At 40.0% G+C, this 72,089-nt stretch overlaps 3 protein-coding genes across 3 annotated transcripts in view; all 3 read right to left on the bottom strand.

Annotated features, from left to right (window-relative positions):
- Positions 1-43, bottom strand: part of TRIM36 (tripartite motif containing 36) — a 31,909-nt gene extending 31,866 nt beyond the window's left edge. Inside the window, exon 1 of the mRNA XM_039733120.1 lies at positions 1-43. This exon is cut by the window's left edge and continues 37 nt beyond it. Within this exon, the coding sequence (XP_039589054.1) occupies positions 1-20 (20 nt within the window). The 5' untranslated portion in view covers positions 21-43.
- An 11,976-nt stretch (positions 44-12,019) lies between these two features.
- PGGT1B (protein geranylgeranyltransferase type I subunit beta) lies at positions 12,020-48,468 on the bottom strand. Its single transcript, XM_039733130.1, is given in 10 exon segments — positions 12,020-16,322; positions 16,325-16,459; positions 19,736-19,844; positions 20,157-20,341; positions 21,998-22,043; positions 27,634-27,766; positions 29,185-29,336; positions 34,980-35,047; positions 43,330-43,448; positions 48,302-48,468. Coding segments are annotated over 10 exon segments (1,128 nt in total). The 5' UTR covers positions 48,439-48,468; the 3' UTR covers positions 12,020-16,278.
- A 189-nt stretch (positions 48,469-48,657) lies between these two features.
- Positions 48,658-56,896, bottom strand: CCDC112 (coiled-coil domain containing 112). Its single transcript, XM_039733129.1, has 10 exons — positions 56,844-56,896; positions 56,407-56,522; positions 55,183-55,304; positions 53,921-54,010; positions 52,568-52,643; positions 51,545-51,935; positions 50,368-50,757; positions 49,502-49,597; positions 48,877-48,995; positions 48,658-48,799 (listed from the first exon to the last, which is right to left on the bottom strand). The coding sequence occupies exons 1-10, from the start codon at positions 56,889-56,891 to the stop codon at positions 48,769-48,771; spliced, it is 1,479 nt and encodes a 492-aa protein (XP_039589063.1). The 5' UTR covers positions 56,892-56,896; the 3' UTR covers positions 48,658-48,768.
- Between the last annotated feature and the right edge of the window lie 15,193 nt (positions 56,897-72,089).

Genomic DNA, 72,089 nt, shown 5'->3' with positions numbered 1-72,089 from the left:
CGGGCGCTGTCCGCCTCCATGGCCCCGCGCTCCAGGCGGGATCCCGCCGNCGGCCCCCGGGGGGGGCCCCCGCCGCTCCCGCCGCGCTCCCGCCGCGCGGCCCCGCTCCCGGTGCTCCCCGCGGGAGCGCCGCCGTGCTCTGCCCGCCCGCCCGCCCGCGGGACTCGGGGCGCCCGTGGGAATGTCTCATCCCGGAGCGGCGCGGCAGGAGCGCCAGGCACCTGGAGGCGCCCAGGAGCACGCCTCTGCTCAGGAGTTGTGTTAAAGCCGGCGGAGTTACACCTCCTGGTGGTCTCATCAAAACTGAGCCGTGCTGTACCAATCCCTGAGCCTATGGCATTGGCCCCAGGGCAACACCCAAGGTGGGCATGCATCCTTTCAAACCACACCTTGTAGTCTGTATGTGCTGCGGAACAGCATGATGCACTTGTTCCCAGTGCGTCCCATCTGGTTTTCTTAAATTCTAAGCTTATATTTAAATGACAAATCTGTCTAAACAGAGAACACCTACTAATGTGCATAATTGCATACATGATCTCTCCCGTGTGTTTGCACTTGACTGGTGATGTGTTTGCGGGGTAACTCAAACAGGAGGAAATCTTCCTATAATGTCTTCTTCATCCCAGGCCTGATGAAACTTTTGGGGATGAGATGGATACAACATGCCTATATATACAACTGTGGCGGAAAAACTGGTCCCAGCAACCCATGTACCCATGTACCCTTCTCTGCTTGATGAAGGCAACCATCACTCCCACTGAAATGTTCACACCAGGCAGGAGGATCAGCTATCAGGTGCGGCACTGCACAGCCATCCAGACACAGTGGGCAAGGGGCTTCCACAGCACAGCTGGGGAAAGGTGTTTGACATGTGGCAGACATTACATTTCTGCTCCATGCCTCTCCCCGCTCCATGCCTTGTATATACCTTCCTTCTGGTAGAGGAGCTGCAGCCAGCAGCACTCACTTCAGCCAGCAGTGGCTCATTTCTTCCTGTTCTGGAGTCAAACTTCCCCAGTCACAAAGGTCCCAGCTGCCTGCAGGACCTGGGGGAGAAGCACAGGGGAATGGCCAGCCCACTGCAGTCTCACCAGTCCTCTCCCAAGCTGAGAGGTGGAAGGTGACAAGCCCTTCTTGCGCTGTAGCTATCAGGTAGCCCATGGAGGACATCACCCCTGTGTGGTGAAAACACACCAAAGAGTATTTTATAACAGTATAATGTATCCCCTCACAGGCTGCATTTCCTAAGATATTGATATAGTAGTAATGTTATCTCAAATTCTCTCTACAGGTTACTCACTGAAATAGTATATCCTGCCTTTCTCAGGAAACGGGACTCATGAATAGCTCGAGACTTTTCTGTTACTAGATATTGCACAATTATGTGTATCAAATTACTCATTATTCAAATAGCTCATTATTATGATATAGACAGGCTTTCAGTGCACTTCTTGCTTTTGTGCAAACAGCCCAGGAATAAACAATGGGCAGAGGCACTGGAGACAGTCAGATGTCATCACCCACACAGCTGAGAAGTCCTCCATATATAATTGAACTCAGTGTGAGATATTTTGCTTCCTGTTTTGATTTCAGCTCACCAAATACCAGTCATGTAGGAAATTTTCACTACTGTAATTTCATTGTCTCAGCGTGGAGTGCTGGTAGAGAGCAGGGCTGGCTGAGGCTGGGACAAGGGACTGCCTGAAGGAGTCCCTTGCGTCTCCCATGCTGCTCAAGTCCCGTAGACGTCTGCAGGAAGCCGCGCTGGCAGTGGCCTCGGCGACAGTGGCACTCCTGCGTCAAGGAAGGTTGTACCACGATATCAGTGTGAATCTCCAAACGATAGCCAGCGCCAAGAGCAAACATACCTTTGACCCTACAGCTCCTTAATGACAGGCTGTGTGAAAAGCCAGGGAATTTACAACCCTTTGTGCTCCGCAGCAGAAGCTGTTTACTCCACTGGAACCTTCTCAGTGGAAGGCAAGCCTTCACCTGAATCTCACTGCAGCTTTGTCATGTCTTGGTTAAGCAACCCCCAACAGCCACCAGCCAAAGTATGTGAGACAAGAGTCTCCTCCTGTGCATGCACCATGGATCTGCTCCAAATCAGAGTTCTGTCTTGTGTTCTTTAGCCGCAAACCACACCAGTATTGCGCTCTGAATTTCTGGCTGCTGTCTCATGATTTTTTTCTTCAACAGTTGGATTTGGGTTGTGTGGTTTTTTTCTCCATTTCTGCCAAACCTTGTAGGTTATGGCCAGCCTGGGGTGCAATTCAAGGATTTAGGACAAAAGAGGGTGACTCCTTGTTCCCCTTCCTTCACCTCCTCATGTCCCACTTCCATAAACTGATAAATGTAAATGTAAATGTAAAGAGATGTAAATGTAGCTCAAGTCATGAAATCAGCCAGGGTAAGAAGGATACAGGAGAAGATGGAAGAAGCTGATGGTTCTTTCATGATCTCTTCCTGGAGTGGTCTTGTTTCAGGATTAGCTCTGTTAGCACCCCAGGTTCAGATGGCTGCCAGTGATAGTTAAGCATGAGGAAGCCACAAACTACTTTTGCATTGATTTCACAGCTTCAGCAATAGCATCCTCCCAAGGAGCTCTAGCCAGGATGATCCTGGCCCCTGCATGATATCACTCTCTGCCATCAGCTCTGCAGAAAAGTGTTTTTCTGCAAGTCCAGCATGCCTGAGCAGAGCCCTGTGGACAGTTCAGCATCATTTATGTAAGCTCCCTCCATATATCCAGACTAGCTGAGAATTTGGGAATCCTCTGCAGCAGATATTGATTCCTGTAGCCATTCTGAGGGCTCCTATTTACTTCTCCTTGGATAGTTTGTGCCAGCCTTTGCCTTGATTGGCAGAAGGCTGACAGGGGAATGTGCACTTGGAAGGTTGCAGACAGATGGGGAAGCTTCACACTGCAGCTGGTGGCCCAGGGACTTTCACCCCTCTTGGTAAATGATGGCTGCGTTTTACACAACCTTTACTGACGTGGGCTGTCATTGAAAATAGCTGGGAGCTCCTCAACTGTTCCACATAAATACAAGTCATGAAATTGCTTTTCATACTTTTCGTTCTTTTGTTTCATGTTTTACATCAGTTCTTTTCTAAGGAACCAGGATGTCTGAAAATCAATTCAAACCTTCTGTTGTCATGAAATAATCTAAGAGTATGTCATATTATGTTAAAGTGAAGCATACAGGATCATATTTGTCTTCTGTTCCTTAAACTTGAAGCAGGTCTCCAAAAAAAAAAAAAAAAGGATACCAATCAGATTACCAAATTATATAAACTATTTGGCATAATTTTATATCAGTAGAAAAACCAGTCTTGTATTTCAACCCTGAAATGCCATGCAGCACAGGGTTCTGTTGTGGCATGTTGGTACACAAATTAAAACACAAAGGAAATTTGTGTTTCCTGACCTGTGAATTATGTTGATTCTCCCAGGACAACGATGACAGCTCTAGATTTTCTCTTTGATCTCCTTCTCTGTCTTAGTTGACTTCTAAACTAAATCTGAATGGTGAAGCTTACTCAGATGCTTTTGTCTTTCTGTTCCCCTAGGACTGTGAGGTATTTTCCCATTTCCATTGCACAGGGAATCCAGTCAAGCACACATCCTCAGCAGCTGTCTAGCACCATGGTGAGGTTGCTCTTCCCCCACTGCGCTCCTGTAAACACACTTGAACTTGTTGGTCATCATCACCTGAGGAAATCTACTTAAAGGGTGTTTGAAACCAATTGCAGGTGGTGATATGGTTAAGGGCTAGCACAAGTAATTCAGTGTTAAGGAGAGATAGAGCAGTTCCATTTTACAGGATGCAGGGGGAAAATGGATCTGTGTAGATGTACTTTCATCTCAGACAACTCCTATGTCACTGAACAATGGAGGTGCAAGAAAGGTGATGTTAAATGTAGTAGAAAACTGTGCTAATATTCGGCATGAAATGCTTCACTGTTGAATTGTACATGTGACCAAACATTTGAAATCATGGAAGAAACACCTCTGAAATGTGAGTGTGCATGTCTGGTAAAGACTGTGACCTGCTTTTATTCTCCAGCCTTCACAGACCTTGAGTAATATGAAAGAGAATCCATGTGAATAGTTTATGAATTTTATATAAACTCCTTCCTTCTGCGGGAAGTGATGTAGATGTGAACTGTCACTGGCAGAAAAAAAATTACCATGAAACAGATGAGACCTTATGGAAAGGTGTTGCAAGCAGGACAAATACGACCAAACTATTTCAAAGAGCAGAGTACTTGCATGCAGACCTAAACCTCTCCCTGTAATTAACCCCATCTCTAGTTTTTCTAGGCACCACAGGGGCATTTTTTTCTGCCATTTTTTTCCCCACCTGTGCTGCTCTCAGGTAAACAGAGGAGCAAAAGTTTCCAAAGTCTCTTGACAAGCAGTCAGAAAACTGTGTGCTTCTGCATCTCTTCCTCATTTTAACTGATGTCATTTTCAAGGCGGCCAACTTCTGCACTTTCATCCTGACAACCATGTAAATGAACACTCAGGATTCAGACTGAGCCTGGGATCCCCAGATCTCTGCATGATGCAGCTGCAAAATCACATCTTTACTTCCTGCTGGAGAATTTGGTTTTTACCCTTTCAATGTCTCTAAACTTCCTTAGTGATTTTTGTCACCACAGACTGAAACACGGTTTTAATTATTTTCATGTACTTTAATAGCAAACATGAAGGTCATTAAACACAATGGACTTAATAGGGCCAATAAACAACAGGAGACACTGAAGCAGTGGCTAACACAACATACTTGGTTGCTAATGGCCAGAAGAAAGATTCTCACCCTTTGCCTGTACCTCTCTGTACCTGTTTCTCTTACTTCTGGCTGTAAGTCCTTGGCAAATGTAATAAAATTAAAAAGTGAATTCCAAATCCATGATATATTGGAGCCAAGTAATTTGTTCTACTGTGCTCAGTCCTTTTTGACACTGGAGATATCTATCTCTAAGCTTTTTGTCTTGCTCCCTTTAAAGATCTCTGTTCAAGTTCCATTAATATCCATCTCAGTATTTTTGAGACACAAGCACACAAAATAAAGTAGAGAGGGGAAACTGCATCTGCACTGTTTGAAAAATTATCTTTATGTATGATGTCCTCCTGTCCCACGTGATGCTAGCAGAGTATCACATGCCCCTGGGAACAAGCTCATTTAAAAAATATGGGTTAAGTATGTAGACCATTATTAATATTTAATGTATTGAGTATGCTATTAGATATTTATGAGGAATAAAGTACATAATTATGCATACCATGAATATATCATGTAATTGCATGTTTTGTTGCAACTACTGTTAATCAAGTTTGACAATACAAAGAGAATTTGGGCTATCTAGAGTTTTAACAAATATTAATTGAGAAAAACACAGTAAGCTTGAGTCTATTAATTTACTGACTATTCAGTTATTTAAAGCAATGCGTTTAATGAAGAAATCAGAGACATGCAAATCAGAGAAAGAGAAGGGAAAGATGATCACTGCTGAGATCTGCATGCAAATGTTGTCATGTATGTTTTGGTAATTTCATGTGTTTTGCAAAAGGGGCAGGTCTGTAATTGTGAAGGCTCTGAAGAATGAAGCATAGACATGAAAGCTTTTTAGGCTCAGCTGGCCTTTGGAGACTATTACACCCTTCTACAAGGCTGTCCAATTCATGCCTTCAAGGTTTAAGTGTGTCAGCTGGGCTCTTACACTTTTCTTTTGGTTTAACTATACCAGGATTAGGTTTGAATTAACTTTCCTTTTTCAAAATGGCATGCTGTGCTCCTACAGTGAAATTCATCCCCTGCATTTACCCATGGGTTAATAAAGTCTTTAATCCCCTCTAAAGGTGGATTAAGCTCCCTGCAGATTGACTTTGCACAGAGCAAGGCACATGCAGACCCTGCTGTGCCCGAGGGCTGACCCTCCTGGTGTCACACAGCACCAGGACGAGCCTGCCCCTTTACCTGTGTGCCCGCTGGGCATCTGAGGCTCTCCAGAACCCCCACTCCCAATAACTCCATTTAACACCAGTATCCAGCTGGGATCGGCATTTAGGCACGCTGCTGGAGTAGCTGCTTGCAGGAGCACTGACTCTGCTGCCTCTGGGCAGGCAGCACTGCGCTGCTGGGAGCTCCTGTGCCTCTTCCCCCTCTGAAGGCTGACAAAGGCACTGGTGACCTGTCAAAGAGCAAGTGGCTCAAACAAAGTTGGCTAATGTATATAAAGGGATGTGCATCACAGAGCAAAAGGTCAGAAATGTCACTTGGGAGACTTTGTCTGAAATCACTGCAAAGAGAATAACTCCTTTTAGTGTTAATAAAAAGCCAAGGGTGGAGTACAGTGACACTCCTACTCTCTGGTATTGTTGTGTGGAGTGTGGAGAAGATGTGGGGCCTAAATTTGTTCCTGGCCAGCAGTATTTGGGGTCCAAACCCCCAAATCATGGCTCTGCTTGGTTCCTCATGTGTGCTGCTCTGCAGGGCAAGCGAAGCATCACGAGGTGCAGAGCCAGGCAGAGGGTGCAGAAGCAGAGAACCTTGGCTCCAGGTGCTGTCCCACAGATACCACTGAGCAAAGTGAGGTGTTGCCAGCCTTGCTGTGTGGTCTTGGTCGCCTTCATCTCACAGGTCACAAGCAGAAGCAGTCCTCCATGATGTGAGTCCCTGCCAAGGGCCCACAAGTACTTACATACTATTCTAGAGTTTCTAGAAAATGAAATCTCCCTGGATTCCCATGCAAATTTATTTTCATTCCTTTGACTTCTACAGACTGGTCGACAAGTGCAGCAGTTCTCACCAGGCCTCCCTGATGCAGCAGCCTAACTGAGCAGAACAGACTTCCCTCCAATTCATCCACAACACACTAAATCCACAGAGGCAAACTCTGCCCTGCTGTGGAGAGGAAAGTCAAATGCATATTAGTGTGCCAAGGATGACCCCTCTCAGTCCCCTCCCCAAATAACTTGTCAGGCAAGGCTTTCAAAGAGGTTAAAGACAGACAAACTCATACTTTGGAATATTGTATTATTTATTACAATTGTACTGCATTTATGTTGAACTGAGGTGTGTAAGATGTTGGCAAAATGCAACATTTTAGCCAGTTTAATTTATTTTTTTTTACCATTAGTTTAAAGCAAACAAGAATAATCTGTTCCTGAGTGACAGCAGGAGGCAAGCAGAAGTATTTAGGCTAGAGGTGTCTGAACCCATAAAACAAGGCATATCTAAAGTGTCTGAATCTTCATTTGCCAGTGTTTCCAGAGCACAAAAACTTCACTGAAGTGACTGAGATCAGAGCGTTCACTTATTTAAAAAAAAAAACAACAAAAAAAACCACCTTGCTTTACATTCCTGTTGACCCCAAATCCAGATAGCATCAAAAAGCACCAGAAAGCTCAATTTCTTCTGACAGGACAAGTGGCTTGTGGGTAGCTGGAGTAGGCTGGGCAGCCAGTAAGGGGATGGGAGGGGAGTCGAGTCCAGGCTATCATATCAACAGCTGCTGCAGAATTTAATTTCCTTTTATAGAAGGGAAACTGTGGGAACTGTTGCTCTCCACAGTCAGTGCAGCCTTTGGTTTAAAAAACTGCCCTCCCTGGGGAACAGACGCTGCGTAACATCTCAAATGCCTGCATGTTTGCTCAGGTTTCTGCTGCAGCCAAAACCAGTGTGCTTGTGTTTGCTTTATGCAGGGACCTGTGACGTCTGCCTTTTCTGTGGCTTATGGACCATGACTTGGAGTCACAGGAGATGAGAAAGCAACAGTCCCAAGAGGTTACAGGTAGAGGGCAAGGGAAATTCAATGTTAGGACCATCCAGTGGCAGAAGGAGAAGAGTGCCAGGAGCATTCCTGCTGCTCTGCATGGGGCCCATGGGGCAGAGCTCAGGCTGGGATGCCTGGCCAGGTCTGGCTCAGGTGGCCACTGAGCTCAGAAGCTGTCACAGGGTTGGGGAACAGCTTTCCCACTGATACCTGCCATTCTCAACTCGTGCTCTGAGCTGGCAACGCCCCTCAGCAGGGAGGAGTGTGCATCCTGGGCAGAGTAAATATGTGCCTCTGCTGTTCCCTCATTCCTGTGTTTAATAAAAACTAGGATAAACCAGGGCTGGCAGAAAGGAAGGAGACAGGACTTGTCTTACGGCCAGGGAAGCTCACCTTGTTAATGCAGTTAACACCTTTTCTGCAAATGCCCACCATCACAGTCCTCATTCGTACCAGCAGCTCCTCATTCTGTAGAATGAGGTTGTTGGAGGCTGGAGGTTTTTTTACACTGAAAACAGATGTCAAGGCATGGAGCCATCAGAAAAATATTGGTGGTAGTAGCAGTTTGCATGGTGTGCACAGGAAGCTATCTATAGCAACTGGGAAGTCACAGAGGGCAAGTTATCACCGCCCTGCAGGACTCATTCTGGCCACATACAGGGAGTTATATATAGAGCTGTATACAGAAATACAGAAGAGCTCTGTGCCTGTGTTGGAAAGCCTCATCAGGACTTCTCTTGAGCAGACTTCTGTCCTTGACCTCACCAGAGAACTGCATATTTCAGAGGATATTTTGGAAAGATGCTGGACAGCAAGTACCTCCCGAGGACAGCTGATCTGTAAAGTACAAATGTACAGACCAGAGTGCATGTATGCCCAATCTATCCAGGATTTCTGATTTCCTTATGAAGTATTTTTGTGCTGTTTATAGAAACCTTCCCCTGGTCCTGCCTTCCCATCTATGTACCTCACAGACTGGCTCCACAATAAACTGTCCCACCAGAGCAAAACTCGCCTTGGTATAAGAATCCACAGGTTGGGGGTTTGGGGTGGTTAAAAAATAAAAAATCTAAAGAACTGTAAGAAATAGTCCACCCAAGTGCCCAAGGCAGGATAAACTGTCCGTACACTATGCCCAACAGTTCTTAGTCTAACCTGCTGTGAAAGAGAAGCCCTGACAAAAGCTCCCCAGGCAACAGGTTTACATAGAGGATCCCTTTCCCCATTGTAGAGTCTGAATTCAAAGGAAGTTCTAATGGTAAAGTAAGCAGAATGGATGTTGAGACAAAGATGAAAATGCAATTTGGTCAAGTGAACTTATTTTAGTAAGGCTTGGCTGCAATTTAAAGAAGGTTGTTAAACAAAGACTTCTGAACAGCACAACAGCAAATAAATATAGCTTTGTGCTTAGGGAAACATTTAAATTAAACAAAGGCAGCATGCAATTTCAACAGCAGTCTTGCATATTTAGCTTTCTAGGCAGCATAAGCACCTGTCCCAAAAGCATTAATGAAGGGTGATAAACCACAGAAAATCTTGACTCATTTTCACTTCAAATTTTTGCTTTGCAGATTTCACATAAAAGGATAAGGTGGGATCCTCCCTCCCAGGGTGAGGCAGACCCTTTATCTCTGGAGCAAAGGGAACACAGGGAGAGTTCTGGATGGAAGCCCAGGCTGGATCTTGCAGAAATAGCCTCATGAAAGCCTCCATGCTCTCCCAGATTGAGCATCCAAAGTGGTTGTTTCAGTGGTGCACAGGTGTGGTGGGTTGACCTGGGCTGGGCACCAGATGTCTACAAACTGCTCTATCACTCTCCTTCCCAAGCTGGACAGGAGAGAGAAAATAAGATTGAAAAGGACTCACAGGTTCAGATAAGGCAGTTTACTAAAGCAAAAGTGAAAGTTTGCACATACATAGACAGAGAAAAAAATAGGTTTATTCTCTACTTCCCTTTGCTGGCGCGCAATGTTCCGCCACTTCTGAGGAACAAGGCTTCAGCACCTGGAGTGGTTGCTCCAGAAGGCAAACACTGTAAATAAAAAACATCCCACTTCCTCCTCCTTTCCTTAGCTTTTATAGCTGAGCTGATGTCATATGCTACAAAATATCCCGTGTGTCAGTTTGGATCAGCTGGCCTGGTTGTGTCTTCTCCCAGAACTGTGCCCAGCCCCAGCCTACTGATGGAGCAGGCAAGAATGTTGGGAAGACTGGCTGATGCTGTGCCAGCACTGCCCAGCAGCAACCAAAGCACCACTGTGTTAGCAGCACCTTTCCAGCTGCCTGTGCAAAGCACAGCACTGCGAGGGCTGCTAAGGGAAACTGAACTCAGCCAGACTCAACACAACACAGTAGCTCCTGGTCCTCGTACTAGAGATTGGTTATCATCACTGTTAGGAGTTAACATGGAAGCCACTTTCACAAGCAGGCTAAAATTGTCAAAACTCAGCTGCTACATTCATATCTCCCTCCTTGCATTTGTGAATTTAATATAAACAACTTGTATGGCAAGTTGAAAGCTCTTTCCTCAATGTTTTTAATTCTCAAAGTGACAGCAGGCAGATTAGATTGTTTTCACACAGACTTTCTCTTCCTCAATGAATTTCTCTTTTTACTGCAAGTCAGGATTATATTCTTCCTCAGAATCCTACTTGTTCTCCAGTGATAGCAGCCTGTCCAGTCCCATTCCCAAGTACAGAACCTGTATCTGCAGATAAACATTTTAAAGGATGCCAGTCTCACCTTAGTAGAAGGCAAGATCATGGAGCAAATCCTTCCAGAAATCATGGTAAGGCATATGGAAAACAAGTAGGTGATTTGTGACAGCCAGCATGGCTTCACTAAGGGCAAATACTGCCTGACAATTTTGGTGGCCTTCTAAAATGGGCTTACACTGAGGGATGTGGAAAGGACAACTGACATCAAATTTGTGGACTCATGTAAAGCCTTTGACACTGTACCACATGACATCCTTGCTCTAAACTGGAGAGGGTGAACCACTCAATGAATAAGGAATAGGCTGTACAGTCTCACTCAAAAGAGTTGTGGTCAACACCATGCAGAGACCAGTGATGAGGGGCCTTTTGCAGGGCCTGGTGTTGGGACTGGCACTGTTCCATATCCCTGAGGGCAGCAGGGACAGTGGGACTGAGTGCACCCTCAGCAAGTGTGCCAGTGACTCTGAGCTGCTTGGTGCAATCCACACACCAGAAGGAAGGAAGAGCATCCAGAGGGACCTGGACAGGCTTGAGAAGGGGGCTTGTGTGAACCTCATGGAGTTTGGTACAGCCAAACGCAAGTGCAAGGTCCTGCAGACAGGCTGGGCAACAAATGCATGGAGAGCAGCTGTCTGAGAAGGACTTGGGGATGCTGGTGGGTGAGAGGCTGGACAAGACTCAGCCACGGGCACTCACAGCCCAGAAAGCCAAACGTGCCCTGGGCTGCATCACAGCAGCGTGGGGAGCAGGGTGAGGGAGGGGATTCTGCCCCTCTGCTCTGGTGAGATCCTATTTGGAGTGCTATATCCATCTCTGGGATCCTCAACATAAGAAGAACATGGACCTTTTGGAGTGCATCCAGAGGAGGCCACGAAGATGGTCAGAGGGCTGGAACATCCCTCCTGTGAAGACAGTCTGAGAGGGAGGATGTTTGACCTGGGAAGTGGAAGGCTCTGGAAAGACCTACAGCACCTCAGCACCTTCCAGTACCTGAATAAAGTTGGAGAGGTCCTTTTTACAAGGGCGTGTAGTGACAGGACAAGGGGAAATGGATTAAAACTGAGAATGGAGGTATTAGGAACAAATCTTCACTGTGAGGGTGGTGAGGCACTGGGAAAAGGTTTATCCAGAGAAGCTGTGGATGCCCCATCCCTGGAAGTGTTCAAATCCAGGTTGGGTTTGGCTTTGAGCAACCTGATCTGGTGGGAGGTTTCCCTGACCTTCACAGGGGTGTTGGAAGAGATGATTTTTAAGGTCCCTTCCAACCCAAACCATTCTATGACTCTATGCTCTCACAATGTAGTTATCCAACAAGGCACTTTTCCAGTGCCTCAAAAATAAAGCACTAGTGTCGAGGTTTGCTGCCTTTGATGGGTTCAGCTTGAAGAAGGCTTTGGAGGCTGTCATGCTCTGTGTCATTCAGAAGACAGGCCCTCACCCAGAACATGTAACTTGGGAGAAAATCACATGACAAGAGCTACAGTTAAAAAGAAATTACAGTTTTCCCTCATTTTCTCAACATTTCATTGATTTTTATTAAACTCAGAAACTAATCAGGCAAATAGAGACCAGGAACACATAAGCTTAAAAATGGTGAACAGAAAGTGTAAATCTACAACATATTGTAACCACTTAGTGGAGTAATTTAATAAACATTTAGTATAAAGATGTTGAGACTACTTTTTCACCCAGTGTCATATGCAGTGAGGAAAGCCTGTTAAGTGGTCTTTTCTTGCAACAGCAAAAAAAGAGCTTTTCAGAATCACCACAGTATTTAATATCAAGGTAAACAGACCAATAATCTCATTCAATTGATGAATTTTGGAGATGTCTCATATTTAGTTGCAACAATAGCATCTTCTTACTTAGGGTCTCTCTGCTTCTTACACATGTCCTGACATCTCTTTGACCTCCACAGGGACACTGATAGCAAGTTTCTCCAAAATGCCAGGAGGTGGGCAGTCCATAAAAGGCTTTGACTTTGGAAATCACTGTTTCTTCCCTTCTATATTAGGCAACCCCATACTGAATGGCTCACTCAGCACAAAGTTGAAATGTATTTTTTAGGGAACACAAGTTTCTATAGAATATTGAATTTCTATACTGGCATCCATGGAGAAAGCATATTTGATGCAGCTTCTTCAGCTCCTCTCAGCTTGTCTTTTACCTTGGGCAATAGAGCACAGAGCACAGTACTCTTAATATGTGCTTCAGCATATGCATTTCAGGTATTTCTGCAATACCCAATTTTCTTGCTAGTTTTTTTCAGTGATGATGATTGTTCTGTTTAGAAAAAACAGTTCTCAGTATGAAAATTTATAAATACAAACATGCTTGGAAGCAGCCTTCCAAAATGGTGTTACCACACCTGTCAGCAGCTATGTACAAATCAAGTAGGCCTGAAAGCCCTAGTGACAATGTTTAAATCCCCAGACCTCAGATCCTGTGGAAAAGATACATTTGACTTCCTTTGTTCAGCATAACATTTTAAAGCTGTTTTTCTGGAAGAGAAACTTGGGCCACACATAGAGTTTGGGAGTGTTTCAGATAGGATAGAGGCACTCACATTTGTCAGCCTGATAGCCAAGAGATTTTACATCCTCAAGCACATGGTAAAGCCATTCGATGCATGAATTTCTTATGTAGGTTCAGTCTCAGCAATGTAAAGCTGTGGTTAACACAAAATTATTAGAGGTAGGTAATGATCACATGGTTTGCTTTTTCTAGCTACATTTAAACTTCACAGTTCACATTTAAGTTTTAGCTCTATTTTGATTTATCCCCTTTAAAAGCGATTTTAGGCTATGGACTTCTGTGAAACTCTTGTCCACTTATTTCTCATTTAACATTTTTCTAGTCAGAAGACACAATAAAAAACAAAAATCAGAGAGACAATTCAATACAGTCAGAATCCAGATGTTTGCTACACAGGAACATTCAATGTTCATAATCTGTTTGCCTGACATAAATTGGGACATTCAGAATGGCAAATCACATATGCAGAAGTGGTTATTAGTACTGATTTTTGTCAACCTAAAAAAGATTAAAGATTTCAAAAGAATTAAAGTAATTAGATACTCAGTGTGAGATGAAAGCATAGGTATTTTGCTGCCTTCACCAAACTTTGAGTTAATGAGAAACAAATATGCCTTGTGCAACCTTTAGGAAAAGCTAGCTCCACAGTCAACACACAGCCTGGAAAGATGTTGTAGAATAACTGGGGCCAAGGAGATAAGAAATGTAAAATCCATATAAAGAACACAGGGTAGCTTACAGAAAACATAGCAAGAAATGGTACCTGTTTTTTGAGACAGAAAAAGTTAAATTACTTGCCATGAGAATTTTTCTTGTTCACATAGTATGATTTTTCACTGTTACCCCCATATTTTTTGCTGAGAGACCCCGATGAGCCTCACAGATGAGAATGTGGTCACACACAGGACAACTCAGGAACCATAGTTCAGGATTTTGCAAGTATGGATTTGCCTCACAATAATCAAATACATAATTTTTCACTAAGCTAAGTAAGAACAAATATTTAGACTGTTGCCCAGCACAGACTAAGAACACCTTATTCAACTCTTCTGAAATTCAAAGCTACTCCGTCTACCAGGGTATGTAGTAAAAGCTAAAAAACTCAAATATGGTTCACCAGCAAGGGAGAGAAGCAGTGGTGAGGATGGATAGCTACAATTACATCTCATCTTCATTGTAACTACACTGTGTTCCAGAAACACAAGCTATCCTACCATGAAGTCAACTTGTTGTCACCATCTGATGTAAAGACAAGAAAATACCATGCTTTTTTGATCAATTTTTACTTCAAGATTGGTGTTGTTTGGTTTTATATGGGTTTTCATCTAGGTAGACATCCATGACCTTAGAGACTTCTGCTCAGGGAAACTACTTCAGCCTTTGCTGTCCAATATCCCATTAAGCCTATCCAGGAAAATGTGATTCCCACAGGAACTGCTGTAGTGAGCCCCCTGTCTGGGAGATCCTCTCTTTTAGGTATCTTGCTAGCTCTTTTTATTTGTGGCTGGGCTTCTGGTCACCTTGGCTTGTGGGCAACAAAACCAATTCCCAAGCTCTATCTTCGTTCCTTAACTCCTTCATGTTCCTCGAGCCACTACCTTTCTTTCACTCCCTAATCTTACCCTAAGCAACTCAAATAATTTCCACCAGTTTGGTTCCATTACCGCTCCACATTCTTCGCTCTTGCCTCCAGCCTCAGGATCTCCCAGTTTTCATTTCTCTTACTCTGCAACAGTCCTATTCAAGCACCTCATTCTCCCACTCCAGTACCAGCCTCACAGTTCTATTGGTTCCACCCCTCTGGACTTTCCAGTTTTTACAATTACTGAGTCTCTCCTCCTCCAAGTTTCTACTGGGACATGTCTAGATCACACACACCCTTCCCCGCTCCTCCTCTGCTTTTCCAAGGAGATCACTATCACTAGTTGTGCTCCCAATGCTGCCATGGAAATTAATCTGTTATAGAAATAAAACCTATCTATACAGGTAGGAAGGCTGCTACAGCTTTGGACAATGGGATTGTTCTTGTAGCCTAAAGATACCTATTGGACCTCTCTGACATGTGTGCTAGGGGTACAAACTACACTACCCTTCTCACTTGCCCTGCATTGCAAAACAGGAATCATGTTTATCCCCAAAGCTCTTTTTGCTGGCCAAAAAGATCTACATCCTGTTTCTTTGGGCTCAGCAGTGGCAAATGGTGCACCTAATCTGTTTCAGGAAGTCCTCAGTTGTCTTTGGAACCTTTAGAAAAAAAAAGTGCTGTTAATGACTGGCAAGTAGAAAGACGTTGTGGTGTCTACTGAATGCACAAACTGCCCTGCCACAAACACACCAGCTGCAAAGTTACTTGCTCCAACTGTGAACAGCACTTCAAGCATACAAAGTAAGGCACTAGTAAAGCACTAAAGAAGCTGAGAATGTTCATCATTACTCTAATTTGAACAACTTCAATGTATTGCGAAGGTTTGTCTTTGGAAGCAGGTTCTAATGCTACTCTTGCATACAGGTATGCTTCCAAAAGACTGGGCTGAAAATCTCTTATTGATGCACATCAATATGCCACACTCTTAGTGAACTTCACATGAAGAAACTATTTCAAATGAAAACTCTTTGTCTGGCTAACAATCCACTGCATCTGTGTAAAACCTACTCAGAAGAATTATGAGATTCATTTAGTAAGGCCACACAACCTTAAAAGTCCAGTATATTGAATAAAATAATTTTATTTGTATTTAATTAATTTGTTTATGAAAAACAAAGTTTATGGAATCTGAAAGTTGATGATAATAGGTAATTTTTAACTGAGACTTAATGTGAGAGACTCTCTACCCAAAAATATGTCAAACAGTAAGATTATAAAGAACTTTAACGTTCTGTGCTATACTGTATGCTATGTAAACAATTTTGAAAATACTTCCCCATTATATATTTTGACACAGTATGCACAAATTTAAAAAAATAAAATTAAAATGAAGTTTAAATGCCTCAAGGGATTTCTTAGAAGTAAAGCCATCTGAAAAGCCATTTACAATCTGCGGTGACAAATTTCTATATAATCAAAATATTCCCCATTTCACAATGCAGAATAACCTGCTGAAGGCAACTCCCTATCAAAGTGATGCCAGCAACACAGATCTGATTGTATGACTCCAGCACTTAAAAGAGCACATTGGTTATACATGGCTTTTAACCCTGGGCTACAGTTATGCTACCAGAACTAAATTCAAGTCTAAATCAGTCATGTAGAGAGGTGTGTGTCGTCTGAGTGCTGTTTAAAGTCCGTGTTTTCCAGATCTGATGAAGGTGGTGAAGACGCTCTGATGCTCTTGTGCTTACATTTAGGGCGGGATGAACTTTGCAAATACCAGATTCTCCAATTAATGACAAACCACAGATCCCAAAGTAGGCATGTAAAGCATCTGAAAGAAAGACAGAAAAAGAAAAAAAAAAAATTCAGGCTGTAACAGCCAATATTTAGCCCATATTCAAACACCTCAGAGTAATTACAAACAAGGAAAACAAATCATTAGGTACCGTATTTTAAACTTGAGTTTTGATGGAAGCAAAACACTTCTGCCCAGAGTTACCAGCATGAACTAAGGTCCAAACTTCTTTTATAACAAGTTGTGCACTACTTCATTTTTTCTGAGTGACACAGCCAAAAAGCAAAAGGATTTAAGTATCTGAAAATAACCAGTCCAGAAAGCAAGTTTTTTTTTAATTGCAAGCATTTTTTGGCCGTTTACTTTATGAGCAGCTAACTACGGAAGCAACAAAATTAGTGGAAATAGCTGCCAACAGCAAGACTTAAGAGAAAGTGAAGAAGGCATTACTTTTCCTAGTTTCCCATTTTCCTCAGTGATTATCCTAAGGATGGGAATTCATGCAGCTTGATCAAGAGATGACTGCCACCAAAATGGGATACTCTTATTCTCCTGTTCCATGCTGCTCCTGATGTCCACCTTACACCAGGGTTGCAGCTCGCTGAGTCTGCCTCCTCTGGGTAGCAGCAAGCTATTAGATTGGATCAGCTGCCCTTGAAATCACAGGTGAAAGATAGGAAGATGATGGGAATTTCATCTGCCCCTTGAAAAAGCTCAACATGTAGCACTCTATGTAGGTGTCAATAATTTAGTATCCCACTAAAATGATCACAGAATCATTTAGGCTGGAAAAGACCTCTAAGATCAGATTCCAATGCTTAACCTAACATTGCCAAGACCAGCACTAAACCCTGTCCCTAAGTGCCATATTGTCTCTCCAGGGATGGCGACTCAAACATTGCCTTGAGTAGCGTGTTCCAATGTTTACAACCCTTCTGGTAAAGAAATGTTTCCTACTATACAATCTACATCTCCTCCAGTGTAACCTGAGGCTGTTTCTTCTTGTCCTGTCAGTTCTGTGTTAAATAATAATGCTAGTGGCCTCCACAACCAACAGTATTTTGATGTCTGTTAGCATGGGAACACAGCAAGACTACAAAATATTATTTCCCTGAATAATCAGCTGGAAAGAGTTACTTGTTAATATTGCAAGTCCATATAACACATAGATTATCACCAGTAGTTGACTGTCTTCTGAAATTTCTTCTAGTCTTCTTCTTTAAAACATTACTGCACAGCAAAAACAGCTTGAGTCCCCATTTTAAACAGAGCTTTTATAAAGTAGGAGCCACAGAATTCAAAAATTCAATTCTGATTAAGTCTTAGTTATCTTTATAGTGTCAACATGATCAAAAGACAACTTGCCGTTCAGATATGAGACTGAGCTTGCAGGAAGCTCAGTTGCGTATCTGTAACAATGAAAACACAGAAGCTATCTTTGTAATCTCGATTTATAGTCTTTCTTTGTATCAGAACTGCACTTTTTACTTTTTCTTTCAAAATATGAGCACAGACTTATGCCACCATCTGCCTGAGGAAAAAATGCTACAGTAAGCCTGGAAAATACACAAGCATGCACACAAAGACCAAAGAAAAACAATTATTATTTGTCTTGCCTTTTTAAAATCTTATCTCAAACAGTCACAACTGTACTAAAAGTCAGAATCATAGAATCACAAAATAGCCTTAGTTGGAAGGACCCCACAAAGGCGATCAAAGTCTGACTCCTGGCTCTGCATAGGACACCCCAGGAGTTACACCACATGCCTGGGAGCATTGTCCAAAAATTTCTTGAACCCTCTCAATTTGGTGATATGACCACTTTCCTGAAAAGCCTGTTCCAGTGCCCAACCATCCTCTGGATGAAGAACCTTTTCCTAATATCCAAGCAAAACCTCCCTAATGCAACTTCAGGCCACTCCCTCATGTCCTGTCACTGTCAGAGCAGAGATCAGTGTCTGCCCCTCCTCTTCCCCACATGAGGAAGCTGTAGCTGCAGTGAGGTCTCCCCTCAGTCTCCTCTTCTCCAGGCTGAACAGACCAAGTGACCTCAGCCACTCCTCACACGGCTTCACCCCAAGGCCCTGCACCAGCCTTGTTTCCCTCCTCTGGACACTCTCTAACAGCTCAATGTCTTTTTTGTGTTGTGGCACCAGAACTGCCCCCAGCACTCGAGGTGACATGTACTGGACAGTTTGTCCAGAAGGATCTTGGAAGGAACACTACTGAAAGCCTCAGTTTACATCAACTGGCTTCCCTTGGTAATCTAGGGGGATAACCTTGTCATAAATGGAAATTAAGTTTAAGACAGGTTAACACATGATAGGTATTTGAAATAGACTTTTCTAATCTCTGACTCACAAGGCAAATGTTTCATTAAGATAAACCAAAAAACTCCCTCCAAATGATACTGTTAAATCTATATGATGAGGAGGAAATACATCTAAATTCCCCAGAAATACTAAATTGGTTTTCAGGGAAGAGGCAGAAGCAAATCTATTACAAGCACTGTATTTTCACTGTGGGTTCACCTTGAAAAATTCTGAACTGTTGCTCTAAATGAAATCATCAACAGATAAATACCAGGGCACAGATTCTAAATAGACTATTATGACTAAATTTTTATCTTATTTGGTCAGTTTACAAAGACTGTTTATCTCCCCCGTACAAAATGCCATGGGCACTGAAAACACTACTGGCACAAGCTTTGTTTTCAGAAGCTTGCAATACCTTAATTGAATTCTAACAACTTTGAAAATTAAAAGATTTTAACATCCTTTTGAGTTTTTTCACTACTTCAAATTATCCACTTCTGAAAGCATAACAACTCTCAGACATACTTGTATAAACACAATCTGTAAATCACAGTACATAACTGTGTACATTTTGACTGTTTTTATAGATATCAATGACTTCTGAATATGGTTAAATTATTAATTTACTAAAGAAACAAATATTTTGATATATTAAACTCAATTTACAGACATTCCTACAACACAGAGATTCCTTTAAGCAGAACAGTTAAACACATACTAAACAGACAGTAATACTCTTTTAACAGTAATCTAAACAACAACAGCTCACTTCCTCTGTGGTGGAACAAGGAAAAAGTTCATCTCCCTCTTCCTACTTCAAGAATGAAAACCCTTTTATATTTTGAGGTTTTTTTGGTTTTGTTTGGTTGGTTGGGTTTTTTTGCTTTTCTGGGTATTTTTTTTGAAGGATACAGTTTCCCTTACACGTCTCAGATGTATGCTGGAATTTATTTCTTACCTAGAACACACTCAATGCAATTTTGAGAAGTTATTTTACCTGGATGGCTGTCTGGCCACTTGGCGAACCCACCAACAAGGCGATCTTGAGTTGACAGGATGTAATTTCGGTTTTTCTCAAAATTTGTATATTGGAATATGTTCAAGAGCTGAAAAGAAATTAGATTGTAACAGTAATATAAGTCTTACTATACTTTTAACACAAAGTCTTAACTAAGTCTTAGTATATTTTTAACACTAGAATATAGTGCCTATTTTTAAGATAAGCAGTAACAGCACAGGTAGCACTTATCTGGCAAACCTCCATTTCTGACATTTTTGCAAGAGGAAAGACATTTATAGTCATTGGTGCATATCGGTGCACTTGTGTCAAATATCTAACGCTTTCAAACAAAGAAAATAGCGCTAAAAGAAATCAAAACAAGTCAATAACTATTCCCTACACTTGTTCTGTACACTACCTTCAATGTTGCTCCCACCCAAAAGGAATAGCAAGTGTCTACAGGTTTGTTGGGTCGTCCATGGTATCCATTCTGTTGCCTCATTATACACCATCTTCTTATTCTGTTCAGCTCTTTTTCTGAAAAAACTTCCTCCAGTTTGCCCATCAAACACAGTGATGCAATACCACAAAATGTAGAGCCCCCTGTGAAGAGAGAACAGGGTTTGCTATGTTTTGACACACAGATTTTCTAAAGCCTGTATGATCTCAGTGAGAACTTTAACTCAGCTATTAAATCAATGGACTTTTAAAAGTATGAAGAAGTAAATTTTAAGTCTAAAATCCAAATAAATAAGAACATTCTAGTTCAGCAGGTATGTCAAAGGTGGGGGGGAACGCCTCAACCCATATCTTGTAGAAATAAACCAGCTCATTTTCATGTTTCTTCTTACAATGCTATGCAATTTACATTAGCAGCAGTCCAGAAACAAGTAAATGGAATTGCAACAGAAATATTTCTTCACTGGTAACTTAAAAAAGAAAGCTATTGGAATGCCAGCAATCAGACTGAAGCAGAGATGCCAAAGCCAGCCTCAGACACAATCCCCCAGAGAATATAAACAGAAAGAAGTGTCTGGAGAGCAGAAGGAAAAAGAAAATCCAAACTAAAATTATATTAAAAAAAAAAAAAGTGCACAGTTAATAAGAGGAAAAGACTCCTGGGCTCTCATGCTTGCAATACATACAAATTGTGCTTCTAAGGAATTTTTTGCTGTCAAGGAAACTTCGCAGTAAAAAAGATAAACTCATGTTCTTTGTGTAGCCCAGTCACCACTTTTTAAAGCCCATCAAACTTTATTTTGAGTCTAATACTTGATATGATAAAATCAGAGGGCAGGAAAGACCATAAGCAAGCTACTGACAGAAGACTTGGACCCCAAAGTTCCTTATAATACCCTGGTGCTGGATGACCCCAGGAACTGTAAGATTATTTTCACTCTGATGCTGAAATGCAGTGTTCAAGTACTGCTATTTGTTATCACTAACATTCTACAGAAAGTTAATTAACCAATTGTTTTAATACCCAGGAGTATAATTTAAATTTTTCAGCTTTATTCATCCAGCAAGAAGGAAACAGACAAAATCCTACTGAAGCTCAATACTAAGGGTAAAGATAACAAACATTTGATAGGATCATAGAATCATTTAGGTTGGAAAAGACCTCCAAGATCATCAAGTCCAACCTTGGACCAATCAGTCAAACAGACCACAGCACTAGGTAGAGTATCAGTCACCTAAAAGCCAAAAACTCCTCTGTCACAAGCAGACTGCTACATTATGGCATAGAAACATTTTGTTTAAAAATAGCAGTCTCTTGGGGATTCCTATATTCAGATCTACCAACTATTTACAACAATTAACTGTTACTTCAAGATTTAAACCCACAACCCACAAGATGCTGTATCTATCAGAGGAAATGTTTCTATGTTTTACCAAAGCTGTTGAAATTGGAAATGATCAGTTACATTACACAAAATCTCTTGCAGATAAAATCCTCAGAGTCACAATGGCGCATGTGGAAAAAGTTTGCTCTGTCAGCAACATCTGAGAACTACAAGCAACACCTTTCAACAAAACACTCATGAGATAAGATTAATGGGAGTGATTAAAAAAAGCCTGTCTGTTCAGATAATCTAGATCTAAAGGAAGAAGTGGTATTTGGAGGTATGTTTTGGATTTGCTCCTCCTCACACAACTTCCTTAAAAGTCAGAAAAGAAGGAAAGGTATGGCATACCCTGCACCTCCTATAGCATTTTCAATACCACTCTGAAAGGTGCAGAACACTTTGACATTCTTACCATGAGATTCCAGTCCAGCTCCCTGTGCCAGGCCATTATCATAAGACTGAAGAAAAAAAAAAAATCCCACAAAGCAGTTACTTTAGAACCACAGCACTTTGATAGACATTGCAATTCTTAGTTTACCAGCAAAATTATCATCAGATCATTGCCACAATTTAACCTCATTAAATTCTGAACCTCCATAAGTTCTTGGCACAACACAGTTAACAAATCAGCTCTTTTTCAATGCACTAAGTTTTTATGACTTCCATGGAATTAATTTTAGTTGTGACATGTTAGAAACCTGAAAAAGGGTAAGCCACAAAAAAACTCCCATGTAATGCAGGTATAAAAAGAAAAAAAAAATGCATATGCAATCAAAACAAAACAGAATTAAACGGGTAACTTAATCTGTCTCTAAATCCAAGAGCAGTTTAACATTAAAAAAGAGGTAAAATACAAAGTACTACTATGCGTAGAATACTTAAATCCAAGCAATTCTTTAGTAAGAAGCAAGTACATCAGGCTTTAAAAAACAGTGAGAAGGGAACCAGAAGTAAGAAGAAAATTATAACATGCATTCAAATAAACTTAAATTGGCCTTTCAAATATTACTGTTAAAAAATACCACTACAGTGCTGAAAATCCACTTTGTTAAGTGCAACAGAAGGGGAAACTCAAGTTTGACAATGCACCAGGAGAATCATAGTTCATGTCTCTCACAAGCAATCTAGGAACATAGGTATATGTAAGAATAATAATCTTTCTTCCCTAAAAATCCATTCAATCATTTTTCTTGGAAAGAAACAAAAGATCATCACAAAAGAAATTATTCATAAAATGGAAAATATTTATTTTACAAGAGTTCATAGAATACTTAATGAATTATCTCTGAACAAACACCACATTACTTAGTAGGAACAATGAGGAGTAACTCTTGAAGTTAACTTACATAGGCCCTACGTATTCTACAACAACTGCTCAATTAAGGACTGGATCAGTATATGATCAGACACAAAGCTCCAAAAATCTTTCCCCCACATCCTCCAGGTGCTGACTGTGATTTTCTCATGTCTTCTCTAAAACACTGGCTAGTAGATACAGGACACCATGACAAACCAATAATGACTCCCACAGTCCTAACCAAAGAATGGCTACAGGACTATCGTATCTTTAGAAATTACCGAAGGATTATTTTGTCTATCGGCTTTTAAAGCTGACATTGAGGGAAAAAAAGTAAACAGAAGAAGATGACACAGAAGCTACACTAAAACTGTATTCCTAGTTTTGAGTTGTTGCTGCAAGTTTTATATTTGATACATACACTTCAAGCTGCAGCTTGATTTTTCAGGGTTGAACCAGTAAATTTTAGTAATCTCTATGAACTTCTGAATGTTAAAGCACACAATGTGAACTCTTCCTTTTTCACTGCCTTTTGAGAATGCAATACAAATGTGCTACCACGCTCCACAGATGCATTTATTGCTAAGAAAAGGCAAGCTGATTGGCAAAGCTAATTAACTCTACAAGCAGCAATTTTAAGAGGAAGTGGCTTGCTTTATGTATGACAAAGTCATTAGCTCTAGAAAAAAGCTATTAAGTGTGCATCCCAGACACTACTATGTTGGGCTGTACAATCAGCTTTAAACTCTAATAAACAATAGCTGACCCTTGGCTAACTGACACCTATTTATTTACAGACAGCAGCTGCTCTCTGGGGACTTGTGTGCCTTAAAGAGCTAGGGACTACTTTTATTTCTTGGTCCTTCTGAACTCCAGAAACTGCATGCAAAAGGAGCTCTTGATTATTGCAGCATGAAAACTGCATAGATAAATACTATCCTCAGGAATTGTGAAAATACAGTTCAGTAAAATCTTCACTTCAAAGTCTACAAGTTTTACAACCAGTTTACACGTATCAACAGACCAATACAAGTGCATTTGAAGAACACTACACTAGAAGAAGCAGATGATATTTTAAAAGCTTCTTGCAATATCTCTACCTAAAAAAAATATTTTTGTTGCAAAGAACAGTGTTATTCAGTCTCTGGAAGTCACTCAAATTCTCAGCATTCTAGTGTTTGCTGTCTTTTGATTAGTGATATATCTGAGTTTTGAATGTGAAAGACAAGAGTTGCTCTACACTGCTAAAAATTGTGTGTTGAAATCTGACTATTTTACTGACAATAAAACTGGTCAATAATTATTTTTGTGATCAGCATTGTATGAAGACATTTTTAGTCGAACAACAAGAAGAAGGCTATCTATTCTATATGAAGATGCAATTCTTTTTAACATTTTAAACATGGTTTATGTTCCAATCTCTTGCTGTTCTTGACATGCCTAACTAAACAAATGCAATTCCTCATTCAGCTGTAGTGAATTGTATGTCACAATTCTTATACTGCATCACTAAAGGCAACAAATTCCAAAGAATAAGCTAAAAAATCCACAAGCTTATGACAAAGAGTACTGCGGTTAACCAGTTACATTATTCTCAATCCAGATCAGTTGTACTTCACATGTACGGCAATTTGAAAACCTGAAAGAAGTTCTGTTAATTGTCATATGCCTCATCTAGGTGCACACGAGTGACACACAACAGTAAATCAAAACCACACCTTCCGGTCAAAGCCGTTTGGTACTGAGCAATGCAATCCCTTTTTTTCTGTAACTAAAGAGACAGAATGAGGTGATATTGTAGCGAAATGGGAATAAGCATTTACAATAAAGCTTATAGTTATTAATGGTATAGTTAGTTACACAAGGAGTAGCAAATGAAATAACCTCAAATAGAATTTACTTTAAATTGTTCCATTGTATAGGTTAGTTCTAGCACCATCTACAAAACCTTAATGAGAGAAATCAAGCTAACATTCTTGGATGCCACATTTCACAGTCATTGCCTTTATTTATGAGATACACTTTAAGAAATATCTGGCTACTGTGATAGGTAATTAAGCTGAAATACATCTCAAGGAAAGTGGTGGAAAGAGATTAATGAATGAAAGAAAAGAACAACCACTGCTGTGAAATGATCTTCACAATGGGCTACTCCCTGACTGTCTTGAGACTTCTTCAGACACATTCACAGCTTCTAAATGTGACCAAGCAGGATGCAAAGGTTTTGGGTCTTTTCCTAGAATTGCCACCCACATTGCAACTGAATTAACTCACAGAAATACTGGTGGGCCAAGGAGTGAAAACCCAGTAAACACAGACAGAACCAGTGTACATTTGCATACCAGCTCTGCAGTGAATTCACAGCACACAAGTGGTTTAAAGAAGTCCTACTGAACACAGTGTAGATTACCTACCAATTCACAGTAAACCTGGATAAAAATACAGTGTGTCTTACTGCACATTTCTACATGCTGCAATTACTGCTCCCTACAGAGCATTGCTTATAGGATCTATCTAAGTTAATCCCTGAGCTAGCCAGGAAAAGACACAACCTTTGTGATAAGTCACAGTGTCTTCTGAGCTTTGACCATGCCAAGACTTAGTTCTACTTTACTGGTGAACTGAAGCATTAGTAGGAGGCCTTCCAAGATGTCTTGCCATGGTATGGCTTCAATTATTACGTTTTTTTTTTAAATGATACCTATTTTTCCAATAGGAACATAATGACTGGAATTTGCAGGTGCAACAATTGATTCTAAGCTCTAGAAGCGAAGTTTAAATTTGGTTCAAGACCACACTACACAATCAATCTCCAGTACCACTTCAAAGCTCTAAACTTTCAAAAAATCTTCACTTACCTGCCCTGGCCTCAGAATAGGCTTGTTAATGGCCTTATCTGAAGTTCTCTGTCTGTTCTGTCTTAGAAAGAAACAGTTGCTTCTCCCTCTCTTTATTTTTCACTGCTGCCTGTTACATTAGATATCTCTGTCACACTCCAGTTAACAATCTGATTTCCAGAATAAAGACTCCTACTATATTAAATACTCTTTTTACAGAAGCTGTTTCATACCTTTCACAGTTCAACTCAACTTTCTTTGTCCCGTTCCGAGTTCCACCATCTACTTTGGGATCAAAACTGCACTCAAATGTTCACAAGGTTAACTAACAGACAATGTGATGTACAGAACTACAATGAGGATTTTGCCCTCGGGTTTTGTTTTCTATTCTTTTGTAACACTTGATTCTCCCATGGTAACTCTGCCAACCTATTTGACTAAAGACCGATCTCAGTAAACATTAAGGTCCAGAAATGATCAGAGGACGAAGAATACTCCCAAGCTAATCAGTAGGAGCAAGCACCCTGCCTAAGCTCCTCTCTCAGACTGTGAAAGGAGAATGGATACATCACTGTCCTTGGGTGAAACCCACTGAAAGGATTCAGCAAGGATATTGTCATGCTGAGAACCCATGCTAACTAAGGTAAGCTACCAACTATGGGAGAAGGGCTCTTATGGGATGGAGGGGAGGAAGATTCCAGGACTGCATAGAAACACACTTTTCATGGACTGCTTTCTGGGGAACGCAGGGGTGAGCATAACTTACTATGCGATGGATAGGGAAAGGGTCAGTGGTAAGAAACAGAAGTATCAAATCAGACTGGGGAAGAACAAGCAAGGGGAAACAGAGGGGGAAATGGGATAAAAGGTGCTAGTAGGGTGTGAACAGACTGCAGGTCCCTATCCTTGTATGACTGAGCCCTGGCCTTGATCATCTCAGTCTGTCCAGGACTGTGGCAGTGTGCCAGAACGCTTCTTGAGGTGTACAGTAAGAAATACTAAGACATCCAAGTACCTCCTTTAAAAATAAACAACAAATAAAAAGCAACTTGGTCTGAAGCAGGAGATTTTGAAGTCTTGTTTTAAACTTGTTTCTCACATAAATTTTACGATCTTGCTGCTGACAGTAACTACTGAAAACAGTAATTTACAACAGAAGTTGTGTGTCATCATAAATTTGGGTCTTCTTTGTGGACCACAAGAGTTTAATCTGTGTTTACTCACACTAAGGGAACTGCAATTTTCAAGTTTGCTCAGCTTCCTTAAAAGACTGTGTTTCAATCTTTGAAAATGATTAATGCAATTAAACTAATGTAACAACATGAAAAATAATGGAAATCTCCTTTACTCCAATCAAATACGAAGACAATTTGCACAGACATAGAAAAAAAAGTGTACGTCCTCGTGAATATATTTTTTCATTACAAGTATCTAATAAATAAATTATGAAGTGCATGACTGGAAACACTTAAGCATGAACTGAAGTCAATAATTAGTTTATTTGAATCTGTGTATCTTTTAAAAAGCAGTACTACAGCTCAATGAAATATGAGGACTTTATTGGTACACTTTTCCAAGTGCTTTATGCACTTTTTCTAATTTACACAAACATCACACCTTAGTTTTCAAAAACTTGCTTTCAGTTGTTTAATTATTTTAAATAAAGAGGTTTTTTAATACAATTTGCAATGAACAAACACACCAAATAAAATTATCTTGCTAGCACAAGCATTTTAATGAAAATACAAATGCAAAAAACCAATGTACTTTGTAATTCTCAACTCACTAGAGCAGGAAGAAAAAATAAAGAAATTACTGTAACACAGTTTGGACAGACTTTTTTTTAGCCACAGTTAAGAAAAAAAGCTTAAAGCCTTAAAGCATAGGAAGAAGCAACGCTTTGTGAACACTCACCATACTTCTTCTAATGTAGTCTATTGCTTTCTTCATATCCATGCCTGACCAGTTATCGAGCATGTAGCAGATACAGGAAGCACAGTACACAAACCTCATATCATTCTCACTTCCTTCCAGCACTGCACAGAAACTGAAAGAAACATTTCTGTCTTTAAACACTGTTTCGCCTGTTAGACCAGAAAATATGAAATGTGGTTCCAAGAATTACACAGTGTTTTCTTAAAAGATTAGTTTACAGTAGTCTCATAAATATAACCCAAAGCTACACTAGATTTTCTTTTTAGAAGATGTGATTCTAAGCCAAGTAAAATGCATTAGAACTCTAACATTTAGGAGCCTGAGCAACTGTTTCCAGCAACATAACAATACTGGTGTTCATTTATTCCAAGATGTCTATGCTTACAGTCTTTCATCTATTACAGTATATACCGATGCATGACTTACCGTTTTATCTCTTTTGGGCAGAATTCTTTGACTTCCTAGGAATCCTAATAGCTCACAAGGCTTTCCTTACTGTAACTTGAGGACCAGTTTCCCAGGTATGTATAAATGTAATTGCTCATACTACGATTTCTAATACAAATGGTGAATCAGTTTTTAATTATTTATTGTTTCAATCACACCAAACTCTATGAACATTTAAAAATTTTTGTATCTGGGTTGTTTTTGCACTATCTCAGAGACTCTTAAGATGATGATGAATGCCCTGATTTGGATGTTTGCATCAGAAAGTGGCCAACAGAACCAGGGCAGTAACCACGTCCCTGTACTGGGCACTGGTGAGGCCATGCCTCTAGCTTTGTGTTCTGTTTTGGCCCCTCAAGACAAGGAAGACCACTGAGGTGCTAGGGAAGGGCAGTGGAGCTGGGAAGAGTTTGGATCACAAATCTGATGAGGAGCAGCCAAAGGAGCTGGGGCTGTTCAGCCTGGAGAAAAGAACACTGAGAGGACACCTTATCACTCAACTACCTGAAAGGTGGCAAGGTGGGACAGAGGAAATGGCTTCAAGTTGTAGCAGGTGACTACGTTAGTCACCTAAATTAGGTATTAGAAAAAAATCCTTCCTCAGAAGGGTTGTCTAGCACTGGAACAGGCTGCCCAGGGAAATGGTGGAGTCACCATCCCTGAAGGTATTTTAAAGACATGTAGGTGTGGCACTTAAGGACATGGTTTAGTGCTGCACTTGGCAGTGCTGGGTTAAGAGTTGGACTTCATGATGTCAAAGGTCTTTTACAACCTAAATGCTTCTACGATATACAAAAATAGGTAAATGTTGAATTACCCGTGACAATAAATAAACTTTTAATTTTTTCTTCTAGGATTTGCTGCTTGGCAAGCCCCCATTTGGTTCAAAGAGCTAGTTAGTGCCCTCTGATGACTTAACTACTTCCAAAAAGCCAGCATGTGTTCTATGACTCATGTGACTACCAATCAAACTATTTTTCTAATAGAACAAAAAGATTATAGCTACTTCTATAAAAACCATGTTTCTCACATTTCATTCTACATGTGGGTAGTGGGAGTTGCAGCATATAAAATATCTTTTACCTTCCATCCTCCAGCTGGAGAGCTCTCAGTCCTGCCAGTATGGCATCTTTATTTACTCGACTTAAATCATCTCCAAGAATAACCAGACATGATAGTCCTGTGTAAGTCATTGCTATGTGCCCACTATCATAGGGATGAGATATACCTGGACCCTAAAAAAGGAGGAAAAAAATAGAAATATTGAAACATCACAAGAGCTTACACTACAGCAAATCTTTTTTCTTCTTTTTTTTTTTCTTTTAAGGTAAGAGGTAAACAAATAACTTTTCCCTTCACTCATTATGGTTAAACTGAAGGTATCCTGCTCAGCTTTCCTCATCCAACTCTGCTCAGCTTTCCTTATCAAACTAAGCTACTGCATAACTCTGCTGCTCTTGTAAACACTTGGTCAACAGGAACCTTTGGAAAAAAGCTTTCCCAAGAGCTCCATTTGTGAAACGATTAAGGAAAAAATGGGATGTCCTCAACTGTACCTAGGTTTCTACTGACACACCACTGGGCATTAGCTTTCTGTCAGCTGGGAAAGCACTCTTAAACAGCCAAACTCTGGAGGTCCCTCAGCAGAGATTTTACACCATAATGATCTACAAGGAGAAAGCAGTATGAGAGATTATTAGTAATCTCTCTGACAACTGAAGCAATACCAAATTAGCCACTTACCCACTTTTGTTTCTATTTTAAAATAATAACCAGAATTCAAAGTATTTATATACCAAATAATTAAAGAAGCATACAATATCCTAAGTTGGAACGTACTCACAAGGATCACTGAATGTCAACTGAGAAGCAAAAATTATAGTTAAAGGCTGACTAGTCCCACAATACTTGTCATAGAAATGGGGAAGGGATTGATACAGCTGTGCTAAAACTACTGTTTTTCTTTATGGTATTTTATAGGCCCATACTGGACTGTACCACTTCATGAAAACAGAGACCACATGTGAAAAGATGACTGTGGATACTTGGGATAGTTCAGTTTGGAGCAACTGGAAAATAACTATTTTATACACAGTAAAAGCTATTTCAATACTGAGTAGTAGAGAAAGATTTTTAAATGATATTTTATCAGCATTATTGCCTAATCAGTTGCAATTCATCCTAAAAACACAAAAAAAAAGCAGTATATAAAACCAAATTTAATATTATGTTATGTGTAATTGGTATTTTTCAGGCAAGTCATGCTTATTTCCAAAGTCAAAAAACTCTGCTTCTAGTAAGATAGTGGTAGAAAAATTGTTATTACCCACTGGACAGCAAGAGACTTTCACTCAAAGGAATCAAAGACAATTGGGAAACAGAGGCAGAAAACAGGGTGAAATGGGTTCAGCAGCACTGAAAAAGCTGGTAACAGATAAAAGTGAAGGAGAACAGGAGTGTATGTGCTGAGAGTTGCACCTCCTCTCCCTTATTTCTAGCCCTAGACCCTCTCTTGAGGTGTCATTACAAATCTCAACAGCTCCCACTCCCATCCCTGTACTGCCAGTGCTCCCATTATTGTCTCCTACCCTACACATTAAATAAACATATAGGGTACATTGAATTGCTTTTGTTAAGTGCACTCTACTGACGTGAGCTAATGCACTGGTGCAAACATACTCTGAGAAAACAACAAAGGGGTATGGCCAGGGTTTGTTCTCTATGCACTTTGCCTTTTGTAAGAACTAAGTCTGTAGGTCCCACAGGAAATAGGTTTACTTAGATCTCAGAGATGAGTAAACAGTTCTATTCTGTTGGAATTACCATCATGTTCTTCACAATCTCAGCCTTTTTTAAAATAATTAACAGTTAAAAGATTTAAGCTGGGGGGAAGCTTTCAAACATTTAAACTTGGCTCAGTGATGTGACAGTGTTCCCTAGTATATCTATTAGAACAGCCATTAAAACATAACTCATGGCCACCAAGAATTTCCAGTGACCACTGCAGAGCCAAGAAACTCTGCTGCAGAAGCACGGGTAAGATCTCTTCAAACACTGATAAAGAATGCTACTAAACATGCACCTGCACAGGCACAGTCCCACTTTCAAGACAGGGCTCCTTCAAGCAGGTGCCAATCCGCACACGGAGTGAAGTGGTTTTGACATGTTTGCACAGAGTATGTGCTGAGTGCTAAGTCCACCAACTCAACACACCTGGTTACAGCCAAGAAGCTTAATTAAGCTTTCAAAATACACAAGTATGTAGTTATCTAATTTCTAAAGAAATGCCTACTTAATAGCTATTTGACAATCTACCTTTTGCGTGCTTTGATGTATTTCACAACACACTTTGCAGGTGTTCATTTGGTAGGGGTTTTCACTTGCACATGCGTAGCCTCAGCTTTAGAGGCGTCTTTTTCATGTCATAATGACTTAAGTGCATCTAAAGCACATGATTTTAGCTATTTAGCTAATTTGACTAAAACTTACAGCACATTGGCAAATGTAGTATCTAGCCACCAATTCAAAGTAACTCTGCTTCTGTATATCTCTTTAATAGTTTCAAAACTATTCTGCAAGACCTTGCCATGCCTCACTTTGTGGAACCACAAAATGCCCCGGGTTGGAAGGGACCTTAAGGTCATCTTGTTGCAATTCCCCTTGCAAAGAGAGGCTTTTCAGTAGACCATGTTGCACGGGACCTCTAAACATGTAATACAGAGATGTTTGTTTAAAATAAAAAAAATATGGAGTACAGAGATATTTTGGCCCAGGCTTACCTGGGTCTTTACAGTATTTATTTTTATCTTACAATTACTTTTATATTCTATTTATTGTTATTATTTTAATTAACTCTGAAAAATATTTATAACCATTCATCTTTCACCAGTATCAGTGTTGCAGCCTTGAGAAAATACAATGTCATGTCAGGAACACTAAAGATATCTTTTTTTCCCCCAAGTGAAAGCTTATGTTAATTACCACAATCTTACATAAAAGTTGCAGCTATTGAAAACTAAATTCTAATTCACAACACTTTTAACATACTAAAACTGAATCACAACACTTTCAACATACTGAAAAGACTTAGGCCTACCTGAAACTTTGAGGAGACTTTTCACCCCTAAATTAAAAGCTAGTTTAAACTGCAGTAACAGCAAATCTGAGACACTTCAAAATCTGGAGCCATTTCAGTATACAATTATTTTCTAATCCTAAAAGTAATCATGTTTTGAATGTGATGATAGAGGAGTCACTCTTAACCTTCATTCACAGTAAGACTGTCACAGTTTGTGAGGGCTGTGTGGTGAGTTGGTGAAGTGGATATGCTTTTGTTTCAACTTTTGCTTCTGTCCCAAAAAGCTGCAAAGAACACGACTGTCAAACACCTCAAAGGCAACAGCTAAAACACCACAACTCCCAAATCAAACCCAAATGACATGCTCTTCAGAGATTTAGCAAAGCTGGATATTCTAACATAACCCTCACTTTTTTTTATTATTTTGAAGGGCCCCTAGGGACTGAATAGATTTGGCTATCACTTTCCTAGAGTTCAAGAATGAAATCACTGTAGTGGCATGTAATAGATAGTAAATGTCAATGCAAATCCAAAATGCTTACAAGCTTTTTAAAAAAATATTTTTCATGGCAGACTTAATAGAACACTTTTAAATACTGAAAAAAGAAAAATTATATGACCATAAACACATCCCAGAGTCATGGCAGTGAATTTTCAACTCTTTTTTTCTGAGTTATTTCAGAACATTTCAAGCAACAATTTTGTAAATGTTTTACACCTTTCTTTGCTAATAAATCAAACAGATGTAATCCCTCAAATGCAGATACAATGAAGAAAGTACTGCAATGCTTGCATAAAAACCACATCTATGTGCAAACTATTTTCTAGAGATAGTGACCTTGCAGCTAATTTCTAGAGGTAACTTGATTCCACGCCTTCACATCAAATGTGTAGTGGCCAACATATCCTAAGACACCAATGGACAAATATTTCCAGTAAAGATAATATTTCACTATGAAACATTTATTATTGGAAAGTGAGAATTAAATTAAAAAACCAGAAAGTGCTGGGAGGGGAAAACAATGCTCTGCCAATCCTACAGACTTTTTGTGTTCATGGCCCTTTACAAGATCTCAGAACTATATCCAGAATGAACTCTTCTAGCTTTGTGTGAAGCTGGGGAGTATTTGAAAAAGGTTTCCAAAAGTATACACTACTACTACTGCTATTTAAAATACTACACTGTAGAGCTGCTAACTGAGTGATACAGCTGGAAATGGAAAGTAGAGGCCAGTATGTAGGAAAGACTGCTAAAGCAGTACAGCAGTTCTGTCCTGTGTTTGAGAGTGAAGAATCAAATTATACTGAAAAGGGGACGAAAAATGTGTGAGACCACTAAACTAGCCTCTGCTAACCTCATTTCTGTGTTTTATTAAAGGCATTTTCTTTTCATATGGAAGTTTAACTCTACTGAACCTCAGTTCACTGGATGCTTCAAAGCATCCGTTCGTATCGCCGTGACAAACAGGGATGAACAGATGTGCCTAAGTCCAGGTGGGTATCAGGTGCAGTCAAATACACATGATTCAACACAGGAAGAGCTTCTTTCTACCAGTTGCAGACACTCACACTTGCAGTTGTAGACACTCACTTTGGAAGAAACACTCAGGCCCAGTCTATCAATACATGCCTCCCTGGCTGGTGCCACTGCCAAGATTTTAGGTAGTTTTTTTGACCTGGGGGGGGATGGCCTACATGGCAGCAGACACATTGGAAGCAGACGGGATTCACTTTTCTTAAAGGCCCTGGACAAGCTCCACAAGTGGGTCATAGAACCTCATGAGATTTAACAAGACCAAGTGCAAGGTACTACACCCAGGTCTGCACAACCCCAGACTGGGAGTGTACAGGCTGGGAGAAGAACAGAAGTCATCGAGAGCAAAGGGCTTGGGGGCCCTGGTGGATGAGCTGGACATGAGCTGGCCATGAGCTCTCACAGCCCAGAAAGCCAAATGTGTCCTGGGCTGCATCCAAAGCAGCATGGCCAGCAGAGCAAGAGAGGGGATTCTGCCTCCCTCTTGTGAGACCCCATACGGAATGCTGTGTCCATCCCTGGGGGATTTGTCAGCCTGGAAAAGAGGAGGCTTTGAGGTGACTTAATTGTGGCCTTCCAGTTCCTGAAGGGACCCTCCAAGAAAGATGGAGAGAGACTTTTTACCAGAGCATGCAGTGACAGGACAAGGGGAATGGCTTTAAACTGAAAGAGGGCAGGTTTAGATTACATATTAGGAAGAAATTCTTTACTGTGAGGGTGGCGAGGCATTAGAACAGATTGTCCAGAGCTGTGGAATCCCCATCCCTGGAAGGATCCAAGGCCAGGCTGAATGAGATCCTGAGCAATCTCGCCTAGTGGAAGGTGTCCCTGCCTGTGGCAAGGGGATAGGAGCTAGATGATCTTAAGGGCCCTTTCCACCCTGAACCTTTCTATGATACCAAGGAACAGCACGTTCTGCATCACTTAATTAGGGTTATTCTGCTTGGCTTCTCTACCTCATGACAACTCTTCAGCTAGATAAGTTTTCCTTTGTTAAGAGAAGACCAGAGAAGGAGGAGACCGCATTGAGATAAGCCACAATTTGTGTGTCAGTTTCTTCACTGCTGTGAGAATTTAAGTTCTAGGTAACATTTCAGTATGTTTCTTATGCACATTTCTTAAAAGTTCTGCAAACATTTCAGTATTAACAGTACAAAATTCTCTGCCTTCCAGACATTCTGTAATTATGCAGTTAACATTACAAAAAAGACACAAGATCATTTATTGCCTAATTGAAAACATTACACATACACATTCTTAACTGACCTTGGAGGGATTGAATGGCATCCCTAAATATGAAGAACCTCTGAATCCACAGCGATTCATATTTGATCCTGGAAAAGATTAAAACAATACTCAACTAACTTGTTTTGTTGAAACATTTATTATAAACCATAATTCTCTAATGAGATCAAGAGCCGTTAGTTCAACACTATTCACAGACTTAATAAAGTGTGCACGTGTCTCTCAGTTCCCAACCTTAGTTTGGTATCTCTCCGATTAACCAAAAAAAAAAAAAAAAAAGTAAACCACAAGCAAACTTAACCTACTTATTGCTGTAGTGACAAAACACAAAGCATCAGATTTTCAGATTTTAATTTGGTGGAAATACAGTTTGTGTCACCACAGACTTGTCTTCCATGCTCACAAGAAAAAAAGAGAAAAGGACTGCTCCCCTGGGAAAATGGCCAGAGTTAACATATTTTTTTATTCCTCTCTGGATTCTTGCCTGGTAATACCATCTGTTCCCAAGCAGAACTGTTTCAAGATACTTCGCAACATGTTCAAGGATAAACAATTCACAGTTTTAAGCACATTGTAGCTATCAAACATTTCTGTCAGTAATACAGTATAATTTGTTTCAAACGCGTCACAATACCTGAGCAGTGGCACATAGAACTGTGAACCACACACTGTTAAGAGTTTAAGTACAGCTTTGGAGGGCTCGAACTTGCTTTGCGTGGCAAATCTCAGTTGTTTACTGCTCAGTGTCTGAAACTAAAAACCTAATGAATGCTACAGTCACACAGCAGCTGGTTGTTCCTAAATACTATCGACCTCTTTTAAGTTATTCAGCCTTTAAGCTAAAAATCCTCATGGACATTAGAGAAGATTGCACCACAATAAAGAAGAATGAATAGTTATAAAGCTGAAGAGTCTAAGTGACGTCACTATGCAATGTGGTCTACAAGCTCGAGTGTAATTTAGCAGCATATTACCTTCTAATTCTAAATATACTCTGTTATATATGCAAAATTTAAACTAGAAAGGTTTCATTAGTTTAAGAATTTCAGTTTGGCCTGAAGTATGCAAGCTTCTCTGCCAGACAAGTCTTTGGAGCTAAGTGACATGGAGCAAAACACCTGCCATTCTCCACTTCCTCCACGGTTCAGTCAAAAGTACTTCTCAATGATTCTACACATGTAACAAAAGCAACTTCAGTCTGCTTAAAAGCTGGTGAGCCATAGTCTGATCCACACAGAGGAGGCAGAAAGAAAGAAAGAAACAGAAAGAAACAAAAAGAAAAAAAAATTAGTAGCTGTTTTATTATAATGTAAACATTCTCAGCAGAGAACATTAATTTGTTCATTTGCAGAGTCAAAAACTTGCATTTCATGTTGCCTCAGCCTCTGCAAAGCACAAAAAATTAAATGAGTCTTAAAGACTAATCTAATGTCCCAAGGGACACTGCCCAAAAAAGCATAACAATTTCAAAAATGATACAATGTGAACAAACCAGTAAGAGAAGACCTAGAATTCCAGCCTGGTAAGTCCCAGATTTCCTAGGCAACATTGTGGGAGGGGAAAAAAAAATCACCATTCATTTTCAGTAAAAATGAACCTGTGTCTTAAGTGCTTAAGCAAACTAGAACACTCACTTTGAAATTATACTGGTGTGGAAACCTTTCACCTAGAAAAGAGTTATTATGCTACTAACACAGCTATTCTGGCCTGCTGCAAAGGATGCATGCCACAATTCAGACACTCTGCAGTTTAACAGAACTCAGCTGACAGTTGCTAGATGGAAGGATTTACCTCAGAAATACCAATTCCCAACCCTGGCCTTTTGGAGTGGAGCTTATAATTCATTATCAAGGTAGAAATGGCAGCATGAAACCCAAGTTTGTGTGCTGTTAGTGGGTCACTCTGATCGCCTTCCGAATTCACAGATGCTATACAAATAAATTAAAAATAAAGTAATGAAATAATTGTCTATTGCTCCCTTTAGATGCTCAATTTTCATGTAGTATTTCAAAACCTTTCTTGCACTACTAAGCATTTATCAACTAGAAAACAGCATCTGCAATTTTAAAATTGGATTTTAAAGTTGAATCTTTAATTCTATTGCTATGAATTTAAAATCTATTTTGATACTTTTTGTCAGAACTCCTCATCTCCCACTCCAAACTTCACACACTGGCTCCTAGGAAAAACAGAGACCAACATGCCCTTTAGGGAAAACTTTAGGGCAAACTTTGCAGGGAATTTGATCCTGTATTCAAATGCATTAATGTGCTTGCAATAGATGCTTCCTAGACCTTCCTAGACTATTACAAGTGAGTTGCTAAATCTCTAGTCACAGTACCTGAAGTAAAAAATAGAATTCTGAATTGCTAAAGAAGCGTTAAAACAGGAAGTGAAAACAGCTTGCTTTTAACCACATGACTCTGGAACACTGATGTAGTGTCTCGAAATGTTTTTTTTAGCATCCTGTGAGCATACTAGTTGAAAAGCAAATGAAAACCAAAGGCAAGTTACAGGAAATGACTGTCTTTCAGTTTATGAAAGAAACTTTACCATGTGAAATTTCATCTTCTGTAAAGTTGACTTTACTATTTTATTGCTATTTACTTGTACTTTTTGTTTTATGTAATAGCTTAGTATTGCTAATCAAACTCTTCACTTTTCTGAACCAAAAATGGGCTGTCAGAATCAGAAAAAGAATTAAAAACAAAATAGACCCAAATTAAAAGGACGTGATTGCAGCCTACGTCCCTTGGGGAAAAGCTGCTGGTGTGGTCAGTTCAGCTCCAGCAGAGTTTGCTGTGCCTCACCTCAACTGCAGCTGTGAAATGGTACCACCTGGTGTTCACTTCCACCATCGACCTTACTTAGCCACTTTCTGCAGGAGCTTCAGACAGAGCAAAAAGGAACACATATTTCATAAACTGCTGTGTAACTATTTGTGGTGGTTTGAAAGCTGAAAAACACACCTTGAAAACCTTCTCAGATTTGACAACTAAAGAGAACTGACCCTTTTCCAAAACCAAAAGACTACATGCTTAAATCACAAACTTTCCTGTGAAGAAAAAGATGTTATTTATATGTCCTTAAGCCAGAAAGTCCTTAAGACATGTAAAAAAGAGCTTCAAGCGATGACCACAGACAACTTATCCTAGGATCTCTCTTTTTACAGACAGGGCATTTTTGTTATTTATATTTTATGACTTCTCTTGCATGGAAGGATTGATAGAACTTTTATCACTAATTTTTCACATTCAGATTATCCATGCACTTCTCTGGCTGAAAAACTTGTTTCCTTTTGCTAAGTACAGGAGTTTACATACATTACTAACATCTTATATAATAAAATCATAGCTTTAACATAGGCTGATTCAGTCAGTACATCCAGATAAAAGCATAAGCTCTTCTCACTGAACTAGAGCTTGTAATTGCTCCTGTAAATCAAAGCACTAGAGGATGTCATTAAATGCAAAGTTGCATTCTCTAAAATGGAAGTTCATTATATATCCAGATAAACTGGATGTATAAACTGGATGTTTAAATGCAGCCATAAAAGAAAGTTATGCTGGAAAAAAAACTGCATTTTTGCTCAAGAAATTAATGATCAGAAAGTTCACATGTATTGATGATTTCGAAAAAGTCAATGTCATTTTATACATTTTTTTCAGTACTGTCACATAAGAAGAAAGACTCATAAACACAAATCTGAATTTAGACTTTGACAGAAGTAAGTTTTAAGACTGTCACAGGTTTTTCAGTCTAATATCCATGGCTCCTGGGGATTCAGACCAACAAATAAAATATGTCTTGGTATTCCTTTTGGTTCCATTTCTTAGTACAGCAAAGCTAGTGAAGCATCCAGCTGTCAAAAAGTACAATTTTCTTCCTTCTCCCATAGTGGGCTGGCACTGGCACTCCCAATCAACACAGTTCACCAACGCGACACAAAGCTAACCTTCTGTTAAATAAATAAATGCATGTTTTTCTGCCACTGCAGCAAGCTCTCAAGCAGGGTCAAACAAACACCACTGTTCCTGTGGGGGAGGATGGTGGATGAATATGGCCAAGCAGTGTGCTTCCACTGTGTAATTAGATTACTTGAGTACAAAGCTCTGGATTCACTCTCTTTTAAAAGTGCTGAACTGGCCCTGAATGTGACTTGCAAGAAACTGCAATACATCTTTCTTAAATTGCTATGAGTTGAACTTTAGTTAGTTAAAATAAACTTGAAATTCTGTCAAAGATCTGCACTATAAGAGGAAAAACAGTAAAACATTAACATGATCTTAAGAGCAAGCAACTAGTTAAAAGAGGGTGTTTCGTCCACCATTTCTCAATTTCACTAACACTTCAAAAAGTAACATTTTAGTCTAAAAATGTATAATTTCTGCCATGCTTGTAAAAGAACATTACCCTCCTCAAAATGGAAAAAGAAAAAGCCTTTTTTTAAGATTTCAACTTCTTTCTAGGAGGAAACATAGTTAGGTCTCCTTGCAGCGAGCACACAAAGAAAAAAAACCACATAATAGCTATTGCACCAAAGTAAAGCATTCATTAAAAGGGAAGGAAAGGTAACAATGGCCAAAATCTCAGCAAGATAAAGCCAAACTATTTAGCATGAGTTACAGAAGACAGAGGTCCTTCAAACAAGCAGAAGGCAGCAGTAAGTGGAAGCATTCAGCTAAGAATGTTTTTCTGTGTGAAGCTCAGTTTGCACATGTGATGTGTTGCCATTCCCTCCTAATTAGAAGTGGTATTGAGCCACTCTCCGGAAGACTCGAGCTAAGCTTATGCTACTAAAAGGACATTTTTTTGTTTGAATCACAGCTACCACAAATCCACAGAAGAATACAGTCTAGCCTGAACAGATCCTCGTCTTCAGCTTCCTTAAATGCATTTTGATTAGGCTGAAGAGCATATGTTTGCCTTCTTATTCAGTAGATCAAGATCTCAACATTAGTGAGGCTTTAGTTTCACACAGAATTTCAAAGGCTACAAACCTTTGAAGTGAAGCTATCATTAGCCATCAGACATATTACATACCAATAAATACAAACATGTCACTTAAGACTATCACAGGGTATTGCGAGACTTTATCTAAGAAGTGCTTGAAACCACCAAATTCTTAATTTTCTGGCAGGTTCTGTAACACTCTACTTGGTGGGCTGACTCCAACCAGCAGCTGAGGCAAGAAAACAGAGATGAAGAGAAGACTCACAGAGTGAGACACAGACAGTTTGATAGGTGAAGCAGAAGTTGTGGGCACACAGCAATGCAAAGTAGGAATTAATTTACCACTTCCCATCATCTGGGCAGGTGTATAGTCACTTCCCAAAAAAGCAGGGCCTCAGCAAGTGTACAGGTTACTCAGGAAGACAAATGCCAGAACCACGAATATTGTCCCCTTTCTCCTTCTCATCCCAAGGTTTTACTGCTGAAAATGATGTTAGATGGCGTGGAGTGTCCCTCTAGACAGTCCTGAGATCAGCCGGGGTCAGCTGTCCTGGCTGTGTGTCCTGCCATATCTGCCATGGGAAAAGGAGTGCAGAGGAAGCAAAAAGAACCAGCCTCGACTAGCACCACTCAGCAATAGCTGAAAGACTAAAACACTCTTTTAGTACCAGGCTCAGAATATAGCAGATTAGAGGCTACTACTAAAAAAATTAATTCCAGCCCAGCCAGTTCACCTACTATAAAAGTTATTGATAGAAAATAAACAGATACTAAGTTTGCAGAGCACCAACTACTCTGTCTCCCATCCACTGGAAAAAAAAGACCCTAAGATAGTAGTTGTCAAAATAATATAAATTTGGCATCTTAAAAATGTTTTAAATAAAAATCAAGTTAAATGCTGTGCATAAAGGAACCTTTGGAGAGAAAAACATGAAAAGCAAAAAAATTCATTTTTCTAATAAGAATTACAGGAATTCTCTTTTTGACTGATACAAAATTTTGGAAACTCAACCACTGATGCAATCAAGAACAAACCCCAAAATTCAGTAAAATCATATTACCACTTAATATGTAGCTTTTAAATTGGTTTTCAGTCCCAGAGCCAAATTTTGTGAAGACTTTCATTGAATACAATGTGGTTACTTTAGATTGGTGGAATTTAGCATTATAAAAGAGTATTTTAATTTAAATTTTTATAAACCGATATTCCATGGAAAGAGACATTTATCAGAATGCATGAAAAAAATGCTGCAATAGCACGTTTCTTTAAGAGTAAAACACGTGCTTTCTTGTTTTTGGTTTTTTTTTTTTTTTTTTTTGTTGTTTTTTTTTTTTTTTTTTTTTTTTATGTGGACAGATTGCAATCCATCAAGCCAGCAATGTCCTCTTTAACTAGAGATGCACAAGCACTTTGAAACCAAAAACTTCAGTGCTGTAGCCTACCTCAGTTTAGTCACTTCTCCAAAGAGGCCAAAAGAGGGAGTAGGAGCTCTGCTGCCGGGAGGCTGCCAATTAACAAGCATTGCACCCACCCAGGATTATAAACCAGAGAGCATTTTACTGGAAGTAGACATTACCAGAGTGTAGGTGTTTCCTTATTCACATTTAGTCATTCAATATCCAACCTGCTGCTATCAGCATCATTTACGTTTTTGCACTTTCTACTGTCCAACAGAAAATGCAAAAATGAAATACAAATGACGCTGAAGTTTTACCGGTCAAGTGACCAGATAAGAGCAGAGCTATTACCAAAAGCATAGGAAGAACAAGAGTTACTAGAGTATGATACAAAAATACAGGATTGAAGGGCAGCTTGTTCTTCTAGTGAAAAGCAGATTTACTACTCGGAAAGCACAGAGTGCACTGTCAAAAGTGCCCTCCCCAAAACTCGTCTCAGTTTTATGAGGGGATGACAGCTAGAAAGAGAAGGAGCACATCTCTGCTGAACTGTCAGCCTCCACATCAGCACACTGGTATTTTTACTGCCCTCCCTAGGAGGCTCCAGACAATGGCAATATTCTAAAGACTGACCAGGTAGAATCCCCAGAGAATTAAAGCATACTATCAAAGACAACAAACAGAAATGCCTGTTCTAATTTCTCTTCTTGCAAACTTCCCTCTTCTTTTGGAGTTAAGTCCCAAAGACTGGGATAAAAGTCACAAAGTGAGCAACTCCTAGAAACAAAGCATGTACACTGTGCAAAGATTTCCTAACAGTAAGGCACAGGAACCTTCTAATCACTAAAGAACTTTGTAGGAATACTTATGTAATCCAAACTTCTATTTTTCAAGAATCAATCCTGGAATGCAATACAAGAAAAAAGAAATCTATCAGAACTAGTTCATGTAGTGGATCTGATGGTTTCTAAATCTCTAGAGTAAGAAAAAGGATTTTTTTATTACCATAAAATAAAGCATCAGCACTCCTGACTTCCATATGCTTATTTCATAAAACTGATTTTAGACACCTAATTTGTTGTATTTAGAGACTCTATCTGTTGTATATAATTAGAATAAATAATAGAAGGCAACACAGAATTTTCTGCCTACATGTATGCAAAGTGCATGGATGGATGTATTCATGATTTTACAGACAGACAACTGGAATTGCCTTTTCTCTAGAGACCACCAGCCTGGAGCTATGCCCACACCAGCATTTAACATAGCAGAACCTTCTGTCATAGAGCAGCAGTGCCTCACCCACGTCTCCCTCCTTCCTTCCCGCCCCTTTGCAGTGCAACCAGCTATTCACCTGGGCTGCCATACAAAAACTGCCAACACCAACTAGCCCACAGGAACAGCACCTCCCTAACTTCTGTCAAACCAACTAGGAAAGGGACATGTCCTGCAAGTTCCCTTGCCAGCTTTTCTGCTATGCACCCTGCAATCTGACGAGAGCTGGGATTCACCAGCAGCATTATTCCTTCTCACAACCTAGGTAAATTCAACCTCCACAGATCTAAAGAACATCAAGCAGGGACTCTGTTTATCCTTTTTGCTTCTTACTCTTAGACCTCCAAATCTCCAAAAGCTGTTGCAAAAAACTACCCCTGTGACCACAGGTCCTGGCATTGAAATGGAAGTCAATATAATCACTATTACACTTGTAATACTTTTACAACGTAAACGTTTCTTTCAGAACCAGGTGAAACATTCCTCTGAAATGCCTACAGGTGCAAATTTATTATACTATTTTATACTGGCTGATCTTCAAATTAATTTCTGCTTTTTCTAGCTTTATTACTTGTGAGGAATCTATATCCAAGATCTGCTCAACATCACCACCTGAAATTATCAGGACTATACTTTAGGAAGTTCAACCTTGTATTTTATAAAAACAAGAGTCATCCACTATCCCCCAAGTAAAAAGCAAAAGTAAAAATGTTAATATCAATAAAAAAACTAAAAACTCACTCACTGTCTTCTGTGGGAAGGACCTGCAGGGAATAAATCCATTCTATTATATCATCTTTGTTCACCACATCTAAGGAATCCAACATATCCAGACCAGAGAGTGCGAAAAATGCAATTGTCAACCTAAAAGAAAAAGATAAGACTTACACTTCCCACCATAAATATCATGGGGAAATTAACAAACGGTTGAAGCAACAGACACATCTATGAATTCTCAGCCTTTGACAGTGGTGCAACACAGAGCCTAGCTTAGAATACATGAAAGCCATCTACTGGACAAAACAATGTTCTCTATACTGAAAACATTTCTCTGCCTCATCAAGGTTTTTATATAAGCTGCCCCTCCTTTTATATAATAATGATATTTCAATTAAAAATTTACATGAGAGCCTGTTTACCCAAAAGAAAACCCCAACAAAACCCACTATAAAGTAAACTAGGTTATGACATTAACATATGGAGCACTAGTTCTCTGTGAAGAATTCTTACTGAACAATCCCATAAACATGCATTAGGTGCATATGCAAGGTAACCCTTAACTATAGTAAGCTGCCTCTTACTGTGTCTCAAACCCGATTTCAGATTCTCAGATGTCAATGTCAAACAGCAAAGCCTACTTTGTAAGCAAATAATGCGTAAATAGGCATACAGAATAAATTAACAACTACAGGTACTTATTTCTGGTCCTTGGGTGTAAAGCAGCCTAGATGACTACCTTACTTAAACATCTAAAATTAAGCATGCCACATTCAAGTATCCAACAGAGCAGTGGAGCAGCTAGCATGATGAGTGTCCTTCTTTTCTACAACTTGTTTCCTTCCATGAATGTGTGCTATCATACCTGGTAACTAACACCTTCTTTACTGGGTTTGTTTTAAGCCATTGCAGCCACCCATTGCGTGGCCCTCCAACAGTGCATTACTCACTCTGACAGAGAACCAAGGCAACAGCACCGGGTTAGAAACTCGGGAGAACCTACTATGAGAGAAAATGCTCATGTAATGGTACCTTGGATGTTCTGACTCAGACTAAAATTAGCTGGATGTTTACTTTGCCACCCACACTTGTCTGCTGATCCTTCTAGAAATTCTCGCTCTCCATACACCAGATAAGATGATGGATTGTGAAACAACTGCTACACATGCAGAAACTAAAATTCAGTATGCCGAGGAAAGCCAACAGTTAATACCAACTTTCCTTACAAGATTAAGCTGTAATTCGTATTTACCTCACAAACGGGTGAGTCACCTTGGCCAGAGGTTGGTACCTCCGAAGAGACACATGTGGACAGGAGCCTCCACAGACACTTAATTTCTGCATGAGGTTCTGCATCAGAACCACAAACAGTACGACCATGTGAGTCAGCCCAAAGCACACATCCAAAAGAATTATTCTAATTAAAACATAGCAGCCAAATGACAACACAGCAGATGTTAATCTTAATACAGTGGCACAACTTCCTACGTTGACATTCCTTCCAGCAGGCTGGTAATATATGCATATTTACTGTCATTATTTCAAGTAATTTTTTTGAGTAGAGAAAGAAAAAAAAAGTATGTTGTGCACAAAAATATTTCTATGTAGAACAAAAGTGTATTTTAACCCTTCTGATGATTAAGAAATTGTCTTCCAAAGCTCAAAATTTACACTTCAAGGCTTATATCAACTTTTGCAATTGATCAGATCTCAGTTTAACCCAGAATTTGACCCTGGATAACAAATAACCAATTTTAAAAAAATCACTATTTTATTTAAAAAAAAAAAACCAAAGGAATTTACTGTTCAGCTACAATAAACTATTTATTTGAAACACTGCCTCTATGTTCAGATTTTCATGAATACTGACAATCTTTTATTAGAACTATTAAAAAGACATTTTCACTCCATCTTATCCAGCTAAGTTACTTCCAGTGAGGCACAAATATGCCAACATCAGCACTAGAAAACTGCTGCAAAGTCCAAAACCAAAAGGCTATACAAACAACAGACAGCAAATCTCACAGAGAGTTAAAAATGCATATTTTATACATTTTATACATATATTTTATATATGTCAAATATATGAACTTAAAAAGTGGTTTTAAATACAGTAAGGGTTCAGTTCACTTTTCAGAGTTGACTGTTTGTCTCCAGCATTACTAAAGAACAGCCTTTAATGTGATGCAATTTATTTACAGTGGGCAAGAGTGTCTGGCACCACTGGTCATACACAGGTTGCAATACAGCTGTTTAGGTACTGCATCTTTACCCCGTATGCCGTCCTCCCTCACAGAAATTTACAGACATATACGCTAGCAAAAGCAACTCTTAGCAGCACCTCAGGTGACAGACACATGCCAAGAAGAGTAAAAATTTTATCTACAGCCATTTCCACAGAGGATGGCCACCAGGACATTCTGAATGGCAGATTCAGACCTCTCTGGCTTCCAGAGAAGACAAAGGCTACAGTTTTACAGAAGAATTCAAAAAGCATTGGAAGTGACAAATTTGAGAAACTGATTAAGTGTGCTACTAAGAGCACCATGAAGTACCAGAACCTAAAAGACTTCAGAGATCAGAAAATTGCATTCTCCTGCAAAACCTCACAGTACTAACAAGTAGTGTGCATGAAACACTACCAATCAGAATGCTTCAAAACCACTCTTGCTGCAACTACTGTTGCATGCAAATAACTACTGATAAAAATAATTAAGGCTTTCAGGCAAGAAGTTGAGTAGAGAACACGAAATTAATTTCCTTTATTCTCCATTACTGTCTTACAATCTACAGCTTCACTTGGAATGCACCATCACAATGAGGAAAATTACCATCCTTGTCTGGTGACAACAAACACAGTTTTCTACTGCAGTGCAGTGAAAAAAAAATCTGACAAACCACTTTATTTATTTATTTATTTAACAAATGTCTCTTTAATTTAGTTGAGTTTTCCCATCTAACTCAAAACAGAACCACTCCAATTCAGGAATAGGGGAAATTCAAATAAAAAGGTAACAGCATTTCTTTCTGCAGCTGAATCAGCTCCAGAGGTTTGCTAAAGGTTTGCTGAACTCAGTGATCTTGAATTTGGCAAAAAGGGAAACTTAACACCCTTGAAATCAAACTGGAGATCATGCATTTATAAACTCCCACTCAGAATTTGTCAACAGACAGGCGTGCACCTCTGCAGAACATGGCTACATTGTCAAAGGCCTCTGGAGATCACTGGTCCCACCTTTTAAAGAACAAAGGGCCTCAGAGGAGATGATCCAGAACCGTGAGAAGCCACATCCTCAAAGGTGACTTCACCTCTTCAATGGGCAAGCTTTTTATGGTTAACTCTGCTAACAGCGAAGAACATTTTCCCTACAGCCACAGAATTCCCCCCTAAGTACCCCATTCCCACAGCCTCCTGCCTCATCACCACGATCCCTTGCAAACAGTACACCTCCATCTTTCTTTGTAAGTAGTTTCCCACCCATGGAAGAATGTGATTAGATCCTTCCTTCTCTGAAGGAAGAAGGCTGAAGACATCCCATTTCTTTAGCTCTTTTCAAAAGGTTAGCTACATGTATTATCACTCTAATACATCTGCACGCTCAGATCGCTTTAAGGCCTATGCATAGACAGGCACAGGATGCCTAGATTTCCCCTTGCTGTCACCTAAAACAAATGAGAAAGTAAACTGAAACATCAGCTAATTTTTAATGAATAAATGATCTACAGCTCTGCAATCAAAATTTCACAAAATTACAGAACAGCCAGGAAAAGATCTCTGGAGATCATCTCATATAATGCCCTTCTCCTAATGCAGGTTTACCCAGAGCAGTTTCTACAGGATTGTATCCAGGCAGGTTTTTAATATCTCCAGGGAAGGAAACTCCACAACCTCTCTGAGCAGACTGTTTCAGTGATCAGCCCAGTGTGAGGAGGCTTTTTCTCATACTGAGATGGACCTTCCTGTCTTTCTGTCTGCTGCCCTTTGCCCTGTCACAGGGACCACTTAAAGAGTTTGGCCCCATCCTCTCACCCTTTAACAAACTTTAATGCACTGCTAAGACCCTCTCTCAGTCATCTCTTCTTGAGGCTGAACAGGCCCAGCTCACCCAACATGAGTGAGCTCACAGGACAGATGCTCCAGTCCCTTAACCATCTTCTGAGCCCTCTGCTGGCCCCTCTCCAGTAGTTCCATTTCTAACTTTTCAATATAAAGTTGTCTTATTTCACACACAGCTCAGCACTATCTGTTCCAGTCCTGACATGTTTATGCCATGTGTTTGTGCTCTCAACCAAGATAAAGCAGGATGACCTGATCAAAGCCATGGAGCATTCCAAACAGGATGACTTGCCAGACATTTTAAAGTGGAAAAAATCTTACTATTTTATTGGCTGAAGAATATTATCAAACCATTTACTTGTCTTCAATATCTTATCAAGGGCAGCTGGATAATCACATCACTGGTATTATGCTTTCAAAGTAAGAATATCAAATAAGTACATTCTGAAGCCATTACAGGAAGAATGCAGCTCCAATTCAAAGTGAGGGCCATATTTCACTAGTATTTTCTCTTTTATACTAGGTAATTAAGACTTTAAAATATTTGCAACATGAAGAGGAGTCTTCTGTCTGCCGAAGTAAAGCTTAGGTGACTTATTTTAAAATGGCTTCCAGGGCGGATTAAGAGAGGGAAGCCTTGGATTTAACCAGATAAGAAGGATCAACAGGTCTTCCCTCGTGGATGTCAAGCAGTTTACGCGAGCAGTGACTGCACCCCTACACTAACACGTAATTTTTTGGGAGCCGTCTGCTGGTGGGCAGATTTATAGGGACGTTTTTCCTTCCGGCCGCGGGGCGCTGCTCCCGGCCGCGGGAGAGGGCAGCGCTCCGGGAAGGGCTTCCCGTCACCGCGACCGGGAAGGGAGCGCGGCCGGGGCCGGGACGGGCGGGGGGCGCCGGGCGGACACGGCGGCGCCCGTCCCGCCTCCCGCCGCGCTGCTACCTGCTGGTCTCCAGGGACGAGTAGCGCTCGGGCAGGATCTGGAGGCACCGCTGGAAGAAGCGCACGTGCCGCTCCCGCAGGAAGTCCAGCCGCTCCGGCTCCCCCGGGCACGGCGCCGCCGCCGCCGCCATCTCCATCTCGCCGCTGCTGCCCGCGCCCGGCGCGCCCGGATCGCGTCACCCGGGGCGGGGAAACGGAAGGGGGAAGCAGCGGGAAGGGGAAGGGAAAGGGGAAGGGGCGCCTCAGTGCACTGCGGCGGGGGCCAGGGTGGTGATCCCACGCTTAAGGGGCCGCCACAACGGGGGAAACGCGCTTTTAATGCCAAGGGACATGGCAGCCGGCCGGTCTGGGAGCCGGCGTGTCAAAGCGCAGACGCGCGAGCACAGAGGTAATACACGCCGTGGGCAGGCCGGCTCCGCGCCGGGAAGCGCTGCTGCGTGCTGCGGCAGGGACAGGCTGGTGCGCAGCTATGACCCTCCTCTCCAGGCTGGGACAGCTCTGACAAGAGAACAAAAAGGCTTAAAGTGTAAAAGTGCGCTTGTGTCATGCTGCACACCCATCGGTCCGCTCCTCACCTCCGAGAAACGCGCACCGGCCGTTCTGCAGCTGCTGGTGCCATCTCTTGCCTGCGTTCCTCCCAGCCCTTGGAAGGTCTGTTCAACCTAGATCGCTCTCTGGTGACCCGAACCTCGACCTCAGAGTGAAACAAACAACCAAAAATCATTAGCCTTTTTGGTTCATCACAAAAGGAGTTCCATCAGGCCCACCGGATCTCCACCGTAAAAGACAGAGACACTGCTTGCTGTCATTAAATGTTAATAATTTAGTAATTTAAAAGGTTAAACTCTTGTTAAACCCAGTGTATGCAAAATGCTTCTGGGAGACAGCCTACTTATTTAATTAATGGTAGAAAACTATTTGAAAAAATGAAAGCCACCACCCATATTGGAGCCCGCTTTTATAGGCCTTACCTAGTGAAATACCACTGTGAAAGACATGAATTCTAGGGGGTTTTGCCATTTTTTTTAAAACAGGAACAACTATGCCTGCTCCAATTCTGTCTACTGATAACAGGCATGACTTTTTGTTTTATCAACCATTTAGAATATTTAAAACAATTGCTTTTTAGATCAATGAAAAGGAAGTCTGCTTAAACCACCAAGCTGCACACATCTCTGGTTAAAACAAACAAAAAGTTACCTTCTCTCTTAACTTTGCCAATCTTTTTTCTTTTTCCTGTTTCTCTGTCTCTTTAGCATGTTTCTGCAGAACCCTTAGCTCCAGTTTATGTAGCTCCTGAAACATAATGAGTGGAAAAGCAAATTTTTCTTTGGAAGTAAAACAAATTATGTAAAAATATACATGCAGCATTTTCACAGCTTTTTTTTTTTGTTCTGTTTATTTTTGGTTGTTTTTTGCTTGTTTTTGTTTTGAAATTACTGCAATAGTAAAGAATAAGGTTTCACTAAGCAGCTACATGCTATAGCTTGTCCTGCGAAAAGAAATTACAGTTACATGGCTTGGAAATAAAAAAATAGTTTTTTGGAAACTACAGCAGTATTTGGAACAGAGTAGTTCCAACTCTGTTTATAAAAGTTTACTATGAATGCTGACAATAATATCAATTCTCCATTAACTGCATTTACATTGATATAGGATCTGACTTCACCTAACAGGTACTGAAACCTGCAGGATGTTCAAACAACTTTTTCTACCTCCCATCTGAATACAGCACTCAGATCCTCTGAAGTCTTCTTAAGAAGCATAGCCCAAGTACTTTTTCTCAAAAAAAAAATTACTGAAGAAATAAAACCACTTCTATATGGATAAAGAAATATGAGCTTGAGTAATCCTGTAGAATTTAGGTATTGAAGAAAATTGATGAAAAGGAGCATCTTTGTGTATCTTACTGTTTATCTGCAGTAGATGCTGTTATTTGTAATGAATTAATAGTGGATTTAGATGAATGATACTTGGATTTTAAAGCTTGTTTAATTGATTATACTGTAGTAGGATGTATCAAATTTAAGACAATGGCATGCAAAAATGGAGGTGAAATTACGCACATGCTGTTGAAACTTAGACATTTCTTCTGCAGCAGTTTTCTTCCTTCCCTCCTTTTCAGCTTCCTCTTTCTTCTGATTTTCAAGCTTTTCAAGTTCCTCCTTCACTTTTTTTTGCAAGGTATTCCTTTCCAATAATAACTTCACGTGGCTTTGGCGCTCTTTTTGTTGCTTTTTCTCTTTCTCTTCTAGTTTTAGTTGTGATGCTTGATCTATTGCAAATGCTACTACTTTCTGTTTCTTCCAGACTTCAACTGCAGCTTTTCTTTTTCTTTCTTCTTCTACTTTTTGCTTTTGAGCTTCTTCAAGCTGTAGCATTTTTTCTGATTTCTCTTTCTCCTTCAAGTTTCTTTCTTTTTCTTGCTGCTGCTTTTCTTTCCACTTTTTAATTGACTGCAAGAGACCACGGGAAAAAATCCAAGGATTTCATAAAAATTTTACATGCAAATTAAAATATTCACATTGATTCGGTCTGATGAAGATATTTGTTCCAAGAACACAAAATGCACATACGAATTAAAAGTCTACTGAAGGCAAAACCTAAAACCAAGAAGCATCTGTATGTGTTTTCTCTCTTTTTCCTATTTTATGGATCACACAAGCAGGTTTACCAGATGTCTGCTAAAACTGTTTCAGTTACAGCAATAATAATAACTTGTTATGAATGTTGATGCAATATACTTTTTTAATGCAAACATATTTCAGTTCTTGTTTTCTTTCCAATTAACCCACTGTTTTATAGTACTTATGTCAGTACATCTTTTATTACTTAGATAGTTCTTGAGGGAATCATAATTCTGCATGTCTGTCTTAGGTGTATTGCTTATACAGTGGGATACACGTTCTTAGAGACAAACGTAACAGGGGGACTGGATCACTAACTGCTCTGGGCTTGGCACCTAACTTGCTAAATCACTGACTTCAAAAGCATTTGTAATATACTTTGGCAATACACAGGGCCACTTCTCTGTGTTGTTAGGTCTTTGCCTATTTGTAATTATTAACGACAAATACTTTGGCAGGTTGGGGATGCTAAAGACCTCAGTTATATACTGTCAGCTGTAAGACAAATCTGCCTAGCACTACAACCAGAGAGGTAGACACAAAAACAAGATGGTATGCATTTCAAAAATAAGTACATTTTCTGAAATCTTCAAAAGCCTTAGAGGCATTATTTTACCTCTTTCTTTCTTTCATGTAAAATTACATATTCTTGATACCATTTGTCATGCTGTTCTATATCTTCTTTTGTTCTTCCGCTGAGATACTCAAGGGCTTCATCCATGTAAGATAGCCTTCCTCTGTATTTTGTCCGTATTTTCAGAAAATTTTGATGATCATAATCATCCCAGCCTCCCTGCCGCCCTCCTGTTCGCTGAAGAAATTTTTCAAACTCTATTACTTCTTTGGGTAGGTGAGTTTCCAGTGTTTTATCAACTGTGACCCTGGCTGAAGGTAGCTTCCAAACTTTTTCTGCTGTTGAGCTCCCTAATGCCCACAGTTCCACTCTTCTCTCAAAGAGACTGAGCTCATTACTGATAGCTTTTTCCTCTTTCAAAAGCTGTTGATATCTGAAAAGAGACAAACACTGAAATGTAAGGAAAAAAAATCCAGTATTGATTCTCCAAAATTCTCTCATTCTCAAATCTCTCTCATTCATCAAAAATGAATTTCGGAATTGTTCAATGCCACACAAGAGCTATTCTTCAAAGATTAAGAACTGAAGTGGTAACAGCACAGTTGTAATGATTGGTGATAAAGCCCTATACAATGAGAATTAAGTTACCCTTTTACTGAAAGAACACATTTATGGCATGCATACAATTAACTCAATCCCCTCCTGACACGAGTAGAAAGAAAAAGAAAACCCCCCAAACCCGATTAGAAAACACAACAGCAACAAAAAACCCCGGCCACAATCTAATCTCTTCTACAGCCTCTCTAAAAAGCCTATTCATAGGCAAATTTTGTTACATTGGAATGCTGCAATAGTTGTATAAACACCCTGTCTAAAAGTCAGTTTATCAAGATTCTAATGCTGACAACTTGTGCTACCACAGGAATCACTACCAAGACAGTAAATCATAAGAACAGAGTAAATAATTAAAACAGTTTGTTTAAATCGAAACATTTAGATTAATGCAGTTTTCATTGTGTCTTACAGCAGCCCTTTTTCTAGTAGCTGAAGCATGTATAAACATACATTTGCCTTTGTTCCTCTTTAAAAGCATTGATTGCATTTTCTATTTCTTCCATCATTTCCTTGATCTTGTCAACAACTATAAAAGGAAAAGAAAAAAAAAAGCGTATAACTTAAGAAGTCTATGTTATTTATCAGCACTATCCAGAAATGCAGGACTTGTGGAGACTTTCAGGATACATATCTCAGTGTACAAAAACCTGTGCATTTCCGTCTCAAACAGCCTTAAAATTCTTATTTATTCAAAAGATGTGGTTATGAAAGGACTTAGCTAACTGGATGCAAATGCCAATATAAATGTTTATTTTCCTTAAAGAAGTCTCACCTTGACTAACCTTCAACTGACATCCAAAATAAGACAAGACTTATCCTAGAGTTCCACTTTTGTTTCTTACAGCAATGCAGTTAATAACTTAAGCACACTTAAGTTTACACCACACTACAGCAATTCTATTTAACCTGCAGGCAACTACTATTACAAAGCTGACAAAGTAATATCAGAGTAAGACTTTGTGCTCTACTGTCAGCATGCTGTAGTCCTGACTTAAGATGGTAATACAGCTGTCCAGAGAAGATATATTTTGCAGTGGAAGAAAACCCACCTGTTAGATTAGATTATATGATTAGATTAAAATCTCTGTTAAATCAGCCCAACATCTCTATGGACACACTGAATGCAGTTCAACTAACTGTATTTTGGTAAAGTTATACAAACTAAAATTAATTTTTCAGCTTTCATGCCTTATTAGTTCTTAGTATCTTAACTGACAGTTTAATCATTTTTTAATAGATAAAACACTGAATAAATGAAATGCGACGCATTTTATCTAGCATCAGAAAGCCCTCAGAAAGTAGGAGACCCTCAACCTGAGCTCCACAAAAGGTAGTAGGTACCACATGAGGATGGTTCTTTCAGAACCTATTTCCCAAAAGTTGTAAAACATCCAAATTGAAAAAACTGCTGCAGCATTTTATGTGGAATATTTCACTTTACATTTCAAACTGGTGGCTAGAAATGAGTTCCCTGTAGAACCTACTCTGTGACCTCTTACCAGATCAAAGGGGCTACCTGGTAGTAGAATACCAAGTTTATTTTCCATAAGACTGATAGGAAATCTGGCTTTCAACAATCTCAAGGAACAAACACACCCCACTTTTAAGACCACATAAATTTCTGTTTCCACACAGAACTGCACAATCTTTTACCATTTCTTAGGTTTCTGCCATTTCTAGGTTTAGTCTTCCCTTTCCAGATTCCTGCAAAATCTTAGTGTCCCAAGTCTGCAGGAGAAAGACAACTATGCAAGAAACCTATCTGTAGAGGAAAATGTTTTTAAACCTGTCGTCTTGACTTACACTCTGGCGTAGGCTTCACATCTTTCAATTGCTGCTGAAGTCTCTTCACGTTGTTTTGTATTTTTGATAGCTGCTGCAGAATTTTAGCTTCTGTTAAACAAAATAAGGTGCTGATAGTTCTAACAGTTTCTTTGTGCATTACATTCAGTAAAGGAACAAGAGCAATGAAGTGTCCAAAATAAACCAGGGATACTAAAATAAACCTTAGATACTAAGGACCTGTATCTTCTATCCTAAAAGATTTGGATTAAGGAAAGTACAAGTTCCTGCTAAAACCACAGAAAATCTTACAGCATACAGATCATGCTGAAAGACCTCAACATAGTAAATGGGAATTTGGGGGGGGGGGGGTTTGTACACTTTCATATCTTTTAGGATATACTCCTTCACATCTGACATGTAGTGCTCTCATCATTGTCGTCTTTATTTTCTCACGGCATCATTTCCATCCATATGCCACGCTCCCTTCTTACCCATGGAAAACAATTTCTGAACTTATAAGCTTAGTCATTCCTCAAAAATGTACATTTCTTAAGGACTACAAGATGTAAAGCACATTCTAAGATTCCTTAAATAAAAGGTGCACATCAGAACACATGGAAATTTGTAAGAAAGTATACTTTTAATTGTTTCTGTATTACTTTTCTTCACCTTATTTTGATCTGTATCAGATAGTTAGCACGATTTATACGATTATTGTTCAAAAAATTCAGGTACTGAGAGTCAAGGGAGTAACTTTTTTTCTTGAACTATATTATACTCTGTAAGTGGAAGAGATACTGTAGGACAGACTGTGTACCAACTCACAGCACTATTTGACCTAGGAATATTCATTGCCCTCAAAAAACTCAAAAAATGCAAACACAGGACAGTTTAAAGGGATATATAAAGGCAACAATCAGCGTGTGAACATTGAGGTAAGAATATTTTTACTGTACCTTAGCTGGACTACATTAGGTTTTGCAATATACATAAAAAATTCATTCCAAGTTTCTTGAACAGTACCTTTCCACCACAGTGGTTTAACAGTGAAGATTAAAAGGTAACAGTTAGTAATATGAGGCCCAAAATGTTTATGCTTCTGAGTTTTACTGAACTCAGTGAACTGTCTGTTTCTAAGATGGTGAAATACCACACTTATCAGTATCCATCTTTCATCTAAACTCACCTCTCTGTACTACTGATTTTTAAACCATTTACAAAAACGACCACATATCAGAAAAAAACCAAAAGCAAATAAGCCCAAATAAAACCTCACTTACTTTCCATTTTCCTGCTGTCAGTCATGCTGTGTTCCAGCTCCTCAAGTAATCTGTATTCTACCCTGAAATCACTCTTCCTATTATAAAGGTGTCCAGTTTTGTCTTTTTCTATATTTGCAAGCCTAGGAAGAAAGGGTGCCACAGTGAGTAACACTCAGTAAAGCCCCAAGATTTTCCAAAGTTAGTGTGCAGGCTGTGTTAACAGGACTATATTAGATTTTATACAATTTCTGAAGCTATAGGATTACACACCACAGTTACTCAAGAACTTTAACAAGAAATTAGCAAGGAAATCACCTCAGTGGCATGCAGTGGTCTACACACTGAAATTTTATGTGCATGCATTCTCTCTGGAAGCCTTGCCAGAGTCTTCCCTGGGAAGTGCAGGCAGACAGGCTGTATTAATGCAGTGGCACGCCTAGATGGAGCCCCAGCACAGTCAACATTACAGAGGGACGCAGAGCCACAGTTAAATGGCATGCCTCACTTCAAGTGGCTTGGGAATATTTACATTACCCAGCAGCCAAATTTTCCACCACAACCCAGGAGCCAGGGTAATCAAGGTGAACTAGATTCAGACACGCAGTGTAAAACATTGGTGTGAGACGAAGTGCCCTGTTCAATCAGGGTTCACAACTGCAAACCTCTCCTTTAGTCAGATGGCTACATTAGCTATTCCACATAAAGCTCATCCTTTTGAGAACTCCCTGTTCTTTCAGCTGCCAGTGTAGTTGTCATCAGCAGGTGGTCAAGATGTGGGGAAACAGATTTAAATCACTTCTGTGCCTAAGCTGTTTTGAACCCTTGTTTTTGAAAACAGCAGCCTAGATACTCTAGCAATCTTCTATTGCTGCAGTGCCCCTTTTGTTGGTTAAGGGCTTTAGGTCCTTAGAGGGTAAGCATAGCTAAGTAGGAGGACTGAGAACTCAATTGTGCCTCACACATTTCCTTTTCTGGTGCACCTAAGAGCAGCAATTCGTATTAAAGTCGTACTACACGACTGGCCACTGGCATAAGTCCAAATAATTCAACTGTAATTCAAACAACAGGGCATTTTGGAGCTCATAAGCCTATCCTGAGCTACTGTAGCAACAACAGTTGAGCTCCTGAAAAGGATACCTTTAGCCTAAAGAGTTCTTTATTATATATTCTTTGAACCTCGAAATAATAATGTTACCTCCTGAACAGAATGAAAATGTACTTATGATAAAGTGTTTAACTTACTGAGCTTTTAGCTTTTCTGCAGTTCTTATGAATTCAACTTTCTTAGCTCGTTCACCTTTGATCTTCCACCTCTGAACCTGTCGGCCAGCACCTGGAGTACTGGAACAGCTCTCATTCTGCAGATAACAAAATCAATTGTTATTAACAACTTTTTTTTTTTTTTTTGTTAATGCTCATTGATTACTTTCAAGCAGACAACCCCACAGTGCAGAGCTCAGTGTTCTATTGGCGCGATTCAAGTAAATTTAAGCGGCAGGGGCACGAAAGCGGAGTGAGGGGCGTGACACGCCCGCACACACGACTGCACTGCTCGGCAGAGAAACGCCGAGTCCGCCACACCGAAAGGCTGTCACAGGCGCTGGGCACCGCGGCCAGCCCGACACACCCGCGCAGCCCGGGGCTCCTCCGGGAGGCTGCGCTGCCCCGGCGGCCTTTACCTGCAGCCGCCCGGCCGCCGCCGCCAGCGCCGGGGCCAGCGCGGCCATGTTGTCGCGGGCCCGCCCAGAGGAGGGGCGGCCCTGGCCTCGCTGCCGCCATTAACTCCTTCCTTCCGCGGGCCCTGGCCACGCTGGTGTTCCCGAGTTTGTGTGGATTGCTTCTTTCAGGAACGCCGGGATGTACCCTCATTAGCCTGTCGGAATGTGGAGAGTTCCACATGATTCAGTGAATTCTGGGGGGCGGCTCTGAAGACCAGAGATTTTAGGAACCGGTGTTTTCCCGACTGCAGGACACAAACTCAGTCACAGATGCTCCCTGAAGGTAGCCCTCCTGAAGACATTGTATTGACTAATTCAAGTTCTTAAGAGCACTTTCCAGATACATTTTTCCTCTTTGTATTTTATGACTATACTTGTTCTCCTGGTATTTGCTGAATAGGAATTAAAAAGTAAAGGCAAACATTTCAAAGCCTGGAAATACTCTTCAGCATAAAATAAAGAGGGTTGTTCTCACAGATTGTTACCTAAAATGTTATTAAAGTATTCTCAGTAGTCTTTCAAAGTCCTCTTTGCCTTGGTCTTCACTATTAGATGTAAGAGAAAAAAGTTATGTTAGCGTTTGCTTTCCTTTGGTGATTGTCAGCCCTTCCAAGTTTCCTGTTACTGTGAGCAGCAAATTGGTCACTTGTTGGGGACTGCTCTGCAGCAAGCACCTTTTTTTTTCAAAAAGTGCTTTAATAAGGTGTTTCCACTCATAGCGTAACTCAGGTACTGCTCAGTAGTTCACCAGTTTCTGGCTAGTCAGTCTTTATGACTTTTGCTTTATTTGTGAGTTACTGAGGACTTCACAGAGTTGTTCTGGAAACTATATGAAGGGATATTTCAGATCTCAGAGCATGGTTAGATTTGGTTACTTCTGGCTTTGTGCAGCAGGGACTCGGACATCCAGTTGCAATGCTGATATAAAGATGAACCCTGGATTTCAGCTGTGCCAGGACATTTCTTCATTCTGTCTGTGGAGAATATTTAATTTCAGCCAGGATATGCCTGCAGTGGGTTCACCTTGACTGGGCAGCAGGACTCCTCGAAGATGCTTCACCACTTGCTCTGCTCAACAGAACAGGGGAAGAAAATGAGGTGAAAAGCTGATTGACATCAAGACAAAGGCCAAATTGGGAAGGAAAAAAGTTCATTCTCTAATTGCTCTTAGCAGGTGATGTCTGGCTACTTCCTGGGACTATGACCCCAGTAAATGTAGCAGTTGCTTTAGAAGACAAACACCTCAATAACAAAATTTCACCACCTCTTAGCTTTTGTTTTTCACATCATGTGGTATGGAATGTCTTTCTGGTCAGTTTTAGCCAGCTGGCCCAGGTGTGTCTCCCTTCCCAGCCTCTTGCACACTCCAGGCCTGCTGGCCTTTATGGGACGTGTTGGAGAGACAGCCCTGTTGTCACCTAAGCATGCCTCACCAGGAGCCCAGCACTGGAATGGTCTCAGCCATTGTGGCTACAAACACAAAGCACAGCTGTTTGAATGTTAACTTCATCTCAGCCAGACCAAATACAATGCCACAACTCTTGGATGGCCTGTTTGCCAAACAGGTAATCTGAATCCAGAAGAAGCTATCTAGATAATTATGTCATTTCCTTCTGACCTCTACACATTATTTTTTCGGCTGAGCTTGGTGGTTGAAGTCAATGAATCCCTGACTTCTCTGTGTGTTTGGCTTCATAAAATCTTCCAAGATTTGGCAGAAAAAGAAGTAATGGAAATACAACAAGGAAAAAATAGAAAAAATAAAGTTGATAACATTTAAAGGAATAGAGTACACAAAGAATAGGGAAAAAAGCAAATAACAGAAGAAAACCTCTAGAAGATGCAATGCCAACAATCAAACAGTTGATGATGGTCACCTTATTTATGGCAGAGGTTTAATATGTCACAGCATTGATTCAGCAGTATCCGACATTTTCTGAAATCCTTTGAGCCAAATAGAGAGACAGGACTACACCAGAACTCAATATTCCTATCCATGAGATCCTTGAGGAAACCACCTGTTTCACCACAAGATATAAGCATCCCCATAAGAAACACTTTTCTAAGTACATGTTTCTCTTCAGAGTACCTTTTTCACCCCCACTTTATATTGCTAACTTATTTCTGAGACCTTGACAGGGATGCATTAGGGCAGTTGCAGAAAAGACAGACACTGTAACAGTAGCAAACTGAAATTAGTTTGAAGAGTAAATTAATAATCAGAAGAAACTAAAGCCTTTAACCCTCAGAGTGCAACTATCCACTTGTGAAGGCATTCATATTTTTCTAGTTATCCCACACCATAAAAGCACCCTGTTGCTGCCACCATGGGCTTTCCCTGTATTTTTATTTGTGGAAATGGTGTGTCCACTCTAGCCTAGCCTCAGACTTGCAAGTCAGAAGTAAACAAACTCAGGACTTGAGTTACTATAATAATTAAAGAAGAAAGAAAATGGATATGGGTGCTGAAAAAAAAAGCTGTTGAAGATACCTAGGTGATAAGTGCTTATTCTGGGAAACTGTAATAATGGACCGGGGGCATGGGGTGGATAAGCAGAGTATGGAGGACAGCTGATAAGTGCACCTGCAGTAAGTGCAGTAATGCAGTTGTGAGTAAGGATCAGTGTTCTGCACTATGAAGGCAGAATGCTTTCATCTCTTTTGCTTTTGTCCACCAGGTGTCATCTGAGAAGCACATGATAGCTACTAAAGGCTTAGTTTTTGGGTTTGTTGTTGCTGTTGGGTGGGTTTTTTGTGGTTTTTTTTTTGTTTGTTTGTTGTTGGGGTTTTTTTTGGTGGGTTTTTGTTTTTGTGGTTTTTTTTGTTTGTTTGTTTTGTTTTGTTTTTTTTTTTAAGAAACCAACAGCAAGCTGCAAGCTTTTAGTGTCTGTGGATAGCAGAGCCTGCATTCAGCCCTTTGGCTGTCTCTATCCCTCTTTATGAGATGATCTGGCCCATATTGATATCATCAGCTTCCTGTTATTTGATGAGGACTGAGTGGTCATCACTTTTTCCTGTGAGTCCTGACCTGGAGTGCTGGCAGACTTGACAGCCTGGACATAGACAGGGTAGTGGCTCTGCAGCTGCAGAGCAGTGTCTGTGTCCCCCAGTACCTTCTCCTGCCAGTGACTAACTTGCCCCAGAAGTCAAAGAGGTCCAGACTTGACAATGGCATTTTAGAAATTAATTTTCTGTTCCCTAAATGAGTGCCTATTCCACTCACCTCAGCTCAGGTAGAAGGGAATTTGGTTGGTGGCATGGTGGCAAGGAAAGGTAGCTTGGCTATCATCTTTAGTACCCTGTAGATGTTCCAAAGAAACTAAAAGCACCAGATGTGAAAAGAGGCCTGGAGTCAGTAACTTAGTTTTAGTATGTGTTTGTAGGAGTGTTGGAATGCAAGCCTCTCTGAGTTCCTCAGAGAGGGAGATGGGTGCAGGGGTTGAATTAAAGCCTTTAGAGAAACTAAGATATATCAAACCACATAATAGATATGAAGTAGAAGTGTAGGTTTAAGTTTTAAGTAAATAGAAGTGTAAGCTGTAGTTTTAAGTTTAAGTTTTAGGTTTTAAGTAAGTAGAAATACATTCTAAGTGCCTTAAGAAACTGTACCAAGTAGCAAAGGCCCTAAGACTTAGTTTATAGTTCAGCAACTTAGCTCTAGTCATAACAAAAACATAGCAGAACCTTGCCACTAGAACAGATAGAATTATTAACGTAAAATAGATAAAACTACATGCATAAATAGATAGAACTATTCATGTAAATAGATAAATTTATTCCCATAAATTTGAAGTAAGAAAACAGGTAGTACATTTGCATAAATAGATTATACTATATACGTAGTTTTTTAGGTAAGAACTGACACTACTTTTGTACTACTTTCACACGTTAGAATCAAGTTCAGATTGGTTTAGAAAGAATGTTTTAGAATCATGTTTTTAGCCGATTGGATGTTTTATAAATAAAAAGCACCATAGTGGGGTACAATCATCATCAGCAACATAATCTTCAGCATCAGCTTCACCATCATCATGATCATCACACCATCAACACACTAGCAGCCACGAGGAGAAGAAGATGACAGAAGAAGAAAGAAGGAAAGAAAAGCTGTGGTCCCTGCTGCTAATGCCTGGAACATCAGACTGCTACTGCTGCTGCCCAGGACATTGGACTCTGTGCCTGAGAACAGCTGTTGCTGCTGCTGCTGTTCCTGCACGGAACCTGGAACTGTAGACCAGAAAGCAGCCTTTCAGCTGCTGCTGCAGCTTGGGACTCTATACTCAAAAAGCTTTAACACAGACTCTAACACCTTGAACTCTTTGCCTTTGAGACTGATATATTCATGCAGTAAACAACCTTAGACCCAGTAACAACCTTGACAACCTTGAGGAGAATATAGGTGGTAGGAATAATAAAAATAAAATTAAACAGCTGTATTTTAAGTATCCATTGAAATATCTGTTCAAGTAAACCACCCTCCCCTCCCCATCTGTACCCTCATTGAAATCTAGATTTCACATTAAAATTGAAATGGAAACCAAAGGGGAAAAGAAAAAAACCTTGGCAAAGTCCAAGGGTCCCAAGTGAACATAATTTTCCTTTTCTTCCCTTTCTCCTGATTTATAACTATATAAAAAACAACTGAATAATTATTAATTCTATTAATTACTTTTTCCCTCCAAATCTTCCCCTCTTTTTTTTTCCTGTTTTCTAGAATTTTTAATATGTTTTCACATAATTTCCGACTCTCACAGCTTTTGCAATTATCTCCTTGTTTATCTCCCTTTTCTCTTATAAAAGGAGAAAGAAAATGTTTCCCACAACTATACTTGAAAGAAACAAAAAGAGATAGTAGGCATGCCAGTAAACAAACACTTCCTAATGTGTCTTAAGTCTCTAAGGTTTTCTTGAAAATCATTCTAGATGTGATGAAAGTGTTAATTCTAAGTTCAAATCCCAGTGTTCCAAAATACTGCTCTTCTTAGATCTTGGCAAGCAAAGGACAGAAAAGTGCTCTGGCAAAATTACAGAAGATTTTAGTCTTTGCCAAACCTCAACACAGCAAAAAGTTGGATGCTGTCCCTGGTACACACTTGTACATTCAATCAACAACCTTAGCAGCTGCTTGTGTTGGGAACTGGCAGACTGTATAGGTCACACTACTACATCAGTCATGCTGGGGCTTTAAGACCTTACTCAGCAGCTGTCTCTGCCACTTTTTCATCATGAGTTTTTAATTTATCAGCTCCTATACTGCTTTTCTGTAACTTTTATTAATGCAGTCAGGTGTGATTGACTTTCTTAGGGCCTTTTGTTGCCCTTTTCTGAAGCTTCTGCAAAAAGCTGCCTACTTTGGGCTGCTGGGAGATTTTCTTCCTCCTGTCACCTGAAGGCCAAGATTTGACTAACTCAAGCCACACTGAGCAGCACTCCAAAGACCTCAACTAGTCAGAAACCAATAAATGAGAATGTGTTACCTATGTAATGGAGGGTTCTCTAGGGAAGTGTGTGCTGCAGAAAAGAGAGTTCCTAATGGGTACATTAAAACTCTTAACTTTTATGATTGCTTTTGTTTTTCTCGGTTCTGGTCCCTACCAGCTTGCTATAGTACCTATGAGCATTAAGTTATTAAATTAGTGATCAGAATTAGAAGGCTCAATTTAGAATGTAGTAATTCTATATTTTTTCTTTGTAGTTACTCTAAGTCCTTATGCTTAAGCAGCTGAAAGAGCATGTGTGTGACTTGTGACTGTATCTGCACAATCAGCACAGCAACACACATGTGTTAATCATAGCCACAATTTTCACCTCCATTATTCTGGTTATATGGCTGAAAGGTGCAAGACAAATTCACTGTTATTTAACATGTCTTTGTAGTTTAAAACAGGAACACATAAAGTCCATTTACAGCAAAACCCCCCTAATATTGTCCAAATTCAGATTAAAAAATAAACTTGAAATAGGGACAGCATTTACTGCTTTCATGGCCACCATAAGGCTATTGCAGTTTCACAGATTATTCCAGATTTCAGTAGCACAGAGTTAAACATTTGTGGCTTTCACAGATTTACTCTTGCAATGAAAATAAGCAGTTTGCTAGCAGGTTTTATTCATATTCACTGAGCTTTATTTGACCAACACCCATTTATCAAGGAGAAGCACCTTCCAGACCATATTAAATATTGCCTCTAATTTTATATCTGGCCTCAGAATAATTTGCTGGAAAATGTGGCAGTACATGTGCAAGAATGTACCAGTCTTTGCCAATATTAAGTCAAGTAAGTGTTTGAGCACAAGACATGGTAAAATTTTGTGGGTGTTATATAGGATCTTGATACTATTTTAGAGGAAGGGATTTAGTGAAGACCCTCAACATATTGCCTGTTCCACTGATCTTTCATGGTCTCTCTTGTGTAGCATACATTCTCAAAGTCATGATTCTGGGATAAGTATTCCTGATTTCTGTCCTGATAATGTCCCAGTGAAGTCATTAGGAATGTTGCTGTATGAAAAAGTTGACACAAATGATACTTGATGCTTTTGATAAGGTTTTGGACAGGTTTTTCCACCTGAAATACTACAGAAGCAGCACTGACAAGCAGTGAGATGGGAAACAGAGCTCAGGAGGTTTTAAAGGCCTTCATTTAAGCTCTTGTCCTAATTTGTAATTTTCCTTGATTTTAAAATAGTACTAGAACGAGAAGACATCCAGTAGAAAACTTAAAAGTGGAAACAGATAGGCAACAGGGCAAGGAGAGAGACCACCTGTTACAAATTCAGGGAATGATCCGGTAGTCTGCTGCCATTCCCACAAAACCGTGCCTGTAGCAATACCTTTTGGCACCTCATGATGCCACTCCTATGGTCCCAGCATAGCCCCAGGAAGCTGACACTATAATAAGAACGTGAAGCATACTCTGTGTCAATGAAGTTGCAGATGTGTTTGAAGACGATGATCTCTCCTCACATATTTAGCCAACAAGAAGCACAAAGTGGCATAGACCGTTTTATTTTTGTGTTGCCACTCCTGCATAGCTACCTTAGTAGGATCTGCATAGCCATTATTGATTTCTATCTGCAGTAGACAGAAATTAGAAAATAGTTTAAATTACCAAGAAAGTGAAAATAGATCAAAGGAAGATTATTTTTAATCATCTGTTGGAAACCTTCAGTGTCAGGTAAGGATTGTGGTAACAGGGATTGAAAACAATTTAATTAGTAAGAAAGTCCAGCCAAACAGAAGTCAGTAACTATGTTTTTGCAATTTTTTTTCTTTCCTATTTGTGTTTTTTTCTCTTCTTTAGATACCAGATTTTAAAGAAGAAAATGAAAGCAGAGCACTTTTGATTAGTTCCTGCCTGTTGGCAAAACTGCAAATTATCAAGCTGTTTTCAATGAAAATGAATAGGCTAGCAGAATATATAAAACACAGTCACTTGCATCTAAGTGAAGAAAATCTTTACATGAATAATGTGGTATCAAATATGCAAGGTGCTAGAGATGGCTGAAGTGAAATAGCTCACAGTGGAAACACAGCGATGCAGTGAGTCTGGAATACGAGATTTAGGAGAAAAAACCCATGCAAACATATGTAGAGTGTTTGTATAGTATGCTATCCTTGCTAACTGTGAGCCTGCACATCACAGTGTCTTTTAGTTAGATAATCCTGTCAGGACCCGAAATGTATTTGGTTGGACAAAAACAGCATTGTGGGGCACTGCAGAGAAAATGAGGGACACATGCTTGATTTCTCCTCAAACAAGCTCTTGTATCAGCCTAAGCCACCCTTCAGGCACTGATAAGGACATGCTGTTAGTCATACAATGAATTTTTTTTCCCTTAATGAAGTCTAAGAAAGAGTAATTCTGATGATTATGTGTCTGAGAGAAAATAGCCTGCATGAGAAAGGTGAGAGGCTTGACTATATGTTGACTATATCCCTGGCAGATTGGGACAAAAATATGTAGCACAGTATGTTTCCTATTAACAGACTGTTAATAGGAGAATTTGCAAGGATAATTAATCAGCAGACAGCCTGGGATAATTAGATGATTTTAGCTGTGTATGGCCCAAAATCTAAAGGTCAGGGTGAGATTACAAGTGGTTTTAATGCTGGTAAGAGTAATATGCTCACAAAGCCAGCTGCCAAACTGGTGTTTTTTGGTGTAGGCTGTTCTGTAATATTGCTAAAAATTACATGCACAGGTTTTCACTTCTTCCTGTGTTCAATGGGTAGTAATCACAGGCCCAATCTACTTCCCACGTAAATCTTCACAGGATACTTCTGAGCTCCACACAGATGAGTTACACCCAGAGCTAAAGCAGCACAAAAGAATGTTTTAAGTCACTGCTCCCACTGCCATTCGCCTCCTTGCCTTCTGGCTGAGTTGTCACTTCAGTACCCATGGGATGGGGAACAAAAAATGACCAGCTGGATACCAGGACTTTTCTCTTGTCCGAAGACACACTTCTGTATCAACGAATACACACTGTCAGTGCTACATAAATAAAAAAAATAGCAGCTATTACTCAAGGCAAAGAAAATACAGATGTGTGCCCTTTACAGATATTTAGCTGAAGTTGTCTTGAGAGAGGTATTAAATGCCTGAGCATACAATAGTCCATTTGGAAGCATATTTTTTGTTGGTACATGATAATGCTGGAAAACATCCTTCAAGTTCAACATTCCCCTTAGAAACTATTTCACTGAGCAATTCTGCCATTAAGCAAAATGTTATATGCTCTGACAGAACTTCTTAGGCAATTTTCTCCATTTCCAAGCTAAATTCATGTTTCTTTCTTTCCCCCCTGTGTCATTTTATTTATCAGAGAACTCCAGTAGGACTGATATACTGTCTCTCCCTCTGACATCTGTCAAGAGCCATTTCCTGTATACTTTCTTTTAGGGAGAGCATATCTGGATCCTGATCATTCCGGCTAGTCAGATTACAAAATCAGAGCCTGCCACTCTACTGAGAACTTTTAGTATCCCAATTGTATCCAGCAGTGCTGAGGATAATAAAAGTTTATGACAAAATACTGTGAGTTATCTGACGCTAGTGTGCCTAAGAGTAATTGTCTTTTTTTTTTTCTTTTTTTTTCTTTTTTTTTTCCCTCTATTGACGTTTTCAGGTTTTGTTTGCAAAGGGGTGGGGTTTTGTTACAGCAATGCACAGAGCACTCAAATGAGTACCATTTGCTAGGAATCAGGGACATGAGCCAAGGCACGCTCCTGCACTGACAATGCTGATGTAATGTGATTTGAAGAGTTCCCCCACATGGAGAACCATAATGCAGTGAGGTACACGCATTCAGCACGATCTCTGTGTCGGAGGCCTCTATTAACACAGCAGCACACACACTAGCATTTCACTACCTCTTCCAAAAAAAAAACCCAGTCCTTCTAACCTTCTGCTTTTGTGCCCTTGGCACTAGATGCTGCTATACATTAAAGGTCACTTTGTGTTGTTTCCCAAAGCCAGATGAATGGCCCAGAGGGATTTTCCAGTGCTCCCATCCCCAGGTGGCTAAGAGCTGATGTGTTGTCTATTCCATTCCCCAGCTGAGGGAACCCCACCGCCAGGTGTTGAAGCTTGTTCCAAAACAAGAGGCCATGTACCTGGAGATGGGTGACTTTGATGGGGATCTGGGACAATGAGTTCCACAATGGGGAACCTGGTTGTTCCTGCAGATCAGCATCTGTGGTTCTGTCTTCCATCCTGCCCTCAATCTCTTTCTGGGTGCAATCAGTGTGATGTGTGCGTCTGACTGCCAGATTATTTTTCATTTCACAACTGCTCTGATTGTGTTTGCACTTTCACAGGTTCCTGCAGGGGCGAAGGGACAGGCACAGTCCCCAGCCATGAAGTCAAAACAAAATGCTGCCTTTCAAATCTGATTATTATGTGTCGTATCTCAACTTACTCCCAGGAATATGCATAGGAGAAGTGACCAAAATGCTTTCATTTCATACAGCTTTTGTATAGCTTAGCTTTTATCTGATGAGATTACACTTGGGTGGATGAAGAGGCAGATGCTGACAGAGCCCTCTCTAGCACTGCTGCTGGATCACCTGCAGGAAATAAGAGTGACTTCTTGGCTGTGGAGACACCCTTTCACTCAGCCTGTGCCTGCCAGCTCTGTCCTGTCACATGTAGTGTTTGTTGGAGTCAAATCCTAACCGAAATGCCAAATCCTGTAACCAGGTACATGCATAGATAACTGGACATGGTTGAGGGGGTCTCCCATAAAACAGATGTTTGTGATCTGAGATTCCAAGGTACAGAGGAATATGTAACACAATCCCCATGCCAATACTAATTGGTAGCCTCAGGACACATTCTTGTGGGAACATACTGGTATCTATATATGGTCTGGTTTTAAGCACTTCCAAAAATGACCTTAACCATCATTCCTTGTCAAACAGCTCTATCTTATCTCTCTTAAAAGTATGTCTTCAAAATGTTTTATTATTTTTCTATGCCTGGTTTGCCAGACAGGTTGGAATGTTCTTTGTAAAGGTCACAGAAGAGCAAGGAAATGAAAAGAAAGATCACTGCTAGGACCATTGCTGCTCTAATCAGCAATTAGAGGAAAAAACGAAGGCAAGGGAATTTACAGGTGCTTGTGCAACCCCCATGTAACTCCTGAGACTTAATGCACAGGAATTAGTATTAACCCAAAACATAAGAATCAAATTCTTCCAGATGCTTTTTCCAGATTCATTTATAATAGTAAAGCTTTGAACATTTCAATCATAGTGTGCTTTTTAGTGAGTCAGGTCATGTCTCTCCATAGGTTCTTTTTCTTAGTTAGGCCCCATCTGACCAAAAAATGCTGCATTAAACTGTATCTAAAAGAAAGTGCAATACAAAATTGTACAGAATGACTAAACCCCAGACCTGTGCCTGAGATATTTAAGCATTTCTTCTGATGTGTGGAAAGCTTTCTGTGGGGTGCACCTGAGATGGTAGCTGCTGTCACAGCTCACCAAAAAGTTTGAACAGTAAATGCCATTTTCTGTCATGCTCCAGTCCTGAGGACATTTTCATTCCATGTTTGCCATCTGCTGGGTGTTCACTGGGGGGCATGAAAGGAGCCTGTGGAGTTCCCCCATGCTGTCCTGGCTTGGGGCAGCCGTGCACACAGCTGCTGTGGTGACACGACTGCTGGGTGCCCAGAGATGGACACCCTGAATATTCAGACATACTTCCTGTACTCGACCGGAAAAAAAAAACAACAAAACCAAAACCAAACAAACAAACCCCCAAAAAACACAAAAAACCCCACAACAAACAAACAAACAAACAAACACCCCCCAAAACAAACAAACAAAAAAAGGATAGACTGTTATACTGTTTTTTTTGTTGAGTATTTACCTGGAGTTGCAGAATGAACTCTTCCCCACAGTATCTCTACATGTACCTAGATAGTGGCAGTAACCTCTGTCTTTACAAACCCCTCTCTGCATTATACTCACCTACATTTCAGTATGTTACATTGCTTTACAAAACTGGCCTATTACTTAAAGTAAGACATAATTAAATTGAAATAACTTTCATTACAGTGGTTAAGGACTATTGGGAAGTAAAATCTTGTATTTTACTTGAAATAGAAGTGTTCACTATTTCCTTGCGACAAGGAGACAATGACCACTGAGTCTCAGACATGCTGTACTATGTTAACAGTGTATGAGGATCACATTTATTTTTGTTAAACAATTAATACCTTATACCTGCAGAAATACAATTTCTAAATCAGTTTGGATACATTGTCACGCACAAGTCCTTTAAAAATCTCTGCTAATCTGGGGTTAAATCATAGCTGTCTTTTCTACAGAAACCAGTACCATGGGGGAGAGATCCAGCTTGGGTTTTTTTGTTCCAAAGCCAAATGGACTAATCAGATATTCCCCTGACTGTAAAAACTAGTGATAGTAAATGGATACGTTTAATGCATTTGCATTAGTAATCCCAGTAGATATAATTAAAAAGCTGGTTTAAAGCAGTTATCATTTTCATTTGAAATTGCTGAGCAAAAGCCAGCTGTCTAAAAGCCAGAGACAGGTCAGTATTACAAATTTAATGCATTACTTGCAGAACTGCTCCAGAAAGCTGCGTAGTCTGAGAGTATTAATGACTGAGCCAGAAACCAGGCAGTAAACACTTTTCGTGCTTGTTGAATTAAGGCACTGAACTGCTATTATCTTCAAAATTTCCTAAATTGTTAGCAGACCAGTGGTTAGGGGTGCTTATATTTTGAATACAATGCAGTCTGATAAAAAGATTAATATAAAAATTTTAACTGAAAAAAGTCTTAACTGTCTTTCGGCAAACAAAAATAAGTTCATACAGGAAAATATAAAATGAATTCGGAAATTAATCAGATAATATGTTGAATTGGTCCTACAGAATGAATGCTCACCTTTTGAAAGTTTTATGCACAATCCAGAAATGTACAGGCTTCTGACTCTTGATGAAAATAGTAAAAGTTTTATTTCTAAATCATTGTAAAATTTGGTCTGTGGACAAGTAAGAATGTAACACCTGGACTATTAAAATGTGACTCAGAAAGAGAAAAATTAAAACTGCTATCCAAGCTGTCCGTTTCTTTAGTCCCAGGGACATTTTAATTTTTCTGGCCTTAAAGGTGTTCAAGAAATTTATCTTGCAGAAAAATCTTAGCACCCTTTCACAGTACCTAGACAATATCAAAATGTTGCTATAATGTCTGCTCTAAAGTGCATCAAACATCAAAATGCTTGAGCAGGAGCTCAAATGATGTAAATAAATATACAGACTTCTGCTTTCTAGATTGTTTTTACTCTTGCAGTTTGAAGGTACACTAACGTAAATTTAAGCATGCACTAAAATGTTGGATGCATTAAATAAGTCAACACCAGAAGTTATTGTCCCAATGCACATGACATTAGGGTCACAAGAAGTACTTCACAGGAGAAGACAAGACCTGCCTTCTGCTCTTGTGTGTGGCAAATTGCTCAGAGGTGGTGGATGAGCCTCTGAGGAGCAGCCTGGGAGGGAAACAAGAAAGGCAAAAGCTGCTAGTAAACCACAGCCACAGCTCATAGGAGAATAACCCCCTGCAGCAGGGTGCCCATCATCACCTGGAAGCTAACACTGGGACAAATCCAGATGCTGCCTCCAGAGGCTGCTGAAGGGCTGAATTGTTGGTTTCTGGTGGAAATCTGCTCTTGGGTTGGTCACCACCTGGAGACACATGGCTCTCCCAAAATAGCTTCCAAAGCTGATGAACTGACTCACACCTCCAAAGCACACATATTTGTCTGGGATCCCCTGTCAGGCATCTGAGAGATATTTGCAGAAAAGGACTCCATTGTTGTTCTCTGCATCACATAGCTCTTGTTATGAATGATATATTCTAAATTTAGCATTTTGATTTCTTTAGCAGCAAAAGATTTAGCTTTTATCTTACCTGTTTTTTTGTATTTTGTTTTGCCAGCAGTGGCCAAGCCCGTTAGATGTTAGAGGAAAGACCTGATCCTCCTAAGTAAAATATAAATTTCTTATAGCAAATAAAAAGGGTCATTAGACATGGATCATTTTTATTTCTTTTGATTGAGTGCAGTTCATAGCAGACATAAAATTATTTAATTCAGGTCAATCTTTCTGCTGGCTTAGGAAGCTGCAAATGTGCCAAACATCTTCTTCCGGCTTGACCAAACAATATCAGGGTTTTAATCTTTGGGTATATATTCAACTTCCCTTGTATACCAGCATTTTCTATGCATAGTGGGCTAACTCTGATTTAATCAGCACCTTTTTTGGCTGGTATTCTCCTGTTGACTTTTAAACAGTTGATCTAGTAGATCCAGCTAGAAACTGTGCAATAAAGGGCCCTTCTACCTACAGCAGTACATCTGCAGCAGAATGTGCTACAGACAAGCACAGATCTGTCAGGAATCCTATTTGAAGACCCAGCTGCTGAAGCCTGAAGTGTTACACTAATTTTACTTTCTTTCTCATTAGAGCTAGTTTAATGTTCTGGGGAATGAATGCCACAAAGAGAGTTGGTGATTATAAAGCAGATGCCATGTCAATGAGATGAAACAAGCTATTTAAGTGGTGGTTCAAATGTTGTGACATGAGAGGATATACAGGAAGGCCTGATCCAACACCTTCTGAACTCAGGGTTGGTCCTTTCCTGACTTTACTGAAAGAGAGCCTTAGGTGCAAGTGATAGCTGGGAAGTGTTTGAAAACATTACTTTGGCAAACAACGATCGTAACATAATCCCTTCTTTCTCACAGGAGGCTTTCCTTTATACAATTGTGACTCCACTGCTCACTAAATATACCCGTTATTCTGCATATTCTGTGCAAATAAATTCATGGGGCCTTACTGCAAATATGTGTATGGGCTTTAGACCTGCCCACACAAAGACTAAGCCTGAGCAAAAGCTAGGGTTTGTAAAGCCACTTGAAATGAAAGATATTTGCAAATGCAAATTAGTATTATTGTGGTAATTTCTTTCTTCATCATGCAGGATACTTTTCATCTTAGAAAATTTCACTTCTTCATAAAAAGTGTGTACATATCCCATACATATTTATTAGAATAGAAGAAGACAACATAAATATAAATGAAGTTTACTTTCAGATACCTGGACCTAAATGCAAAATACCATGCAGTTTTTTCCTGTTTTATTGGGAGACACTTTAAAATGAACCTGAAACAAAAACACCTGCCAATAAATCTGAAATTTCTAGGAGTATAACCACATTAGAACTTTAGTCTTGCAACATTTCTGAATGTTGACACTTCTTTAGAAGGGCATTTTCATGACATAGCTTTGAACTGATACACAGGCAAGCAAAGAGTGCTACAGACACAACTTCACCTGTTAGAGATGCCTATGAGGCTCCAGACTGTACAGGAATGCCTCTTTGATAATAAAGGATCACCATCTTACTACTTAAAATACAATACATACATGTTGTGTTTCCTATTACTTAATACCATACCATTTCCATACCTTTAATACCACATAAGTACTGTGAAATTACTGCCTGCCATGGAAAAGGTCACAGAGGTAGAAAGAAGTCATCAGTTCTGAAATGTCCTGAATCATGAGTTTCTACTGAGTCATCAGTTTCTGATATTTCTGAAATGGTAGTGGAACTGTAGGTGCAGGCTGGCTGTTTGCTGTGCCCAGAGGTTGTGACTGCAT

Source organism: Passer montanus, unplaced genomic scaffold, assembly GCF_014805655.1.
Source record: "Passer montanus isolate IOZ18808 unplaced genomic scaffold, ASM1480565v1 scaffold83, whole genome shotgun sequence".
Lineage (NCBI taxonomy): Eukaryota > Metazoa > Chordata > Aves > Passeriformes > Passeridae > Passer > Passer montanus.
Note: the sequence above shows the minus strand (reverse complement) of the source record. Positions and strands in the feature narration are given on the sequence as shown.

Coding starts and splice junctions, on each gene's coding strand:
- CCDC112 (XM_039733129.1), bottom strand. CDS start 56,891: ATGGCCGCGCTGGCCCCGGCGCTGGCGGCGGCGGCCGGGCGGCTGCAG. Junction 51,936..52,567: donor AAAGAGGAACAAAGGCAAAT/GTATGTTTATAC, acceptor GTCTCTTTTCAG/ATATCAACAGCTTTTGAAAG. Junction 49,598..50,367: donor TGTCTAAGTTTCAACAGCAT/GTGCGTAATTTC, acceptor ATTATGTTTCAG/GAGCTACATAAACTGGAGCT.